The sequence below is a fragment of the Medicago truncatula genome, chromosome 8, assembly GCF_003473485.1.
Source record: "Medicago truncatula cultivar Jemalong A17 chromosome 8, MtrunA17r5.0-ANR, whole genome shotgun sequence".
Taxonomy (NCBI): Eukaryota; Viridiplantae; Streptophyta; class Magnoliopsida; order Fabales; family Fabaceae; genus Medicago; species Medicago truncatula.
Genome location: NC_053049.1, coordinates 8765151 through 8837239, shown reverse-complemented (window position 1 = coordinate 8837239; position 72089 = coordinate 8765151). Strand labels below are relative to the sequence as shown.

At 31.6% G+C, this 72089-nt stretch overlaps 5 protein-coding genes and 1 pseudogene across 5 annotated transcripts; 3 read left to right on the top strand and 3 right to left on the bottom strand.

The window, feature by feature from the left end:
- The first annotated feature begins 1051 nt into the window (after window positions 1-1051).
- LOC25500606 (protein CURVATURE THYLAKOID 1B, chloroplastic) lies at window positions 1052-3318 on the top strand. The gene is made up of 6 exons (XM_013589083.2): window positions 1052-1427; window positions 1678-1781; window positions 1886-1972; window positions 2074-2136; window positions 2902-2939; window positions 3059-3318. Exons 1-6 carry the CDS (start codon window positions 1265-1267, stop codon window positions 3114-3116), a joined length of 513 nt encoding a protein of 170 aa, XP_013444537.1. The 5' UTR covers window positions 1052-1264; the 3' UTR covers window positions 3117-3318.
- A 5389-nt stretch (window positions 3319-8707) lies between these two features.
- On the bottom strand, window positions 8708-13141 carry LOC25500604 (anthranilate N-methyltransferase-like; annotated as a pseudogene).
- Window positions 13142-25517: 12376 nt separating this feature from the next.
- Window positions 25518-27877, bottom strand: LOC25500602 (protein DMR6-LIKE OXYGENASE 2). The gene is made up of 4 exons (XM_013589079.3): window positions 27585-27877; window positions 26912-27159; window positions 26266-26587; window positions 25518-25882 (listed from the first exon to the last, which is right to left on the bottom strand). The coding sequence occupies exons 1-4, from the start codon at window positions 27801-27803 to the stop codon at window positions 25640-25642; spliced, it is 1032 nt and encodes a 343-aa protein (XP_013444533.1). The 5' UTR covers window positions 27804-27877; the 3' UTR covers window positions 25518-25639.
- Window positions 27878-31922: 4045 nt separating this feature from the next.
- Window positions 31923-38286, bottom strand: LOC25500600 (serine/threonine-protein kinase ATG1a). Its single transcript, XM_013589078.3, has 13 exons — window positions 37799-38286; window positions 37597-37714; window positions 36021-36079; window positions 35244-35308; window positions 34996-35089; window positions 34826-34906; window positions 34578-34689; window positions 34354-34408; window positions 33941-34239; window positions 33490-33857; window positions 33070-33367; window positions 32910-32980; window positions 31923-32464 (listed from the first exon to the last, which is right to left on the bottom strand). The coding sequence occupies exons 1-13, from the start codon at window positions 38042-38044 to the stop codon at window positions 32240-32242; spliced, it is 2091 nt and encodes a 696-aa protein (XP_013444532.1). The 5' UTR covers window positions 38045-38286; the 3' UTR covers window positions 31923-32239.
- A 9915-nt stretch (window positions 38287-48201) lies between these two features.
- LOC25500597 (probably inactive receptor-like protein kinase At2g46850) lies at window positions 48202-51462 on the top strand. The gene is made up of 3 exons (XM_013589075.3): window positions 48202-49134; window positions 49905-49988; window positions 50134-51462. Exons 1-3 carry the CDS (start codon window positions 48327-48329, stop codon window positions 51216-51218), a joined length of 1977 nt encoding a protein of 658 aa, XP_013444529.2. The 5' UTR covers window positions 48202-48326; the 3' UTR covers window positions 51219-51462.
- A 2771-nt stretch (window positions 51463-54233) lies between these two features.
- On the top strand, window positions 54234-57669 carry LOC25500596 (soluble inorganic pyrophosphatase 1). Its single transcript, XM_024771821.1, has 9 exons — window positions 54234-54385; window positions 55311-55434; window positions 55558-55586; window positions 55684-55749; window positions 55837-55944; window positions 56151-56216; window positions 56307-56427; window positions 56869-56950; window positions 57364-57669. Exons 2-9 carry the CDS (start codon window positions 55311-55313, stop codon window positions 57404-57406), a joined length of 639 nt encoding a protein of 212 aa, XP_024627589.1. The 5' UTR covers window positions 54234-54385; the 3' UTR covers window positions 57407-57669.
- The last annotated feature ends 14420 nt before the right edge of the window (window positions 57670-72089 follow it).

Genomic DNA, 72089 nt, shown 5'->3' with positions numbered 1-72089 from the left:
TGATTCAAGGGATTGACCTGAGATACTTTGTTAATTGTCGTAAATTGAGTAGCAATTAAATAATTTAGATGCGGATTACTAATGAGTGATGGACAAATGATTCGAAGACCTAATCTTTTCTCTAAATATATTTCAAAACCAATTTTATTCTTTAGTCATTTATTTATTATTGCAAGAAAACCATTTTTCCTTTGGCAACCAGGGTCGTCCCTTGGGGATCCAAACAACTCTATAGAGACGAGTCTCCAAAATTTTGAAAGTCAAAATATTTATTTTTATATATAATGCAAGTTAAAAAGGAATATATACATATGACGTGGGAACTAAAAATATTTTGTAGGCGCTGCCCGAAGGTTGTGTTTTTTGTTGGTACTCCTTAGGTCAGAGGTTCAACTTCCAAGAAATCCATTTTTTTTTCTTCATACAGTTGTTCTTCTAATTTTTTGTCCATACAATAACAAAGCTCATCCAACAACAAACATTATAATTGTTTCATTAAAAAAATCATTCTTTAAAAAAAATATTATAAACTTTTTTTTTCCTCTGTACTAACTAAGGAAAATATCAATGCCAGATATTGACTCCTTCAAAAAAAAAATGCAAGATATTGATAAAGATGTTCGTTTGTATTTTTATATTATTCATTATAATTTTATTTTTTTTATGAGTTACATGACTATATTTTATGTTTATGGATGCTATTTTCGATTAAATAAAAGATTGTTCTTTGTAATTTTTTTATTTTATTAAGGGTCTATTTTACTATATGAACCGGGTCTCCAATTTCATAGAAATGACTTTGATAACAACCCTCCATTTTCAAACAATCCCGAATGTTGATGAAATTGCAAGTAGAGATCATAACAATCCTCGTAGATACAAATTAAATTATTACTTCGGTATAAATTAATAAACTTGCTAAAATTGTATTTGTTTTGATTTCAAAAATCCAAACAGGATCCTCCAATCTCATGAAATACCATAAAAGCCCTATCCTTTATCCATATCATCCCATTATCAATTGATCAAAAAATTAATAATATCATAACATTATCCAGATGCAAAAGAAAGAAAAAAAAAAAAGAGTGGTTCTGCTTCACTTCAATTTGTAGGAACAGGATTTCCACATTCATTTGCAAATTATCAAAGCACAATTGAGACTAATACATTAGAAACAAAAGAAACATATTAATAACTTAAGCTATATTTTAACTGGGAAAAAAAAATATATTTTAGTTTGAAAAGTGTTCAATAATTATTAACAATGGCCTTAATCTCATCTTCTCTCACTATATCCTTTTCATCTAACCACTTTGATTGCAAGGCTTCTTTTCAATCATCAACTTCTTCTCCACAGTGTGTGAGCCTTTCCTCACTTCCATCACTCCCTTTGTTGTCTCAGAATCATGCACTGAAGACCACTCATCGTAAGTGTAGTCGAAATATCAAGCATTCACGCGGTCGGTCAATCATAACCATTGATGAAGATTAGACGGTTCATATTTCAAGTAGTTTTTAAATTTTAAATTCAACGTACCGAGCTTAAAATATGAACCGTCTAATCTTCATTCGACGATTCAATCTCCAAATTACCTCCATCTATATTGCTTACTTCTTCTAGGGCTTGATATTACCTAGGAATGAAGAAAGTTAATATTTATGTTTTATGTTTTTCAGATCGAAAGATTGCTCGTGATGTTATGGTAATGGCAACAGGAGATGCACCAACAGAAGTTGACTCAACTGAACTACCTGAGTTTGTTAAGAATCTTCAAGAAGCTGTATGATTCATAGGTTGTTAGAAATTGTAATGGAGTTTTTTTTTTCCTTTCTTAATGTTTATTAATGACCTAGAATTATGTTATTTATTTTGTTGGCATCATAGTGGGACAAATATGATGATAGATATGCAGTGAGTTCATTGGTTGTAGCTAGTGTATTTGCACTATGGAGCTTAACTGGTTTGATCTCGGTATAAGTTATTTAAATGCTAATTTTATTTGCATTATTTGATTATCAATTTATTAGATACAGATGATAAATGTCATAAGCAATTACTTTCACTTGTAACAGGCAATTGATAGGCTTCCTTTGATTCCTGGAGTTCTTGAGTTAATAGGAATTGGTTACACTGGGGTAAGTCAAATTAATACACTTAGATTTAAATATATGATTGATCCCTACAAATATCGCGTATTTGGTTTTTAATCCTTGTATTTTTTTTTTTGTTTTGAAATACATCATTGCAAAAAAATTGTTTTTTAAAATGATCCCCGGGTTCATTTAAGCTAATAGGTGGCAGTCTGATGCTTACGTTACACATGCTAAAAAAAGTAAAAAATATCTTAAACTTAATTTAAAAAATAAATAAATAAATAGATTTTTTCATATGCCCATTGATGGTCAGGCCTTATACACCATTTAAGGCAGGACTTGGATTTTTTTTGATACACCCCCCTTCATGTCAAATACTGTTGTGCTTGGTGCATTGACATATAGATAGGGGATGACCTTATAGAAGATAGGGGATGACCTTATAGATAGAGTCCGATATTGTAATAAATTTTTATATTTAGACATAACTCATCCTTATAAATGATTTTAAAAATGAGAGGTGTCATTCTTTATAAACTCATCTTAAGTCTTATATCTATTCGATGTGACACTTAGTTTTTTCCCAATAATTTCTACAATTTTCTTTTTATTATATGACGATGACGATTCAATTTTGGAAACATAGCAGCCTTGTAATCCTAACTACCATCTTAAGAAAGCCATTTGATTTTATGACAAAATACATATATACTAGTAAAAACAAAATATATAGGAGGTATTATTCATCTTTGGATATATTCATCTATAAGAAAACCTAGTATTCATCTTCTATATTTCACCTTGCAGTGGTTTGCATACAAGAACGTAGTTTTCAAGCCAGAAAGGTATGCACTATTTGTTATGAATAACTTCACTATAATTTTATCACAATGGATGATTTGTGTTTCAGCAAGTTTCCCTTAAATAGTACCTGTGTCTCTAAACATGTTCAATGGAATAACAGGGAAGAACTTATACAGAAAGTAAAGGAAACAATTACTGCAATAATTGGGAGCAATTAAAAGAATTGGACATTCTAAGATGCTGTTAACATGATAGAGTTCTATCTTGCAGCACTCTATTGAAGATTTCATCAGCATTCATTTTGTAGCCATAAGCTTTTTGACCAAACCTTATCCCATGTAATTTATTATTTTCTTGCAAAATAATTGTATCTTCTTATAAATATTAATCCAATTTAAAACAATCTTATTTTCTCACTCATCTTTTGAGCATAAGGACAACCGTAACCTTATCCCATGTCCCTATGGATGAATTCCAACTCAAGACATTAATTAAGCTAGAAGAGACATGCGCTATCTTATTTAAACGCTCTTGGGTATTGCAATATATGATGATGTTAAAACTTCATTTATAACCACGTAATGAGATCTAACAAATGACGAATTGTTTGGAAGAACCAAAATTTGATTATGTGTGGAACAATTTTTGAACAAACTATAATTACAACACAGCCAAACTCCATGCTACAGGGGCATCTTATCCTTAGAAACCGGATGGTAAAAAAAAATTGCATCTCTGATTTGGAAGACTCGTAATAATTTGCACTTTCGAAATAAGAAGCTTAATGCTGTTTTTTATTTTTGATCAACATTATGTTTGGTAGTGGCTCAAGTAAAGATTAAAGATTTTGATTAATAATCTCAATCCTTGGTGGAACAAATCCTTTGAAGTACCTTGGGTATATTTTCTTTTTTGAACAAGCAAAAATGAAACTTATATTAACAACCAAAATCCCTTCTTCTGTATAAGGCGTGCTAAAAGAGAGTGCCTTGGGTATATTAATCATATTCTTTAGTGCAATGATCCATAAACTATCATAACATAGTTTTAAACTCATGAAATTAAAGTTATTTAACTAAATGAGTTTCTTCACTATTTTTTTATACTATACCTAAAATTGTCTTTGCTTTGATAGCTTGTTGGTCAAGTAACTAAGGTCTATGATGCTCATCTTCTTCGTTGTTAAGTAAGCTAGCTTTCACTTCTTTGATATTATGTTTTAACATTGAGTATCAAGAGTTTATCAAAGTCAGAGCTAGCCAGACTTGATCATAGATCATAGCACTGACATGAAAACTTCCATATTATCCAACAACTAGATATTTATCCACAATAGAGCTCCCCTGTTTGGATGCTTAAATGGGTTCTACATGTACATATAATTCATTTTTTAATTTTTTAATGTCATACCTTATAAACACCCAATTCCTCCACAACCCAGCACCACAACAAAATTTACTAATAGGTCCCACTAATATCTCTTTTTTTTTGTTACATTTCTAAAACACTCATTTATTTTACTAGAAAATATTAAACGAAATTTACACAAAAAAATAAAGAGAGAGAAGGTCTTTATATAGGCACCCTTTTCTATCAGCACCAATAAATATTACTCCATAATGGAGATGTCTATTTAACTCGGTGCTATATAGGCGAAGCACCCACCATTATGGATGGTCTTATGATGGCAACACGAGTTGAAATCGCACCTAGGGTATAAATTAACCCTAGACTAATCGACTATGATCCATTGGAAAATATTCAAATTAATTAATAGGTTAAATGGTGTGTACCCTCTGTCATATGTAAAAAAAAAAAAAAAAAAACTTTGGATTCTAACCTTCTAATACGATAATTCTTTAGTTTTGGATGTTCATCATGACATTAAATTTCAAAATTTAAGGTACTTCCGCCTCATGTAATTCGAACAAATTTTGGTTTATCCCATGCTATATCATATATTTTGTTTGCTTCAAATTTACGAAGGTCAAAAACCAAATAATCTTCAAATTACAAGGTTAGAATTTAAAGTTTTTTTTACACGTAAACACCATTCAACCCTCAAGTAATCTTCAACTAATTAAAAAAAAGACATCATGTCAAAAAGAAAATCTAGGATATGAATTACCTCCATATTATGTCAAATAGTTGACAAAAATCTGATTCCATAAATGAAAAGGATATGCACACATGTTCCTATGAATTGTATAAATCTGGTGGTGCGACATTTGGATCGTGTATGAGTATTGATATGCACAAGTTCCTATATGAGTATTTATAGGTGTCTTGTGACCCTACAAACAATGGTCGGAGAAAACTTCAACGATTTTACGGTGGTCGTTGGTTGAGCTTTAACGGTCAGTTACCTCCAACCGAGAGGCGGAGCCACGGGGTGTAATGGCCTCCTCGAAGTTTTAAAAAAAAAATCATTTTCAATAAGAGTTTAATTGTGGTGGGTTGACAGTCAAAAACAGTTTTGCACACACAACCAATCAAAACATTCTAAATTGTCACATCAATGATTTTAAAATCAAAATATTCAATGAAAACTACTGAAAGAATAGAATTCAACTTAAACATAATTTGAGTTTGAATACATGGTAAAATAAAAATATTTGATCTTTAATTTCCATGGGAATGTGTTTTGTCTTAAATAGAATCAATATTGATTTCAATTGCAAAACAAAGAATTTGTTCGAAACTATGAACATTTAGGGTTCAAACCTGTCATTTGTTCACCCCTTAATTGCTTGGAAGAATCTCCTGCACTTGTGTCTATTGTTTACTTAATTTTTGGTCTCTCTTTCTCACACATGAATCTAGTCGAAGCATGTCTCTTTTAGGCTTTATCCATATTTTAAACTTATTAACTAAACATTCAAACCCCCACGTACTAATTTAGTATCACAAACCGTTGCTCCTCTGATAACCATTGTCTTGTCCTCTTTTCTCTCCCAAACATATTAAATCTACCACCATTCCTATCGAAAAGAAAGTCAAAATAGACAAACCAATAAAACAAATTGCAAAGTTACACATGTGATATTTAACTTAATTTTATATGAAGATTTGGTCATTTTTTTACGACATTTTTGTCCGTTTAGTTTGTTTGCATATGTATATATATTGCATCATTGCCAGAATCACCATCTCTAGATACATATATATGAACGACCATGAAGTATGATTTTCTTAAGTCCAAAAGGCACACTCTTAAGTCAAAAAGTCTTTGGTGGTTGATTTAGTTGTTTAAGTTATCTATTTTCTTCCCCATGCACAAACTTTGTGAGTTACAATATAGGGAGCTAAATATAAATGTTTTTTTTTTTACATGGCATTGATCCATTGGTCAACATATATTCAAATAAACACATACTAGTACATGCTAGTGGAAGAGGAAATACGGGGGACCTAAGTTCGAACCTAAAAGTTTACGTAAATTGGTGTGTTATTGTTGTGTGGTAAATTGGTCGTACAAGAAGTATTTTAGCGCATAATAAGTATCAAGTGATGTGAAACAAAACCAGCCTTAGGTATCAACGATCAAGTGCCAAGTATTTATGAAATCAACTACTAATTGAACTCACACAATTAAAACTCTTAAAAATCGTGGTTGAATCTAACATAATCCCACAAATGCGGTTTGTAGGTGAAGAGTGTCCCCACTTATAAACACATGGACATGGTCATGCCATATTTTGTCTGATTTGAGACTCTTTAACACACCCCCTCACGACCAACACTATTGGGTTTGGTTCATAGATATAAATGGCGGAAGGTACGCGACAGCGGAAAACTGATAGTAGGTGGCTCAATAAATTTTGATGAGACTTTGATATCATCTTAGAAATCGTAGTTGGACGTAACACAACAACACAAAATCAGCTTGTGAGGATGAGTTAGCCCAATATTTCAACATATTGTTAGAGTGTTGAACCTTTGTTGTCCCTTCTATTTGTGATTGATGGATCTGCTTCCAATGTAATTTTGCTTGAGCTATTTGGTGGAGGAATATGTGTGATTGGATTTGTTGCCTCATTTTTGTAGCACAATTTTGAGGGCACTAGGAAGCGACAGAAAGAAATAAAAAAGATTAATTTGTTGTTGTCATGTGTCTTTGAAAGAATATGACAGGATTTTATTTTAAGATGGGATAGTTGAAACCGCTTTGAGATTGGTCTAGCGGTTGATTTGTGATATTGAAGTGTGTTTATTTTAAGGTTTTAGATTCGATTCCCTTGACATCAATTTTGGTAGGCTAAGTTTATAGCATACTTTGACATTAAATGAGACCCTCACAAATAAACGGTGGAATTAGACCCCTAAGATTAATTGTCTATTGGACAAGATACCGGGTTTTAAAAGAAATGGGATAGTTGAACGTGTAGCAGTGTAGGTGTGTCTTTGATTTGATAGGCTTAAAAAACAGAGAATTTGATTGAAAAAATTGTTTTTTTATTTAAAATTGGTCATGAGAATGATAAAGCTCGTATCAAGAGTTTGAATAAAAAATGAATATTTGCATCTCATATTTTTTGGTAGTGAATAAGCTGCATTTTTGGCATCTCATAAACCATGACACAACTTTTCCTCAAAAATATCAAAATATCCTTTTTTGCATCTCTTATGTTTTGTGAATCAAACACACATATGAAAACATTAATCTTGTCAAATTCAAACTAAAAACAATCAATATTTAAAGATCATATTTTATTGTTCAGACATGGGGCGTTTCGATAAAGCAGGTAGTGCGCGTCAAAGATGTACACCGTTGAGAGGAGTAGATGTGGATGTTGGAGTTATAGACGTTGTAGTGAAAAGTGTCTATGTTGGAACATAGGTTGGAAAATCATAAGTTGGAAGACTTAATACCAAAGACTTGGGACTTAGAACTAGTGTAATGTAAATTTAAAAAGTGAAAATCCACATTGAAGAGATCAGACAAATTGGTAATGTTTATATAGTTTCGGAGGGTCCTCCATTGGGGTACCCATTTTGGTGAACGGTCACACGCGCGATGATGCCGCCGCCGCCTGTCTATCCAAGCAGACATGGGCTTAGGCTAAATGGTATTTATTTTTTAATATCGATAAATAATTAATTTTAACATTCTTTGCGCGTGCATTTTTCGTGTCTAACTGCTTCAAATACTTCCTCAATTTTTTTTGGTTCCTTCACGTCTAGGAGTTCCTCCCCATGTTTTGCTGAACCATTTTGTTACCTGAGCTGGTACGTTTCATGCTTCTTCCCCAAGTCTCGCTCAGATTAGTTACAAAATCTCTTTATAGATAAAGGAATCGTTCAGTTCATTCGGAACACCACAAAGTCTTATGAGTTATCGAAACTTTTCCTCTCTTCTCTCCCTCGAGCTATGGAGTTATCGAGTTGTTCTTTTCCTCTTCTTTTCTTCTTTCCGTTAGATTTGAGGGTGTAATTCTATTTCTATATTTGAGTGGCATTAATAGTCATATTTGAAGATATAATTCTATAACAGTTTCCTACATTGCATTAGTAAACTGCAACAATAACCTGAGTTGTTTTATACAACTTAGGACCAAATATAAAGAAAATAGAAAAACACACATTGTAAGAAGACACCAATCACTATAAGGAACACACCAATCATTGTAAAGGTTCCAATACATAAAATACATTTTAAAGAGTAAGGAAATATCAACCAAGATAAAACAATACTTATTGTTTTCCCTTGCTAAGTCCCAATTTCAAATCAGATAAACAATTATTTATACACTATCAAGCATAGACATTCTTCGAATTAGCCGTGTCCTGGCGACACCGACACATATAATTACACTGAATTATGTGATTTGCTTCGTAGTTACACACAAATTTAGTTGATGCTAATAAATTATACAGGAAATAATGTACAATATGATGCTTATAATGCAACAACAATTCATAGAGAATAGAACAACATGCAAATGTTGTATTGGTACTTGATGAAGATGTCTACTTGAAGAATTCCACAACCCAAAAACCAGAGAGATAGCATGCAAATTTGATGCCACTAAATCCAGATTCTAATGCCAATTTCATGAACTCATCTTTGGTTCGTTCTTTACCACCTGGATTTTGAGCCATCATCAAGAGGTCAGCCTGGAAACCAGTTTTGGCTACAATTGTACTCTCAGGAAATACAGGAAGAATTGAGTCCACAACAATCACTTTTCCATCATTAGGAATAGCTTTATGACAATTCTTCAATAACTTCAAACATTGTTCATCACTCCAGTCATGAAGTATCCACTAATAGTGCACAAATTAAGGAACAAAGTTAGCATATAATTTGATTGCTGTAGAAAGATTTGATTCCTTAATTGATGACAACTTGAACTTAATTATTACACTTGATAGTAGATAAAAATATTTTCATACATCGAAATATAAGGATTGAAAAATAAAAGTTAGCGAGTGAAATGAATAGCCATCATATGCGATCCCCTCAACATAGCCTACATAAGACTAACTGATTGAATTCGAGTAGTTAATGTGTTTCACTAAAAGATGAATCGTTTGAAAGAACTATTAAATGTTAAAGAAAAATTAAATAGATTATTAATATAAAAGCTTGAATTCACCTTCAAAAATATGACATCTCCATCAGGAACACTCTCAAACATATCTCCTCCCACATGTGTCACACCTGCAACATCAATATAAGAAGTTTTCAATGATTGGCAAAAGCCTATGCATCTTTATTTCCATCACTATTTGCAACCAATTTGTTAAATGTTAAAGAAAATATACCGTCATAGGAAGGTGCATGTTCTAGGACGTGAGGCAAGTCAAAATTAACACCATGTATATGAGGATATTTAGAAGTAATTAGCTTAAGATTGATCCCAAGACCACCACCAACATCAACAAGTTTATTGATGTGTTCAAAACCTTCATAGATTTCAAGAACCCTCTTCATGACTATAGTTGTACAATTGGCCATAGCATTGTTGAAAACATCATTAAACCTTGGATCCACAATTGGATATTCAAATGCATGCATGCCATAAACCCTATTGAATGGTATGCCTCCTTCCATAATTGCACCTTTCATTTCGGTCCTTTATTAAGTCAATTTAAATAATTTGTCATTATGAATTTTATTAAAAGACAAACACACACACACCTTAAGCTAAATATATCAAATAAAAATCATAAGCTTTATTGCATTTTAAGTCCAACCACGATCATCCACAATAGAGCACCCCATATTGGGTGCTTAAGTGGGTCTCCTATGTCCACATCACCCATTGTACGGTAATACTTAATAAACACCGATTTTCTCCAACCTAGCACCTCAAAAAAATTATTAAATAGGCCCCACCAATAACTCTATATCATTACGTTTTTTTACAAAATTTATTCATTTTACTAAGATTTATTAAATGGGACCCATGAAAAATGAATAGAGAGAGAGAGAGGGTGCTTCCATAGCCACCCTCCTCCATAAGCACCCATATGTTATACTCCACAATGGAAGTGCCTATTTAATGTGGTGCTAAATAGGTAAAGCACCCACCATTGTGGATGGTCTAAGAGTTGGATGATTTTAATAAATACACTTTTAATTGATCTATTTCAATCGATAATTTTTCAAATTGCTTGAATTTTTCTTCATTTTTTTTTAAAAAGCCAAAATAGAATATATAATAAACAACACTAGACTCTAAAGCATAAGGTGTGGCAAAACGCCTAGGCACAAAAGAGTTCAACAATCCTGTACATGCCACGAAGGCGCAAAAATCACAAATAAAACAAAGAACAACAAGCTATAAAATTGAGTTTAAGCAGGTTAAAGGACTCCGCCGCCACTCTTGATAGTCAAAATCAAAATTAACGTATTTCGATTTCAACCACCAAAATGACTTAAGCTTCACCCTTTCACCAAGCGCTTGCAAGTTGTCCTCGTTTAATTTTTCTTAATTGATCGGTTAACCTTTCCTAATGGAAGTTGTTGATGTGGTCGTCTTACTTAGATCAAATTGCCAACTCCATTAAAAATTAAATGCCACGCTATGACTTGAATCCGCTAGCTCCATTTACTACAAGGTTTTTAATTGGCTATGGATTTCAAACCCATTTCCTATCGTTGGGAGAGTCCGGGGGCACGAAGTCACAAAAGAGCCACTTCATCTCCATTTAAAACTTTGAGATATTAGGTCTATGAGTCACCTCTTATATGTGTGTGTGTGTGTGTGGATCAGTTAGAATGTCAATCCAATGTTGACACGTGGACAAGAAGTCCGCCGGATCAACGCATGTCACTTGGGCGAACACCCTAACCATGGTGCACACCACTCCATCTAAGCACGCCCATGTGCATCAAACACCGTACAAGTGTTTCTCAACTGCCTCCTGATGAAGCGTCGCACTTCATGGAGACGGTTATTCTCACAAACACCTATAAAAGGGTGACTTAGCTTCACCGACTTGAATTTTGAAGTGCTAACGAGCCTGTAGGAACCTTTCGTCCCACCGTACCGGAGTGCTTTCCATCAGTATTTTCCTTTTATAAACACAATTAAGTATTTGTTCGAAGGAAATAAATATAATCCCTAATTAATCTTTACAAATTACTCTCCTTTTCAACTTGTTCATAGAAAATAAAAATAAAAAACTCCCCAGCAACTATTTCACGATTCACAATTCAAATTAGATATATTTTCCTTAATACTAATTAGTATTTAGAATGAGTTGACGCTTCCATAGATTTTTTTTTTTTGAATTATCTATACATCCTTTTTAAAAATGCTTATTATTGATTTTATTCTTTTTGACAAGTATATTGATTGATCGTTGGACTTTTATGTTGCTAATATACTAGTTGTGAATTAAATTTGACCATGCCTTTAAATTTGAGTTAGACGTATTTTATAGATTTAATTTTGTTAGACATGTTTTTTTTTTTGTTGAAGATGTTTTTAGACATGATTTAATTTGTCAATTGATGGTAACAATTGAGTATTGTAAGGTTAGGCGTTGAAAAAAGAGGAAGTTGAACTAAAAATCTCATCACATGATTATTAATTTTTTTTATGGGATTATTATTAAGGTTTATCGAGTCAAAAGAAGGAAATCATTTGTTCAAAAAAAAAAAAGAGGGAAATCATAATCTTAATTAATATTGTGTAAATGATTAAGTAGACGAGATCACATGATTATTAATAAGAATTAAATCTAGTCCACTAAATTTAGATAAAATAGTGGGTGAGGATATGGAGTATTTATAGTTACTTTTAGAGTCAATATATCCCCCCGCCTATATACGGCGCATTTCGTTTGTATTTCTGTTTCACCGGTCTCTGTTCGTCTTGAGAAGGGATTTGATTTTTAATAAAATTTGCTGATTCGAAAAAAAGTTAAATATGTTTTTTGTCCCTATTTTAAAGTCAGCCCATGTGTAACTTTTTGTTTTTTTTTTTTAATAAAATTGTGAAATAAAATTCCCCAAAAAAATTAGAATTTTTTAACAAAATATAAATTAAATATGAATTTCTAACCACCAAAAATATAAAATTCATTTTTAATTCAAGTTTTGTTAAAAAAATCATAAAGGACAAAATTTAGGTGTTTTTTGTATGATTTTTAACTAAAAATACAATTTTTTTGTGTGGTTATAACAAGCTTTAGAAAAATGTGAATTTGAAAAAATCACGAGTAGTTTAGTTAAAAATCATACGAAAAACAACTAAGAAAATGCAGCTAAATTTTTTTCTATCATAAAAGGATTAAACTAACCAGCTTCCCAAAAAGACTTTGTCTAGAGTTAAGTTTAATGTTGGTTCAAACGACACACCACCAGCATCCATCACAAAGTACTTAGAGGCTGGCGCGAGGCTGTAGAGCCTCTGAGGCGATATATGCCCTTGTTGATCTTCAGATAGCGAGCAATATAACATAGAGTTACTAGACAATAATCTCAGAAGACGGTCCAACATTTCAGGTGCGTCCGGGTTCTTTGATCCAATCTAAGTTGAGATGTCATTTGCAGAGAGCATGACACCTTTCTTTGCTTTGGCTAAGATGTCGAAGATGCCAAGCTCAACTGCGGATCGGACGGTCAATGGAAGCATGATAGAAGAAATTAAGCTTAAGGCAAAAACTATGCCATCTTCTTCGTTTTGCACATCCTGTGTAAGGTTCGTGGCTTCACCATTAATGGATTCTAGTGGTGGAGACATAGTAGTATTGGAATAGTAAAGAAAAATAGAGAGCAACTATGTATACACAGAAGATATATTCTATTAACTGAAGTTGCTTGTGTAATGCAAGTGCTTAGGAGAACACGCATATATATAAAAAAGATCAAACTACATCAATCTAATATTAATACCGTTTTCTCTCAAAAAAAATAAATATTAATATCGTTTAATATCATTTTACTGGATTTATATTTTTAAAATTTAACAATTAAATTATAAATTTAAATTATGTAGATAATTCATATAAAATTTCATACAACTTCAAAATCATTTAATATATTATTGATATCCGCCAAAATTAACGATGTTCAACAAAGGACTTAAACCTTTAATCTTGATGGTTTCTAATAACTTATCAAATTATTTTAGTTTTACTTAAAAATATGTACAAAATGTAATGTTAGTATTTTTTTTTTTACTAAGTAGTCTAATAGCTAAAACTTATACTTTTTAATTTAAATGTTGAATAGTTAGATATCTCAGATTTGAACCTCAACTCCTGCATATATTATACCTTATCTTTACCAACTGAGATAAATTTACGATGACAAAATGTAATATTAGTATAACATTAAATCGGGCTATGTTTGATGTTGTTGCGTGACTACCTTTAGTAGAAATACAATAATAATGTGCACTTCATTACTCCCCGGTATTGTTTGTGACAAAATAAGTGTTAATGCACAATTATACCATTCTTTTGACATAGTATACAATATTGACCATATATTAACAAAAAAAAATAGGGTTAAATATGTTTTTGGTCCCCATAAATATGTCAATTTTTTGTTTTAGTCCCTCTAAAATTTTCCTTCAACTTTTAGTCCCTATAAAATTTTCAATCACTACTTTTGGTCCCTATTTTAAATTTAATTTTTGTATTTTTTAATGAAATTGTGCAGAAATGTGTAAAATATTCTAAAAGAATTTCCTAAAAAAAATTAGAATTTTTTAACAAAATAAAAATTAAATATGAATTTTTAACCGTAAATAATATAAAAATTCATATTAAATTCATGTTTTGTTAAAAAATTCTAAAAATTTTTTAGAGTAATTCTTATAATATTTCTAATTTTTCTGGAAAATTATATTAAAAAATATGAATTCTACATATGAGTTTACTTTAAAAGAGGGACCAAAAGTGAAGATTGAAAATTTTATAGGGACTAAAAGTTGAAGGAAAATTTTAGAGGGACTAAAATGAAAAGTTGACATATTTATAGGGACCAAAAACATATTTAACCCAAAAAAATAAAATATTATATTGACCATATATTGTTAAACAAGAATCTTGAAACTATTTTTATTCAAAGAAAAAAAAAGAATCTTGAAACTATTTTATATGCAAATTATTCATCATCACCATCATCATCATGGTGGTTTAGAAGATGCAATAGGGTAATATCAAAAATAACTAAAAAATGCAAGTGTTAAGGCTTAGTACTATAGAGAATGTTGTTGTCTATTCCCTTAGGTGGCAGTACACCCTTTGACACCCACACAAAAATCTAACACGTAGTCACGTGGACCCCGCACAAGCACACTTTCTCTTTCCTCTCCTCTTCTCTTTTCCTAGTGCATGGGGTGTACAAGAGTGTATGAGAATAAATGGTGTCTATGTAACATTTTCCATTGAATTGTGCCTTGAGAGTTATACGTTGTAAAATAAGTTGTAGGTTTTGGGATGTCAAAATAACACTGCTCTTTTTTTTTATATTGGTTACAAGGTACACCTTATTTGATATTATAATATCATTTTATTTGATGAGTAATGATATTTGAACAACTATTTTATATAATATTTGGTGACAACCTTTTTCTTTCTTTTTATTGGTTAATTAAAAACAATGGAGAGAGAAAAAGGAAGAGAGAGAATAAGATGATAATGTAAGTATGATAGAGAAAATTGTCAAAAAATTCTCACAAAGTGGTTGTACAAATATCATTTCTCTTATTTGATATAGTAATATCATTTGTCTCTTATCTATTAGTTAATGCTTCTCTCTTAATAATTACTTTATTTGTTCTTTATTATAAAAGAAAGTTTACTTTTGAAGTTCATTTAATAAATGATGATGTATCTAGTTTATAATATAAATCAAATATATTATTTATGGAATGAATTTAAAAAATTAATTTTCACTTATAATAGAGATTATAGTAGTATCACATTTGTTCACACAAAAATAAAATTGAAATTATTATCACTTTTAGTTTTTAATATCATTTTAACTAGTTTTTTCAATCATATAATCTAATTAATTTTATGTCTGTTACTCTCAAATTATTATTATTTATTTATTTATGTTAATTCTCCGATTTTCAGAGAAAATGAGTCATATTAATTCTAAGTTTGATCGAAAAACAAGTAAAGTTTGACTAAAAATTATTTCAAATAGATCTTAAATTCTCTAACGATTCGTTCTAAAAGGAACTCATTAACCACTCAAGCTATCATTTTATTAATTCCTCCGTCCCATTATAAGTGAGCCTTTTGTCATTTCACACATATTAAGAAAAATTGTATAAGTGAAAGAGATAGATCTTTTCTCTTTCGCACCACCACCGTCTCTGCAACTCGGTGGCCACTCCTTCTCCTCTTCCCTTCGCCTTCGCCATCGTCAATGGTGAGATAGATCAACTTCGTATCTCCCTCCTCGTCTCTTAGTCTCATCTCTATCACAACATTTATTCTCGACATCACTGTACTTGTCGTCACAACTAAACTCGTTGTCACCAATAATTGAATGCAACTCAGATCAACACAAATGGAATCAAAGAAAGACAGATGAATAAGAAATCTAGAATGAATGAAAGAAAGACAGTAGGAGGTGGTGGTGTGAATGTCGCCAGCGGTGGAGGGTCCAGAACGGAAGATGATATGTCTCAGACGGTGGTTGAACGGATCTCTGGCAACAGATGGAGAAGAGGATGTTGTCGACGACGTGAGATCTAGATCTAAGAGAGAATAGACATATGGTGGTTACTATTGGATGGAGGTGAGGAGGATGATGGAAGACGGGAGAGAAGGTACACGAAAAGAAGAGATGAAGAAGAGGGGATTAATGGTGGTCAGTGTTGAGGAGGATGGTGGTAGTGAAAGGATGATAGGAGAATAGAGTCTTGTCCTTACCAACTGAGCTAAGCTCACGAGGACAATGCGAAGGAAAATATATTTTTTTGAAAGTGGTGAACGTTATATTAATTAGAGTTATAATTGGAAAAATGTAATTAATATTATGAGTCAATTTTTGTGGGACAATTTTTTTTTTTTGCAAATGGTTCACTTATTATTGAATGGAGGGAGTATTATTTTCTATTTTATGCTTATGACAATGAGAATTAACAAATGACAAGTGAATACAATTTGATAATAATTATTCTATTTATTTTATTATAAGTTTTTTTGTCAAATAGTTAGTGGCTAGAGCTCACATATTTTAATCTGGAGAAGTGAAGTGTTTGACGTTCGAACTTCGACCCCTACATATAATATGCATGCAATATCCCTATCAACTGAGCTATGCTCACGGGATAAGTTTTGTCTTAATTGCTAAGAAATAATATTATAATATGTACATTTTTGGAAGGGGGTATTAATCTCAAATTTGACTTTGCTTTGCATTGTGACGAGAAGGAAGCAAAAGTAAACGATCCAAGTAGGTACCAAATTTGGAAAATATAAATCGAGTTTTCTATATATTGTTTTAAAAAAGGAAATCAAGTTTTCTATTTATTATTAGCATTCGCATTGTGTGACGAGAAGGAAGCAAAAGTAAACGATCCAACTACGTACCAAATTTGGAAAATATAAATCGTTATCTATATATTTTTTTAGCATGTCCTTTTCATATATATACTCATATAAACATTTTTGTCAAAAAATAAATAAATAAACATTGCTAAAACAAAAGAAAAGTCGGCCATAGAAGAACATTGCTAAAACATTTTTTCGTTTACTTCAAAGTGTTATAATAAATATAAGAACACCTTCAACGTCCATCCACCTACAAAGTGATATTTATGTAGGAATTCTACGTACATTTGTACTTGTATAATCGTGATGTTTTTATGATTATGATCCATGTTGTTATCTAACAAGTTTTTTTTTAGTGTTCTTTAGAATTGGATATTACAAATGCATATATATCCAAGAAACATGGATCTTAATAACACCAAGTGCTAAAAAGGACTTCAAAATGATAGATGTACTTCAGAATGAGATCATAACCAATCTCATGGGCACCAAGACATTAACCCTACTATAATTTTTTTGGCATTTCAATCCTTCAATAAAGTATTCTATACCTCTTGACCAAAAAAAAAAAGTCTTCTATACCTTAACATCATGAGCAATATTGACATTTAGATTTCCAACAGTAACATTTGGATATGTCATATACTATCAAAAACAGCCCTGAATGTTAATTTGCTTCAAAATCAGAAGGGGGTTGAACAATGATCTCTCCTAACACTACATCACTCCAATAACCTAGTTGAATTGTAAGACTCGTAACTTAGCTATGACTAAATTTAAAACTTTGTAATCATGCTTTGATGTTTTCTTTGTGAATAAATTATTTTATGAAATGTCCTACCAATGTTGGATTTTCAAAACTTGTTTTCTACTGATATTTTTAAAGAAAAAAAGGGCAAGATGTCCCTATTTAAATTTTCAAAGGATCGTGAGCGCCACAAATATTTAAACCAGAGTTTTATATATTGTTAAATGGAAAATATGACACATCTGACGTAAAGAAATTCATGATCCCCCATATTGACACATTTGAGGTAAACCCTCAATAATGGTCGTGCAATTAAGTGGTCTCCATTATGACACATCTGAGGTAAATCCTTCACAATGTTCGAGCAACCAAGACTCAATAAATCTTGTAGGATTAAGGTGGATTCCTTTACAGTAGTACACACCCCGTGCATGTCAACTAACTAACACATACTATGAATTGCATGAGCATTTTTTTTTTTTTTTACGGTGGTCGGAATTTGAACCCGGACCTTGTATATATTATGCATTGTCCCTATCAACCGAGTTAAGTTCACGAGGACATAAACATATATTGTTAACTCAATAATTCAACATATCTAGTAATAATAACATGCCTCAACTAGAAGTTCAAATATTTATTCCAAATCATGTGAAACAAGATCTCATAAATCAACATGCATTTCATATATTCACTCTCAAATCATATGAAAGCAAAACACATCGACAATTCATAATCACATTGATAACATGCAAATCCGTCACAAGACAAACACATTCACTCAACATATCATATTTGCACAGTCACACAATAGCACATGAACCATTCAAAACCTTCTTCTTTTTCTTCATCATCTTCTTCTTCTTCATCACCCATTCACCCTCCACATTGATCTTCATCATCGACAGAACTCAATTCTCTCTCCACATATTCATCTTCAACCATCATCATCTCTCCACTATATGATCCTCATATGCCTAACAAATCTAAATGATTCTCAAGAAAAATGAGTTTCAAAAAGCCTATATTGGCATTTCAAAATTAAACAACTTTTGGCAACAAAAAGAAATCTAAATTTGATAAAGAAGTGTTCTCTATTTATGTAAGTTTTCGCAAGAGAAATGATAAGAAAATAAGATTATGATCAAATAATCTTGGAATAACTTGATATTTGAGATAATTAAGAGAAATTAAATCATCTGAAAAGTTGAGTGCCCAAAATCTTGAGGACATGTAACTTAAGGGAGCCTAAGAGTCTAATTTGGAACGTAGGGCGATGACCCCTTGTTTGTTAAAACCTTCCCAATATTTGAACATACATTTGGATATCTATTATCTTGTCACGTGTGTAATCCTTGTCTTCAAAATTCTTTCTACCTAAGCTAATTTCTTGAGCACAAACAATGTTTCAAGCATGGAGGAATTTGGTAACTCAATATTTGACTATGTTTTTAGTCATGTTTTATTTAGTAAATAAATGTTTTTATTTAACTTCATTTGCATTTTACCACATTTTCTTTTTGTCTTGAATAAGTAAGTATTGCAAGAGAAATATGAAGTAATGGTACAAAAATTTGCTAAATCCTTCAAATGTTGAAGTCTTGTTGACTAACCTAAGACCTAAGCGACTTAGTTTCAAAACCGTCACCAAAGAATCAAGGAAGTCAAATGATCAAGACCATACAAGTTATGGTTGTTACGACCAACTGTAACCTCATGCTACCCTTCTAATAGTTTGTGGACTTAAATTTTGTTGTTTTTTTAGCACTTGGATAATCATGTGTATATTCTATTCATAATCCTTTTAATCACTAACTAATAAGCGAGTTTAGTAGTGCCTAGGCTATATCTAGACTTGGTTACTTTGGTTTTGGAACACACTTCAGCAGAGAAACTCTTCTAAACTTTGCACTGCTTTTTAATAAAGTTGTTGTTTTCTTACTTGTTTTTTTGTATTTTATTTAGGTATGCTCATCATTATGATGAGTGAATAGTATTTTTTGTGTTAAGATCGTGGAAAGTAATTATATGATAAACTTTCCACAATCTCTTTTTTTTTTTTTTTTTTTTTTTTTTTTCTTTTGTTAAGGGGATTCAACAACCTAATTTAGCACTATTATCCTTATTCAAAATATCATGCAACTACCGATAAACGAATAGTTAATGTTAGTTGCTGGAAATATAAGACTAGACAAAAGATTCAAAGCATGAGAAGCCTGTGAACTTTTCATATAAAATGGGTAATCGGTCTTAAATGGTTTGGGCCGTCATGGAAACCATGGGAATTGAGAGCCATGTTGATGAGACATTCTTTTATTTACTAGAGATATGTGTTGCGCGGGTGCAGGTACAGGTACATGATACGACATTTCTCAAAAAACAAAGGTACGAGTACGATAGGATTTTATTTTTTTATTTTAATTCAAAATAAAATAGCATGAGGAAATTATATTTCATGTGACAATTGTAAAAAAGTGTTACACACATGACTTATTTTCAATTATTTTTAAGTGCACCTGTAAAAGTATTACTCGATGAGAAATGATATTTGTACGATCACTTTTTGACAACTTTTAAAACAACCCTCTCTCTAAAAATCACATGTGTTTTTATTCTTTTTTTTTTCTTTTTTCTTTTTTCTCTATTGCAATTGTTTTTGCAGTTTTTTGTGTTGGTTGAGGTTTCGGTGTTGGATGGGATTTCAAAGGTCTCTTTCTGCACTCTACCTTTAATTTCTTCTCTATGCTTCAATTTTAAATTCTCAAAATTATTTTAGGCTGCAATTTTATAATGGACTTTGTTAATCCAAAAGTGTTTTTCTCTTTCTTTCAAATTTCCTTTTGTTCTATTCTAATGTCAATGTTATAACAAGCCGGACACGATAAAATCAAATGAAAATGTTCTAGATGTCAAGTCAACATATTATCAAATTAAGTGTATAAAATATAATTTGTATGTGGGGTACCAACTCTGAGAGAACTATAATAGGCTCTTGGCATGTAAAAGTGAATTTCATTCGCAATTTAATTGTGCTCTCAAGTTTTTGTGTGATCTTTGATAAATTGAATGCGTTATTTTTAACTCTAAGAATTAATTTGAGTTTAGTTCTGCTTGCATGTTGTTAGATTTTACCCATACAATTCTAGTTGTTTTGTTGTCTCAATTCAGAAATACATGTATCCCGTAAAGATTTGAAACATGAAATTTTAGTTCTTTTTATCATATATGGTATCTTGACTCAAACGGTAATTTGGCCTTGATGTCCTGTAGCTTTGCATGTCCTTCTGTGGTCTTTATTCCTGTGGTGATGTGTTATTATTTCGTTAAGTGGGAATTATATCATTAAAGAATGTAATGAAATATATATTTTTAATAAGAACGGTTTGTCTAAGTATTTGTTTGTATATATGCGTGGGAAACTCACGTTTCACGACAACAAACCGCGTTACTGCAAAAGCTTGCTTTCCTAACTTCTTAAAATCACGGTCGCTTTGCCTCGGTTATCCCGCAAAGTTACGTTTGGTGAACACTAACGCATATCCAATCAAGCACTAAGGCTTTCAATCTACCTTGATACACACTTTTGTTTGTATGGTTGCATTGATCCCTTTCAAATTGCTTTTAGCACTCTTCGTCTTATTTTGCAGTATCCATGGGGAGTGTGCTATTATAATGTATAAATATGTTAACATGGCAATCTGAAGTAGTGGAATCAAACATAGTTTAGGTAGAGATTGTAGTTGCGACATTGCCAATTTCATTTAATTTGGAATCAAATACTAGCATGTTGCATTTAATTTGGTCGATATATATTAGGTTGAGAGTGGCTGCATTTTTGTTAAATGGATTAAAATAGCGCATATCTTTGAAGTCTTTCAGTAGCATTTGATTTTAGTGTTGACTCTGTGTTTGAGTGCTTACATTTAACATGAATAGGATTACATATAGGCCAGGGATTAATTTTGTTGCCTAACACTACTAGATGTCATAGCTTTGGACAAAATTTTGTTTTCTTGTTACTTAATGGCAGCCCAACTGACTCAAATTTTGCATATCTTTGTCGCTGGTTTGATGTGTTTGAAACAGAGAGACAAAGAATACTTCTTGTAGACACGTCAAAATCACAAGTTCAAACTATACGTGCTGCTGGGCATAGTTTGCACTTATGGTTGCTGCAAGTTTAGGGGAGATGCACTCTTTTGTAGGGCTGGTCAGAGATTCTTTGGACTTAATTGCACTTTTGGACCCCTATCTTTTTAAAAGTTGCGGTTATGGACCCCTAACTAATTTAAATACAAAACAGCCCCCTATGTTTTGATTGTTTGGCAGTTTTGGACCCCCAGTCCATTGTTGACTCGATCGATGCTGACGTGGCACCCTAAGTGAGGTGCCACGTGTCTTTTTTTTTTTTTTTTTCCTTGGGGGTCCAAAACTGCCAAAGAATCAAAACATAGGGGGCTGTTTTGTATTTAAATTAGTTATGAGTCCATAACCGCAACTTTTTGAAAGATAGGTGTCCAAAAGTGCAATTAAGCCGATTCTTTGTGGTTGACATAAGATGTGTTTCAATGTCATTTGAATTAAACTTGTTTGATTTGCTTAAATTAGGGTGGTAACTACCCAATTTGTATTTCCATTGATATATAATGTATTTGATATTTTCATTATCAATCAATTTTAGCTTGTTGAAATATTTGAAACTAAATATCTCAATGTTTTACTGATTGATCAACACATGCATCCACTAATTAGTAACATATATGCAACAAAATTTGCTTCCATTGCACCTAAATTTGTCTGCTAGAGATTTGCTGCAAATTAGCTACAAAATAGGTAACAGTTTTTAAGTGTTGCGAGTAAGACTCTCAAGTGTTACTAAAATCATTTAGTAACACGGACTTCACCTAACATTTATCAAATGTTACAAGATCTAAATAGTAACATTTGGTTTTGATTTAGTTACATTTTTCATGTTTTACTAAATCTCATATATGTAGTAGTGAAATGACGACAAAAATTGAACCAAAAAAAATTATAACCCTAAAACATCCAAATTGAAAAACTAAAGTACATGATAAAACTTAATATCTATGCATGAATAGAAAAATCACACTCCAACAGTGTCAATATCACTATTTCGTTCCTCATCTTCAGTAAAAAGACTAGCTTCCCCCATGGCAGGTTCATCCAAAGAAAGACTAGCAACTTCAAGAATATCAGCTATTAATTCTCATCTCCACCAATAATATCCCACGTTCTTGTTTAGTAAATGTTGTTGTGGCTCTTGAAACGTTTGAGTTTATAAAAATAAAAAAAAATAAAAACTATAATTGCTATTAATTCTCATGAAAAGCCTCATTTTCTCAAAAAAAAAAAATGGTTATGCGTACCCTGAGAGCACCACCGCCGTACCGTAACCGTATCAAAGTTTAAAAACAAAACAAAAAAATTGGTACATCATGGGTGCGTACTGTACGAGTACCAGTACCTGCGGAGTACCCGGTACAGGTACGTTTTGCAAATTGGAGTACCCGCCCGTACTTCAAAGATAGAGATAGATTAATTGATATATATTAGAGATTTTCTCATCCTAAGGCTTGTCTTACCAAGGCAAAAAAAAAAAAAAAAAAGGATTTGGAATGTTTGTTGTAGTAATGAACTCCATGAGTTTGGTGTTTTAAATCATTTGCATATTTTAAATCAACTTCAATTATTCATCTTACAAAATCAAAAATATTTTTCAATTGCGTAACTTAAGAGAAAAGGTACCATTGAGATTCATAAGTTCATATGGATTTGATATTATTCTTATTACGACGGCAATCTCGTACACTTGTGGGTCTATCAACGTACAATCCAAAATAAGAATTCCAACGAGGCATTCTTGTACGATTTGAATATTCAGAAAAAAGACACATATAAAGAAATGAAAACTCACAAAATCATCCTTAAAAACACAAACTCTTTTATCGATGCAATAGAGTATAAAAATCGTGTGATTTAATCTTTAATCTTTAATATAGATTGGTCATATATCCACAGATGTTTGTAAGAGATGATGTGATAATTTAGTATCATCATTAAATTTTTGTGTAACTAAATATTTTTGGGATGTAATTAGAAGAAGAAAAAAAAATCCGTACTTTATCCTAACATTGACAAATACACGTGAAAATATCATATTTCCTATGTAGTGAACTAATTTCTTTGTATGGTATGGTGATTAAGAAACAAAACTGGACCAATCTGTCCAACAAGAAACCTGTGCAACTCGCTGCAAAATCTATTGGTAAAACTGGTCCTGCAATTCAAGTTATTGATTCTCCTGAGATTGCTCCTGATGAGCCAACTGTTGAGGTTATCACTTTTCATACATCCAATTCTGCTGAACCTGAAAATCTATCAGTTCTAGACAAGTAATCTGAACTTGTTTCTCTGCATAATTCCTTTGATATTCTGAACACTGATTCTTCTGCAGAACAGATGACTGTTAATCAGAGTGAATTTGTGGGTCTTCCATTAGAGCATGCGAGTGTGAGGACAGACACAAGTCTTAAGGCACCTCTTTCTATTGAAACAAGGCCCTTAGACACTGTGCTTCTTAATCACACTCAGTCGGACAAGGAGGGTTCTGGGAGGCCGTCATTCCCCGGACCACCTTCTCTCCTTAATTTTCAGAGTAAATTAGCTGGGAGGCTCTCATTCCCCAGTGTTACTTCTGTGTCTACCTCTAAGGCTTGCGATCCAGTTAAGGTTGCTACTTGGGCTGCACCCCTCTGCTATCACAAACTAGTTTACCTGCACCTGTTACTCCCCTTCATCATCCTGCAACACCATCTATGTATGCAACTGCTACTATGCCTCAACCTGTAACTACCAACTATGCTAGTTTGACAAGTGACAAGCTCCCTTCAAGCCAAATCTTGATTTCTACTTCCAAATCCTCTCTCCATTCTGCTGCAGCCCTAAAGAGTGTGCAGATTCTTTCCAAATTTTGGGGGGATGAAGTAGAAGAGGTGATGGAGGACTCTCTCAGCCATGACAAGAGAATTGAGGTGGAAGAGGACAATGTTGAAGACCTCATATCAGACTTTGAGCAACATTATCCAAGTCTATCTGAGAGCACTAAGGCAGAGAAAGAGAAGAAGAAGCACATGAACAAAGTGAGGCCTGCTAGCTTTAACTCAGCCGGAATGAGGACCCGTGCTCAAAAGTGTAACTCCAAAGTTGTCTCGACAGCTACTGAATAGTTAGTTCATTTGCAAAACAATATATAGGAATATCTCACTACTTTTGTATTAAATTTCTTTGAGAAGTCTTGTAATCTGCTTAGCTTTTTCGTACAATGGTGGACCTCTTCCCTTATGATCTTTATTTTATAGTGATAGATCTAGTTTTTCTTTCTGACTTTGTTGTATTGGTTCAGACATCTCCTGTCTTTTATATTTTAGTGCTTTGATAAAAAAAAAAAAAAAAAAAAACTATTTTCTTTGTGCCTGTTATTATGTTAGATGAGTTTGTTCGACTTCTATGAAATTAATTGTACATGTCAAATAAAATAGCTTTGTAAATGTACTTCTCCGGCTACCGTAACTACCTCGTTGGAACTTCTCCGGTGAGCGTTACGCTTGTTTTTTTGGTGGTTTCCGCTGGTTTTTCGCCATCTGCTCGTTGATCATCCCTGCCCCTAGTTTTGTTGGTGTGATTCTGTCCTTTTGAAAGATCTCTCTATATTATATTTATATTTTTTTAATAAAATAATAATCTTGAATAAGTTGACAAAAATGATGATTTCTTTTATTTTACTAGAAAAAATTAAGAAAATGCAAAAAATTAAAATGATCTTGTGTATTAATTAATCAATACATGCAAATCATATGAAAATATATTTTTATTCAACTCAAGTCCAAAAGGATCTATTATTAAAATTAAAAAACTAAGACATTTCATCAAAAGTTCATATTGTTCATGTGCCTTCACTTCAAAAGGAGATGAAATCTAGAAACTACTACAAATCTAAACCTTGAACATGTCCACACATGTTTCTTTTGAAAGTCCTCTATTCCAGAATTTGTTGTAGTATTCATTGTATTCAAACTCTTTGTATTGAACAGTATGATAATTGTCTATGAGTTGAGGAGCTGGTCTTATGATTGCATCTGGTGATGGACAGTAGAACGTTGGAATGGACATCCTCTCTTTCTCACTATTTACCAATGCTCGATGTAGCACACTCTTGTACCTATCATTGCTTATCACCTATTTCAAATCCACACCAACATGCATGTATCATATATAAGTTATTTATGAATAAATTATAAGAAATGTTGATTTTGTTTTTTTTATTAATTGTTCTTATAATATACGGCAAATATCACGTGAATCTGAGGCGGCAAATTAGTACCTTTCCGATGTTAAGTTAAATTTAATATTCTTTTTGATTTGGAAGAATAATTTGGATTGACATATGTATGATGCAACAAGCATGTACTACTAAAAACTATATACTCGAATCCCCGTAAACATGACTCAGCTGACATGAACGTTACAGCTTATAGGGGCAGCGTTCAACGAATATGGTCACCTATTTTAAAAGGAAAAAAAGAAAATTAAAATTGAAGTTTGAGTTTTGACTGAATTACCTGAATTTGGTCACCAATATTGACAATGAAGGTATTAGGAACAGGGTTAATAGTTACCCATTTACCATCCTTAAGGACTTGCAAACCAGCCACATCATTTTGCAACAAAATGGTAATGACATTTGGGTCAGCATGTGCTGGCAAACCATAAGTTAGGTCTGGTTCAGGACATGGAGGGTAGTAGTTAATAGCCATGTGTTGTCCATGTTTGCCAAGTGTGTTGTTTATGTAATCCTTTTCCAAACCTAAACTTTCTGATATTGCATCAAGCAATCTCAATGCTAGCCTTCTCAATTGTCTGCTATACTCTGCTACATCCTCTCTAAACATCCCAAATAAATTAAAATTTTGAATAGTAATTTGAAATAATTAGAAAAATATAATAAAACATTGTGAAAAAACTATCATGTGTAAGGATTGAAGTTATGGTCGTCGTACAAAACAGTTTTGTAAGTATGAGTTAGACCAAATTTCAACAATTTTCATGTGACGGTATAGATTGTATTACAAATGCCAAAAAGATATTATTTTGGATCTCATAAAAACCCTATATTACACATATATAATTGTATTTGTAAAAAATTATTTAAACCATTGATTATATATATTTTTAATAAGAAAAATGATTTTATGTATATTTTTGTACCTGAAAGAAGGTGGGTTGGCAGGCCATTCATGAACATAATCTTCAAGAGGATGACAATGAAGTCTCAAGTAGTCTCTCCAATTTGAAACTTTCTCGGTCTTCACATTGAAACTAGTGGAAAGTCTAGTTGTCTTTAATGGATCATCTGAGTAATTCTTCATTCTTTCACTTTCTGGTAAATTGAAGAATTCTTTTGACACACTCATCATGTTATTTATAACCTCCTCTGGAACTCCATGATTCACAATCTTAAAAAAAAAAATAGAATAACAATCAAATATATATCAAAACAAAATTAGATCCCCTACAACTTCATGGTGCAACAATTATAAAGAGTTTAGATTTAATTTGAAATTAAACTGATGTGGTGTGTATTAGAGTGTGGCAATTATTATATTTTATAATTGATTAGAAAGTGTATGTTAAAATGTTTGTTGTTAGCAATACTCTTCATGTGAATAAATTTTAAATTATTATAATACTCGTAAGATAATAAAGAACAAGTGGTTTCGTAAGTGCAGATGAAATAATAAAAAGTTGTAAACATTTCATATGTTAGGTTGAGTTTCAAACTCGCAATTTTCCACTTTCAAGAACTATGCGTATGATTTTCGTGCTAGGCTATTTAGAGCTAAAAAAAATAAACAAGTTTTTGATTTGATGATGAATATACTTGAAAAAAACCATAATTTCGACATGCATGTGCAATCTTTTGGATGATTTCAGAACGATTTGATGCATCAAGGCCTTGAAGATCAATGGTAGGAATAGAATCTGTGGTGGTGAATTGAAGTTGAAGATCTGGACGATCACCAATGGGTCTGATAAAATTTGAAGGGACATGATCAAGGGTGGAAACAAGGTCTGTTACCAATGGCTTCATTGTGGCCATATTGGAGAATGAAGGTAGCTAGGTAGTATTTAGGATTTCACAAATTGATGTGATGAAATAAAAAGGTTTATGTACTCGTGAGTTTAGCTCAGTTGTTAAAAACAATTTATAAAATATGCAAGGTTTATGGTTCAAAGTCCGGCCACCACCAAAAAAAAAAAAACAAGGTTTATCGGTGGAGTTTGTCTTGTAATAGATCATGCTTATGGTATTTGCTTATGTCATCATTTCTTCTCATTTGTGATGTCATATATTATAGATATTAATCGTATTTTCTTATGTCATTTGTGACGTCATATATTATAGATATTAAAATGTATAATTTATTTCCGTGAATTTAGTTTAGTTGGTAGGCATATTGTATTTTATATGCAGAGGTCGGGGTTCGAATCCCGGACACTTCATTTCTCCACAATTTAATTGTGTGAGCTCTAGTCACTAGACTACTTGATAAAAAAATGTATAATTATTTAAAAAATGTATAATTTGACTGATACACCAAAAGTTGCCATGAGAACAATAATAGATGGTAGAGAGGATAAGAACAACAATAGATAAATAGTCATTCATGGATATGAGGATAAGATGATAATAGATCTTTTCAAACTTATCGAGAATGTTAAGGCTCTTGATATATTTGATCATCTATAACGGTCTTACTCGGTTCAACAAATAAGTCTATGTGATTATGTGTAGAAGATATCAATTCAAAAATAAATAAATATATTCGTATATTTATTCAATATAAAAAAAAAAGTGACATGGAAAAAATTAATTCAAAACTTAAATTTATTTTAAAATATTCAAATATAAAAAATAATAATACCACATTCAATAATTAGATGTTGCATATTATCATTTGTCAGAAAAATGTTACATATTACCAACAATTTTTTTTAATGTTTCATACCAACAAATTTCTTTTTTTTTTAAACAATTCCAACAAAAATTTAGAGTACTAAAGCATTCATATTAAGTGTCATTTATGATTAAATACATTTTATATCAAGTACCAAACTTCAACTTGTTTGTTTTTGTGTGTTTCAAATTGTTATTGTTATTTCGTCTATCTACGAAAAAATTTATTTATCATTAAATAATTTTTTTCAAAAATATCATTGAATGTTCTAAACTTTTTGATGAAATTCATTTTGCCTAAATTTTTATTTTACTCAAGCACTATGTCATTTGTATTGTTTCTCTTCTGTATTAAAAATATTTAATAAAATGTTTCTATTAAATATTTATATTATTTATATGCAAACATATGTTAACTATTTGGAATCTGTCTAATGCATATTTTATTTATTGCCTAAATTTGCGAAAGCAAAATTTTATGTACCGGTATGAGAAAGTCAATATGATAAAATTTTGAAAATCATAATTATTTTAAAAATATCAACATTGATGTAGTGTTTCTCCCTTCAAAAATTAATGTAGTGTTTATATTATATATTGGTATTTCATATGCAAATGACCGTAAAATATTTCAAATCATTATTGTTTTTAAATTATCAACATTAATGTAATATTTTTGTTAAATAATTTATTTGTTATTTTATATGCAAAACAATGTTTTATTAATGACTCTAGTAAAAAGTTTTACTTTGATTCATTAGAAAATAATAAAGCATAAATTTGACTTTGTTTAATTTTTTTTATTTTATAACTTTATTACTTTTAAAGTTATTCAATTTTGTATGTAAGGAAAGAATATAATATTTTCTCAAAAAGGAAAGGTTTTAATATTATATGAAAATTTAGAACAATTAATATTTTTTATAGAGAGAGAGGAAATATCATATGAGAATGGTGAGAATAGTTATCAACCATTAAATTACAAATAGATGGTTGAGATTTAAAAAGCCTCTCACAAATTCATAGCATTCAAGTTAATAGCATGCAACGATAAAATGCCTACAAGTAATATGATAAAAACAAAATCACCAGAACACACATGCTTCCAAATATGCAACGTTGATGCCCAAATCATTGATTGAATCGATGATTCATTGAAGTTGATATTTCAATATGAATCAAAGAACACCGCAACAAGACACGAATTCACACAACGCCACACAAGACGACGAACAACATAACGCTGCACTCAGACGACGAAATCACGAAAAAAACAAAAGAAAAAACTTGATATGTGTAAAAATCACTTATTTAGATCGAAATAAAGGGGGAAAAAAGATACAAAGGGGGTGATTCTAGATCAAAAAATGACCTAAAACCACCCATCCTCGATGAGTGAAAGAGAGGTCTTAACATTTTTATTTTTTTTTAATTAATGATTGATATTATTAACTTTAATGAATGACTCACTTTGGAAAAGTTGGATCCCTATAGAAGACAATACAATTTATCATCATATATATGTTTATCATAATATAATTTTATCAAATTAGTTTTATATATTTTAATTTGGGTTCTTATACTTTGTTTTATATTTTAATTTGTTTTTATTTTCAAATATTCATTTATTTTTCAAAGTCATATTATTATTGTCAACTATGTATGGGATGATAAAAATATCTGCATCCATGAATAACCGTGTATAAAATCCGTCACTGGCACGAGACAAATACCTTAATTGATATCCAAAGATAAAATAAACGAATATTTCAACTACCCATTATCTAATATATATAAATACAAATTTATTCCATTTTAAAACAAAGATAAGAGACCAAATATAACTTACCTTTGATTTATTATATAGATTAAAAAACTCTCATAACACAAATCTTATGTCTCGAATGCTCATAAACAAACAAAGGTTTTTTCAATTCTTTTGTTATCTATTCATGTATGTAAATATATTTTTTTGTTTGATTTTTTTATTACAAAACCCATTTTTAATTTGTTTCGAGTTTCTTGTTGTGAGTGTGATTCTTCCACATATGCTATCTCACACCAATGGTGTTGCCAATCATCGAATATTAGGATCTCACTTCCGTTCTTTCACAAAGTCGAACAAGAGCTTTAATATCACTTTTTAGAGAGTTCAAGGGAGCATAAAAAACAACAAAGGATCAGCGATCCAAAGTACACAATATCTCGACATAATGACATAATATCCTCCATCCTAACTTTAAGTTGTTGAATATATATCAAACATTTACCTCATTCATAGTCGAAATAATAGTTTACAGTTCAACCCAACCGATCAATAATGTTGATTATACTTGTTGATTAATCATGAATTTATTTTACTAACAAAAAAATTAGTCCAATAAATTATTATTTTTCTTCAAATTATGCTCTTTAAATTTGGCCTGTATTTAAATTCCTTTATCTGCCCATAATTCTAACCACCAATTACACAATCACTACTAGAAAAAGCAAAATTAGCGAGGGAAATTAGTGATGGAAAAAATCAAATTCCTCACAGATTCCTTAGTCGCAAAATTTAGTGACGGAATTAGAGAGGGATTTTACATTTTTCCTCACTAATTTTTGTTTTTTTAGTAGTGAATTAACGTACCCCCATCACCCGATCTTGCATTGACATTAACTATGGAAAGATGATGATGGAAACCTTAGAACAAGATTTGTTAAGAGGGATTAATTAAGGACTAGTTAGCATTTTCCTTAACTAAGTAATAAAATTCAACCCAACACTTGTTGTTAAGAGGGATTAATTAATTTGCAACCTAATCTTAATTTCATCAATTTGGCTGCATCAAACACAAGAGAAATACAAAACAACACAACCTAATCTTCTATTCATCAACCATTTCTTCTTTACCTTTACTTAACACAGCATAATCAAGATGATTATGAATCATTTCTTCACATGTCCTCCATAGTTTCAAGTCTTATTATTATTATCTTGGTGCAAAACCCATCAGCTCATTCTGCACAAAGTTTGATTTTTGTATATCATTTCATAATCTTTCTATTCAAGTCTTATTGAAAAATAATTGGTTGCATATAGTTTCATATTCCCCCTCCTTCGATGTACCTATATTGTTTATCTATAATTCTGCAACTTGCGAATCTTGTCGTATAAATGTGTGTATTATATCAAATTACACGACTCCTCTAACGTGACCAACTCATGTAAAAGAGTAAAATAAACATTATTAACCATTAACATAGTAAGGGTAGACATTAGATATGAACATACTATTTTTCAAAATTGTAGAACTGAGCTATACAGTACACTATTTGCGAATTCCATGTCAAAGAATGAACATGATTATTATTTACATAAAATCATTCAATAACGGCAAGGTCCCTCTACAAAGTCCTGGCAAGTGGTTATGTATGTCTATATCTATATACAATATTGCATCTGTCAAAGGTTGTCACTGTCCACATTAATAGGAAGTCGACATATAAGTTGGCAATAAACTGCTTCGCCAATTCCAAAAGTTGTGATGCAAAGAACATTATGTATATACAAACCAGTTATTTTTTATTTACGTTCACGGAAGAGTATGGGATTCCCTTGAAGCAGATTCTGTCAAAGATTTTTTGTGAAACTGCAAGTTGCAAATATATTGCACGATTCGCTTCTGATCATCAGCAAGAAGTGAAAATGGAGGATTCAGTGGAAGGTTCTCTGCTTCTCCCACAATAAATGAAAGTAGAAGCATTGCTTTTGAGTAAGATTCAGCAGACTTATCTTTGTTATTCATATACTCATCTACCTAGAAAAATGGAAGAAACCTAGTCAAGTACATACTAATTAATTTAGGTCAAGTTTGGATAAACAACTTTATTAAGCACTTATATGATAAGCTCTTTATCATTTAAGTGCTTATATATAAGCCATTTCTATAACAAAAGATAAAACAAAGTCAGATTGTTCTTATGTAAGTTATAATCTACTTTCATAAGCTATCTTGGCGAGCTTATATAACAACAGCTTCTGGAAATAAGTTGAAAACGGCTTATGGATATGTCATAAGCCATTTTAATCAGCTCTCCCAAACAGTACCACAAGCGTTTATGCCGGTAGATAAGCTCAAATAAGACAGTTCAAACAGACTCTTATAATAGTGAGCCCGACTCTTTTTATGTCTATAGCCTTGAGGAAGACAAGAAAGTAAGGTTATGAGAAAATTGAAAAGTGAAAATTGTTTGTCTACTTACAGCAGCATTTGTCCCAACAAGGAGTGCTTGTTGGAATATAATGTCCATTGCATCTGGCATCTCAACTGCACCTGCAAAATGTTTTACCAATACATGTTTACGATTTATTTATACGATACGAAAGGAAAGTATTAAGTTTGGAAACAAAAAGAAGTCCTACCATCCATATTTTGAATATGACATGATAGTTTCTCAGCACGATTGACTGCAATGACAAATCCATGTTTGGCCCACAAAGAGACGGAAGAATGGTCACTAAAATTTATTTTCTGTTCCATAGTCTGTGATAAGCTCGCGTCTCCACTGGCAATTATGGACTCGTTAATTGAACTTCTTCCATTCAACTCACCCTCGGATATGGGGACCGACCAAGTGCTACAGATGTCTAGAGCTTTCTTCCATATAGCCAAAACCACCAACTCAACCGCAAGCGATTCTAGATATAATCCCGTGTTATACTGCAAGAAATAACAATTAAGTAACTAACAATGTCAATGAATATTTTCCATTTAAAATTGTGTAGCCAATCAATAAAATTCTTATGTGATGGCCTATCTTTCAATGAGAAACTCAAACGAACCTTTTCTTGCGAAAGTTCACCAAGGACTTGCACATACTGATCCAGCATCTCTAACCTGTTTGAAGGGTACAGTAAAGAAAATTCCCGCTCTTTCCTTACCGTAGAAAATTCACATGATGCTACAAATGCATCGAGTTCATTGCTTTTAAAATTGTTTAACCCATCAGTTGAAGAAGACGACGGATCCTTAGTTTGCTTTCCAATGTCTAGGTTAGAAGTCCCCTTTAAAGGACAGATAGAAACGCCACTTGAGGGATTATCTTGCACAGATGCAGATGCCTCAAAGTAGTCAGAGAAATCCTCCGATGATGTAAAATGAGGATTGATGAGGACATAACCTTTCTCAATGGACTCCATTAAATGTGAAACTAAATAGAGAACAGCATTTAGAATTAGGAAATAAAAAATGAAGCATGGAAAAGAATGGAAAATTAGTGGAGTATTATTAGACCTCGAGCTTGGTTTGACAAATTAATATCAACATCAATGGACTTCCCCGGCTTATCGTGTGCATTAGTTGGATTCAACCCTTTAGCACTCTGGGTGTCAGTTGTGCTCTTGCCACCCTTTCTTTGCAAAAGCATGGTTTCATTGACCGCTGAACTGACTGCCACTGGATCATCTACAAATGACTCAACATGATACTTGGAATGTGATTGAGACTCCTTCTCGAATGCAGAGCCAACTAATTGATTAACCATTGAGCTATCTGATTGATGTGAATGAAACTGCTCGATATTCACGATGGACCTATAAGTGATCAATTATAAGAGATTACTAATAGTAGGTACGACATGGAAAGAAAATGCAACAAGGATACAATAAATAATTTTCTTAGAAGGAATCTTCAAGGAAAATTATGACCTGTGTTCCTGTAGGAAGTTGTGACTGAAGAATGCCTTGAATGTTAATCTCTCATCTGCAAATTAAAGTCCAACTTTACTTCTCTACCTCAGCTCTAACTGTCATTTAAAACATATGTATAATAATATTTCAACCTCAAACCCGTCATCACCTTTACACTTCACAAAAAACTTAGCAAAATATACAAGCACATTTTGTACACGACTTATAGTTCTAATAAATACCTGGATCTCGACGTAAAAGGCTTCTGCAAAGATCCACGCAATCAGGATGTAGCTCTTTTAAAATCGTTGGTGGAAAGTACAGTTCAGTAGATGCCAATATATTTTGAAAAAGCTGCACTAGAAAAATGATATTGAAGGAACAGAACGGTATTTATAATAATAACAGATAAATAACTATTTCCCAAAAACCATAATCTTTAAGAAAATGGAAAAAGAAACGAAATATCACAGTTTAGCCTTTTCACAACCTGCAATTGACTATTTCCATCAAATGGAGGTTTCCCAACAACTAGCTGATACAATATTGCACCAACACTCCACAAATCAGCCTGCACCAAATTAACTTAATTATTATACAAAAGAACAGGAAAAACAGATATCAGTCAATAAATTTTGATCTCATTCTATCTTTTGTCACCTTTGCATCATACTTCTGACTCTGAATTATCTCAGGAGCCATGTAATAAGGTGAACCACATAGTGTATCTGCCAACTGCAGAGGTGTGAGAGACCTAGTACAGTAATACATCAGCAAACTACAAAATGCAAGAAATACAAAAACTACTACTTTTTTCATTATATATTATGTTATTATAACTATAGTGCTAATATTATATAAAACTAAAAGGGAGATGTTATATAGAGTTATAAAAAAAACTACCCTACCGTGCAAAACCAAAATCTCCTATTTTCATAAGTGGTGTAGCTGAAGTAGTTGCCAATAGTAAGTTCTGCATGTTTAGAAAAAAAAATTATATACAATCAAGACATGAACAGATTAATATATGTGCAATAGTAACTCTAGAGTCAAGACAATTATAGGGGTTCACAGGGAGTTGATATATGCAATCAAGAATGTTCATATCACAATTTCTAAACCAAGTGTGAACTCATAATTTCTGAGGTTCATCTAATTTCCTTCATGAATTTAGTGTTATCGGATATAAATGGTGGTTCACGGCGGAAAGCAAAAAATCCACCATTTTAAGCCTCCATGAAAATGTCCTGGCACTGCCAATCTTAACAAATTGACCATAGCGGTAGTAAAAAATAAGCCACCACGCTGATATTTGAAAACACTGCAATTACTATTACGTAACTATTCATTCTTTTAGTAAACTAAGTATACCAGCTACCCCATCCCTGGAATAAAATAAAAAAATATAAGGCTGCACGAAATTACTAATTAGTCCTTCTTGCTTTTACTTCTTACAGTAGCCGTGTTTATCTTGGGAGGCATTTACCTAAATGTATTTTATGCTTAAGGCATGAAGGTGTGATAAAATAGTAAATAAATTACGTAAAAATAAGGTAACGTCAAAAACTTGTACATATGCACTCCCTGGCGTGAAAAATTTATAGACCAATGCAATCATTGACAGCAACAATCAATTAATATATTCCCAGACAAACATATGAGGTTCAAACGATACACTCAAATACCTGTGGTTTTAAATCTCTATGTATGAGGTTCTTTTCTTGAAGCACCTGCAAACCGGCAGCTACAAACAGAACAAACAGATAGAAGTTTATACATTGTCAACCAATTAGCACAGGCAATGCAGAGTAAGGACGAGGGTGGCAGAAAATATCATGTTTGAACTTTGAACACACAGAAGTGCCTATACCATTCACAAAAATACAAATGAATTGGAAATTATCTCGCTCCAAAAATAATCTAGAAAGAATATGACAAAGCATCTTTTTTTTTTCATTCAATATTGACAAGAAGAATCATCTACTCCTGAAATTGTAGTGTTAGATTGTTTTACTGATTTTGTCCCGAAATTGTAGGTGTGTAGCAATTTAGTCCTTCAAATTATCGAAATTTTGAAATGATCCCTAAAGCTGAGACTTCTCGATCACATTATTTCTTTTGGATCGGACAGTTTAGTCCCTAAAATTGCAACATATGTACTAGGATCAAGCATTTTCAATTCTTGAGAGATCATTTTCAAATTTCCTTATTTCAATACCAAATTGTTTGACTAATGCAATTTCAGAAACTTAATTGGTGATTCACTCATAGTTTATCAGAGTCAGGTCTACGATAAAATTCTAATACTCAGCAGTATTAGGTTTTGAATATCAGATAATAACAAATTTATGTCATGAAATTAGTCTACAAATATGTTATAAATCAGTCTCTGAAAGATAAAAAAATTTGGTCATATTAGTCCCTAAAATATGTATTCCATTGATCACACTAGTTCCTAACATAATAGCATAAAGTATATTGATCAAATTAGACCCGAACTTAATAGCGTAAAGAAAATTGATATCAATCATCCATGTAAAGTGTGGGGGCATATTGTTCAAGGAATTTAATTATACCACTGGAAAAACCAAGTCCCACATAGCACCACTCACCTTGAAAGCCAGTTTTCTAGGGTTGGGTTAGGACCAACCCAAATTCTAGTATCGTATCAGAGCCTATCTATTTGGGACACCCACCACTTATATCCACGCACCACCCCCAATACTATTGGGTGTAAGGGGGTGTATTGGAAAAACCAAGTCCCACATGGTCCTCACCTTAAAAGCCAGTTTCGTAAAGTTGAGTTAGGCCTAACCCAAATCCTAGTATAGTATCAGAGCCTATCGACTTGGGACACCAATCATTTATATCCACGTCCAAGCCCAATAGTGTTGGGCGTGAGGAGTGTATTGGCCAAGTACAACATGGCACCTCTCATGCTAAAAGTCGATTTTGTAAATTTGAGTTAGGTTTAACCCAAATCCTAGTCAATATATTATTTTCCCAGGTTCATTTAATAATTGATGTATCTGATCTATATTATAAACTAGATACATCAATTATTCAATTAACCTGGCCAAAGATTATTTGCTTATAACAGTGACATGATGGAGTATACAATCAACCATAATCGCGAGATCATTGAAATCGGTTCACTTCAATCATAACTATTTATAAAGTAGTCAAACATATGATTGGTCGTAATTCATTGACAATGTAACTGTGTATTAAAATTAAACTCAATGTTCAAGCATTACTCACCCAACTGCCTCATGAAATGTCTAGCAACAGATTCAGAAACTCTCCCATATCGCTGAATATAAGCAGAAAGATCCCCTCCACCACAATACTCCAAAACAAGATAAATCCTATCATTCGTCTTAACCAACAAAATAAAAAAAATAAAAACAGTTAAAAAAACATCACCATCAAATAAAACAAAAACAAAAACAAAGAAAGAAACCTGAATAGCTTCAAAGAGTTGAATGATATTAGGATGATGAATAGTACTAAGAATAGAAATCTCTTTGATGAGATTATCTCTAACTTTAGAACTCAATTGGGTCTTATCAATTTCCTTAATTGCTACCTCCAAACCTGAATTTCGATGACGTGAACGCCACACCACTGCAAATGAACCTGAACCGATACGAGGACCCAGTATGTAATCCCCGACCAATCTGGTCATTGTGGGTCCCACCAAATCCATAACTGATCAAAACTGCAGAAGGAACTAAACTGCCATGGATTTCAGTTGAGTGTGTATTTGTTTCTTTTAAGGTTATGGTTTTCTTTTAAGGTTATTGTTTGGTTTTTTTGTTAGTTTTGGTTTGATTTGATTTCGTGTTTGGTTTTCTTTGACAATTGTATTGGCTTGCTTGCTACTCTGAACAATTATGTTTGTTTAGTTTATAGTTTGTGGATAAGACAAAGATGAAGGATTTTTTTTTTTTTTTTTTGAAAGGAAGATGATAAAGGAAATTATCATTCCACAAAAGTCAAATAAAATTGACCCCTAAATTGTTTTGAAATGGGTTTACTTAACCTTCATGCTTCCATGAATGCTATGAATTTTTTTTATTGATATTATAAATGATTAAATTTTGTTTTTAATCTATATAATATTTTAAATTTTGTTTTTAACCTTTCTAAAATAATTCTACATTTTTGAGTCTTTTAAAAAAAAAAATATCACCATTTTTGTTCTCTGTTTTCTTTTTCTTCTCAAGTAGCTTAATGACTAAAAATTCGTCTCTTAAGTTGAACAAGTGGGAAATCCGAGGTTTAAATTCCGATTAACCCCGACTCTTGCATATATAAAATGTAATGTTCCCTACCAACTGAGTTAAGCCCACGATAATTTTTTATCTATGTTTTTAAGTCACAACATGTTTTCTAATGAGTTTTTTCAAGAATGTTTAGAATATTTAGAAATTATAACAATATTTCTCAAACAAGTTTCATTTTTTTAACAAAATACGAATTAAATATGATTTATTAAACATCAAAAATAAAAAATAATGATATCGTTCCTATGCTTTGCTCTTGTGTTGTTATCATCGAAAGGTAAGGTAGAAGATATTTAAACCAAAATGGTTCTTACAATTTGTTTTTTTTTCTTTCGCACCGGTTTCCGACTCATCAAAGATAGACAAGTAATCCGACTCGTGCGTAGAGGCATACATACCAGTCAAGTGTTGTTTCCTATGGGAATCGAACCCGATATTCTTCGAATACGTCCTTAAAAGGAGCTCCTTATCATTAAAGTCCAAACAATTTGGTTTACAATTTGTTATTAATGATGAGAAGAATTCAGTTATCCAATTATGTAATTAATTTCATGCTGCTCTATAGCTTCTGAATTTATTTCTGACCTGTTGTTGATTGTTAAAATAGTTGGACAAATGGATTAAAAGGTTTGTTTAGACAGATAGCGTAGATAACAAGAAGTTGGTGACTTTATCTTGGAATAATGTGTGTACCTCCATAGCATGTCTAAAGCTTAAAGATATTAACGAAGTTGGAAGCCTAAGCTTTGTTGGGGGTACACTGAAATCAAGTAAACAATGGGCTCACATCTTGAAAATTAAATATGAAAATTGCTTTTCTAACATCAAAAAGTTCACATTGACACAAATAAATGACTAAATTACCTCCAGCGGTAGTTAACTGCCTCTGACATATCCGGCGGTAGTTAACTGCCGCTGGCCCCAGAAGTAGTTAATTGCCTCTGGCTTTGCTGCACTTAAGTGCACTTTCAGTTGTGATTTTACGCGTTTCGGTCGAAAAATCAAAATAAATTGAAACTTATTCAGAATTCTACGAAACTTTACAAACCATCTTTATATATTTTTTTAGAGCTGTCTGCAAAAAAACCATCTCAAAATTTAATTTCTAGATCGACGTTTTGATTTCTTGAGTTATTGGCGCATTAAAAACTCATACTTAATCTATCCGTTGTCGAAAAATTCTAATTTTTTGCGGGAAATGTGTTTTTTATGTTCTTAATATGTGTGCAAAAAATAATGAAAAAATTCAACCTCTATAGAACTTTTCCGGACGCGCAGTTGAAAAAATATTGCAATTTTACTCGTTTCAGTAAAAAAATTCAAAATAAATTGAGGATTAGTCAAAATACTAAGAAAATTTGCAGATCCTCTATATGTATTTTTATAGAGGTGTCTGCAAAAAAACAGCTCAAAATTCAATTTTTAGGTTGATGTTTTCGTGTCTTAAATTTTAGGCGCGTTAAAAATTCATATTTAATCCGTCCCTTGTCGAAAAATTCAAATTTTTTGTGGGAGATGTTATTTTTTTGTTATAAACATGAGTACAAAAAATCTTTGAAAAAGTTCAACCTTTAGGACACTTTTTCGGACTTGCACTTGGATAAAAAATTGCGATTTTGCATGGTTCGGACGAAAAATCAAAATAAATCGAGACTTAGTCGAAATGCTACGAAACTTTATAAACACTTCTATAAAAATACATATAGATTATGTGCAAAGTTTTATAACATTCCAAATAAGTGTCGATTTTTTTTTATTTTTCAATTGCGATTTTTCGTAACATATAATCATGTTTCTCTTTGGTAGGACAACTAGCTTGGAACTAAACTTTATTATGATTTAATTCCTTCTCCTATACCTAATGCAATCCTTCCTAGAGGACAAGGTCACTCCACATCAAGCTTTCATCTACAGGTTTATCGACTTTTGATACTCTTTTCTCAATTTGCAATAGAAGTTTGAGTCCTCTAATCCATGACCTTGTTCTTGCAGCAACTACCCATATTCTCTAGATGGCTTGGAAATGCATAAATGATTTGAGGTTTCATAACATCTTTCCTAAATTTGAACAAGATTCAAATTATGTTAAGGGTGTGTTTGGATTGAGGGTTTAGGAGGGGGAGGGAGGGGAGGGTTCACTTTTAATTTTTAAATTACGAACACTGTAAAATGTTTTTTCAAATAAATTAAAGTGTTTTTGAAGTATTATATAATCATTTATCATGTTGTTGATTCAATTTTCTAAAAATCATTTTATAATGTCCGTAATTTAAAAAAGAAAAGTAAGTCATCACCTCTCTTCCCCTCCTAAACCCTCCATCCAAACACACCCTAAGAGTCTTATTTACCGGTCAGATCGTCACTCAAAAAGTCACATATTTTCTTCTATGCAAGAATTTCGAATTTTTACACATTTTAATGTGCAGTGTCACTCCAAAAATTGGATATGTTGGTATAGATTCAAGGGTTAGTAGTGTTTTTCACCTCTGTGATATATGTTATTTCTGGTTTTTGTTCCTATAAAATTTTCGGTTTGATTTGCATCCTCGTAAAAAAAAAAATCTGATTCAATCAACATAATATTAATATTGATCTTTACCGAATAAAAAAAACGATTCAATTAAATTCATATTCTTCTATCGGATTCAATAAAAAGTTTTATTCTTCTTGCAAAGATCACAATTGAATCATATTTTTTTTATTTACTTTTTTTTTTTTTAAGTAACCTAACGGCTAGAAAAATTAACCTTAAATATGAATAAGAGGGATGTTCGGAGTTTGAATCGCAGCCCCTATATATAATATGCATTATCCCTTACCAAGTCAATTAAACTCACAATGACTCTTTTCATTTAATCTTCTATTGAATAAAATGGCTTTGCTGCTGGTTAACGTTTTAATTTAATAGCAACATTTCATAATTGCATGGGAGCATCTTTGCTCCATTTTGGTTTCCTCAATTTACCCCATTACAAGTCATGGATGTGTGAAATTTGGCAAAAATATGTCCAACGAACTGTGATTAAAAGATTAAGAATAATAAGGATTTATTTTAAAAGAAAATAAAAAACAATCACATGGTTTCTTCTTTCTCCATGTGACAGACGCGTTCCTTCTTCCCCATCATCATCTGTCGTCGCCTCCCTCTCTTCCCCTTGCCGCCGTTGCCGTTTCATATGACTCTCTTCCCCTCTCCCCCTATGTGTAACCAATGCTTTCCAAGAAAATTTTAGATTTGAAAGTTCATTGATCACGATTATGGAAATTGGAATGACTTTTTTTAATGTTTTTATTAGAAAAATATTATTTTAAGAAGAGTTGCTTCAAACATATGTTAGTCAAAATGAATGATTTACTGTAGTTTGAGGAGGCATGCTGAATCACTCTACTTAAAATCCATATGTTTTCTTAATTTGGTTCAGGTGCTGGTGGTTTTTTCTTTGTACAGGAACTACTTAAATTAATGGATTGTGACTTTGCTTTGGCGGCGGCGCTGGGATGGATGGAGGCGGCGGCGGTGGCGGAGGATAGTTTGGACGGAGAAGAAGTGACGATGGTGAGAGGAAGATGAAGGGTGCGTAACGTTGTTGTTGGTGTGCATCAGAGAGAAAAATGTTTTTTCTAAGTCTTTTAATCTCAACCCTTAATTTTATTTTTACCACGTGTCATATATATGTGAAATGAAAAGGAGTAAATGGAGGTTTGGTAAATAAAGCAAAGATGAACTCGAATTTCATATGCTGTTTATTTAGATTGTTTTCACCGGTGTATTATCATGGTTGTATAGAAAGAAGGAGCATGAAACCTTATGCTAGGGATTTGTAGTGATTAATCCCAACCATCAATTAATACTAGCCTCTTGACCCGTGCTATCGCACAGGTCCTACCGAGAAGAAGTTAAACGAATAAGTCGCAACAATGTAAACATATATAGTTAATAGAAGTTTTAACAAAATTTAAAAATATGTTCCCTTCTACGACAACAATAGCAACAAATTGAAATGGTAGCATACATAAAAAAAAAAGGTTTGAACTTTAATCATCAAGATACATTATGAAAGAAATCAAAATGTCTTTGAAGGACATGAATTCAAACAAGTTTCGACGCACATTGCTTGCATTCACCTTAGTAAATCTCAAATTTCCCATCGTGTTAAGTTTGTACTTTTGTGGCAAGAGTTTGTAATTCCCCTCGTTAAATCCTATCATGACATTCTCTAACTTATATGTTCCTCCTTCTTCAACCATATTTTGAATCGTTGGCACCAGATATTTACGAACAGTGGCATGGATATGTCCTCGCTAAACAAAAATAACATGTCATTAACATAAACCAGAATATATGTAATCGTAGTGGCATATTGAATTCGTGTCTTTTTGTTATACATGAAGTTTATATAATATACCTTCTCATCGACGAATTAGTGTTTTTTTGTTATACATGAAGTTTATATAATATACCTTCTCATCGACCAATATCATGTTCATGAAGATGATCTCGTATGGATTTTTCATATCACGTATGAGCCATATATGGGCCACACGTATAATCAACTTCAAATCCTTATTCCCACCTGTCACGGCTGAAATGGAGTGAAAATGTTTGTCATCTTATCAATTGAAAGAAACTGTTGTTTTTACTAAAAGAACAGAAGAGTTGTATTCTCACAACTAAGTCTCATTTATATAGGATAGAGTTTTAAAGGAAGATAATACTTGTAGGGTTATCCTATCATGACATTCTCTAGCTTATATGTTCCTCCTTCTTCAACCATTTTTTGAATCGTTGGCACCAGGTATTTACGAACAGCGGCATGGATCCATCCTCGCTAAACAAAAATAACATGTCATTAACATAAACCATAATATATGTAATCTAGTGACATATTGAATTAGTTTTTTTTTTTTTTTTGTTATACATGAAGTTTATATAATATACCTTCTCATCGACCAATATCATGTTCATGAAGATGATCTCGTCTGAATTTTCTTTATCACGGATGAACCATATATGGGCCACACGTACAGTCAACTTCAAATCCTTCTTCCCACCTGTCACGGCTAAAATGGGGGTGAAAATGTTTGCCATCTTACCAATTGAAAGAAACTGTTGTTTTTGCTAAAAGAACATAATAGTTGTATTCTCACAACTAAGCCCCACTTATATAAGATAGAGTCTTAAAGGAAGATAACACTTGTAGGGTTTTGGTTTTGAAAAAACCAAAATAACGTGCATGGACATTAAACATTAGTAGCACACTAATTAATATGCGAATGACCATAGTCTTCTATTGGTAATAATTCATATTCATTGCAGCCATAAAAGTAATTACTGCATAATTAATTGTAATGCATTATGACGTTTCCAATTCCAAAAATTGTTAGTGTCTATCATAAATACCAATAGTTGACATTTGGCGTGGATATTGGTTTACTACTGAATATTATATCCATGACCTGAATTTTCGATTAGCAATAATAAGTAATAATTTTTCTTTTACTCACAATGAAATATCATTAAGTTCCATAAATATTTGAAACATGAAAGGTTATGTGATCTACGGCTGAAATGTAGGAAGTGGTTCGCGGATGGGATTAGCATTAATTACGTATTAGAAAGGGAAAATGAGGATGAATTAGGGCTAACATACCAGCTTGACAAGTGTAGCTTTTATAATAAAGGATTAAATATAATGGCCATTGACTAACTTTTTTATACTTACTCTAGGAGAACCAACGAATCCCTCTCACACACACACATACACTATTTTTCTCATACTCTTGTCGTGTCAGTGTTGTGAGGGGTATGTTCTATATTTTCTTTGGAGGGTGCAAGTGTATTGAGATAGTCGGGTCGTTGAAGGTTTGCTATGTGTCGTAGAAATTTTCACGGATAATGTTGAATCTAGCGAGAGAAAGCCTCGTGATTGCATTGCGAATTGATATGATTGGTTATTTAACTCCTATGCATACCGTGTTTTCCGCCAAAGTCCTAAATAAAGTGGTTTTGAATTTTTACTTCAACATCTCGTGATGCTTCGTGAAATGATGATTCGCTACAAAAAGCACTACCGAATTTTCACATAGTATTATTTTCTTATTATCATTAGACAAGGTTCATGATTTTTTCCATGTCATATCCTTGTTTTCTTTTATTTTTCTCTATGTTTATTTTTCCCAACACTTTCTAAGACATGGACTCTCAACAAATATTCCAAAATTGTTGAACTGATGCTTATCATTATGACCCATCAGTCTCCCATGATCCGAAGCAAATCTTGGATCTCAATTCAATAAAATGTTTGAGATATTCCATTTAACCTTGCTATAATTTCTTTATATATCATCACATTCTATTGGATACCCAAGCAACATCACATTCTATTGAAATGCTCTTGTATATGGATGCTAATTAAAACTTTAATCATGCCCTACGAAGAAAAAGTGTGGAAGAAAGGTAGAATGTCCCAAAAGCAAACTTTCTTATATCCTTTTCATCCATTTATTTACACTTTTGTTAAATTGTCATCACATCGCATATTTTCCATTACCACATCAGTTAAAAATAAAGATCAAAACCACTTATTTCACCTAAGTGGACCTAACACATATAAAGACAACCTTAATACTCCATTTTTTTTGATTCTATAATATTACTGGTCACACTTGACCAAAAATATATATTACTGGTCACAGGGTATTATAGAAGAACATACCGTGTGTAAGCACTTCAATCACCAAAACAAAAAAGATGTTGATGTTGATTTAGGACAATAAACTTTATCTTTTTTCTTCTTCCTTTGAGTAAAAAGTTTAACTTTATTCTTACCCAATTACATTAAAGGAAATGCTAAAGAATGCGTTTAAACATTAGTTAAGATGACAAATTTAAAATGTTGTATTGGGAAATGGTGAAAAGTAATAGATTTAACTTTTTAAAAATTAAAAAATTATTGTATTTAATGCAAACTTATCAATTTTTATTTTCTTAACTAATATCCTTATGACATTGGTTAGCATAACTCTTAAATTAAATGCCACTGATATATACTTGGCCAATTTTTTTATTTTTTTTTACCATGTTTCCTATATCACAGAGTTGTACTGTTAACAAAATCCACACCTATTTCACGCAAATCATTGACGATCTAATATACAATATATAATGCACACTATTCTTGCTTTAGATTTTCCCCCTATATAAGATCACCTACACAATTTGAACAAAACTAAATTCAACCCTATATTCTCGAGGGAGTACCTCATTCAATGTGAGACACATAAAATACCCCCTCATACTCATGACTAGACTAATAGAGAGTCTGACCTGAATGGTATGATAGCAGAAATCTGATAGCAATTAGCCGAACAAATTTAAGATAGGCTGTGATATTGTCGTTGAATTTTGGATTGGGTCCAACTCAATCTTACAAATCAACTTGTAAGGTGGAGATTGTTGTCACTTATAAACATATTGTCATATTATCTCTCATCAAATGCGAGACTCTTAACAAATATAGCAAAATAACAACTAATCTAGTGGCTGTGCTAATACCTTGTGAACACTTGGTCCCAAGTTTGAACTCCAAATCTCCCGTTTTTGGATTTATTAAGTAAATTTCCGATTGAACCGACTCATCCAACTTAAAAAAAAAATGATTACGTCAATTTTATTTTATTTTTTTTTGGTTAAGGATTACGTCAATCTCGATCCTTTCTAAATCATCAAACCACCTTACCACTTTCAAACATGCCATAAAATTAGGGGGATGTAAGCTGTAAAACTCTACCTTAGGCCTAAAAAATTTCTTTTCGATTCAATTAAAACAAGTAAAGAATAAAACTAGATGAAAAAGACTACACTAAAACCTGATATTATTTAAATTTATAGGTATAGGTAATAATTTTGTTATTTTAAAAAGATATTTTTTTTAACATCAAGACTTATTTAAAAATTAAAAAAGGAAAAAAAGAAGAAGAAGCTAAATATAAAACACTTTTTGGAATGTTGCCTTATTTTAGAATATCTATTGACGTAAATTTTGAGAGATTGTTTGGGAGAATTTATTAAAACATTTTTTGAATGTCATAAGTTGTTTCTAGCTTATTTTTTTTCACAATTTTTTCAAGATAGCTTCTGAAAACAACTTATAAAAAAATAACTTCACTTTATTTTATCTTTTGCTATAAAACATAAACATTTATCATGATAAACGATTATGTTATAATTTATAAACTCCAAACAAGGTCTAAATTAAGCTAACCTTAGCGCTTATTTGGGCTTTACGTCCTACCATCATTTTCTGCAGCAACTCTTGTAATATGAATAATATTATCACATTATTATTAAATAGTAGTAACATTATAATATTAATGTATCTTCTCTCTTTTTGTAAGGTACGCATCCTTACATTGTTGACAGATCTGACATTCCGTAATTCTCAAACTTAGATATAAAAAAATGTTTGATATCTCCTCATTGTGTGCTCCAACTTACATTTCCCTATGTATATTCACCATACTCTATGATACTCATACTACTATATGCTACGTAACTAAGTCTAGTCCAATTTTCAACGTGGTTGAAATTCTCACACCCCTTGGCCACGCTCACTAAGCACATACTCCCACATATTATTTTTGTACCAATTGCACCCTATTCCACAGACCAATCGTCTCACTCTTCTCCAACTTCTATGTCTTCCTCATTGCCCAATATACCTCCCTGATTTTGCCACGTGTCATATTGTTTGATCACAAGACATACTATGTAGGAGTAGTATGCACTAGTACTATGTACTGTTGTATTCATGTTATGTTACTATTTGAGTAATTTTCATTAGAATTGTGAACCTATTTATTTAGTTTTGAAATTGTAGAGTTTGTGAAGATACTCTAAAGTGTTACGGAAAGTTAAAGATCTTTAATTATTTATGATAGTTTGTCAAATTTGTTCTTGAAATTAAACATTGTCATCAAAGTTAATTTGATTTAAGCAAAACTATATTCAAATTCCTTAAATATCATCTTTTGTGAATACAAAAAATCGTGATCGTAAAGTTAGAGTCAATTAAAAGTGACGAACAATTATAGATTAGTCAGTTAGACATCAACAAAATCGTTAGATATTTCGCACTCTCAAGTAGGAGTCATACATAGGAATAAGTTGGGGGTAAGGGTAGGAATAAGATTCAGGGGTATTGCTTTAATATGGACCGTAGAACTATATATATATGACTTGTAACAATGTAAACCCTAACTCACTCAAGTAATATAGAAAGTTATAACTATTCTATAGCCGCAGAGGTAAAAACGATTAGTCATTTGAAACGGTCGTGTTCCATTGTTTACTATTTGCATTTGCTTTAATCTTTTGTTGCTAGCTCTTGTTCGAACATGCACATATAACATATATTATTTTAAAAAACAACTTGAGATTAAATTCATATATGTAAAATGACTAATACGGGCTAATATTTTCTATTTTAAGGATAGTTTTTGGACCCTTCAATCAACACCTTTCTGATTATTTTTATGTATATATGTGGTTTTCTATATACCTTCAACACTTTCTCATTATTCTAAGATTCACTTGCCATTATTATGCAATAAAAGGGAGTGTCATGAACGCATTGTTTTTTCTTTAACACCTAAACTCAACAAGTTCTTTCACTAGCACTGTCCCTGCCACTGCTACTAGCAATGTTTAATGTTGTTGTCCTCATGAAATCTTTTCTTACTATCATTTTTCTACTTCTTTTGTTCTTTCCTTTAACTTCTTCCCTCCAACAAGTGCAAACAAAACTAGTTGAACCACCTTTGCTTCCAAAAAATTCATGCAATGAAACATGTGGAAAACTCCATGTTCCATTTCCATTCTACATCAACAACACTTCATGTGCTTCATTGTCAAGTTCTTTCCACCTCTCTTGCTCAAATTCATCCACCCTTTTGATCAAAATAGGTTCACAAAACTATCCCATTTTGGAATTCTTTTCAGATGGTTTGTTAGTAGACTTTCCAGGAACCTCATCGTGTCGACAGTACAACGATTTGAATTCATTTGGTGAGAGGAGTTTTGATGGAAGAAACTACTTTGGTGTATCAGTTGATAATGTTGTTGGTCTGTATGATTGTGAAGATTCTTCACTTTGTAAAGCAGATTGTGAAACAGTTAATCTTCCTGGTTGTGATGGAAGTGTTGGTGGTGGTTCTCTTGGATGTTGTTATCCACTTTCTGATCATAGTATATGGCATATTGGTGAAGGGTTTTCTGTTTTTTCACAATTTGGATGTAGGGGATTTTCTAGTTGGGCTGTTTTGAGAGGGTCTTATTCAGGTAAAAGAGGGGTAAAATTGGAATTTGGTATTCCTAGGAACTTTTCTAAGGAGATTTGTGCTAAGAATGCAGATATGGTGAATGCTACAGCAGTTAAAGGTGGCATAAGGTGTGTTTGTCAAGATGGATTTGTTGGTGATGGTTTTGTTAATGGAACAGGATGCTTATTATGTGAGTAGTTTTTACTTTTCAACATCTTTATGTGGTTACACAAGTATTATTTGCCTTGTTTTGACATTATAAATTATTTGCCTAGTTTTGAAAAGCACTTATCATATAAGTGCTTATGCATGGGTTATATGTTGTTTTCGTAAACTATCAGAGAGCTTATAGAAGTAAGTTAAATGCAGCTTATAGACATGTCATAAGTTGTTAAACTTAGGGGTGGGCAAAAAAACCAAAAACTGAACTGAACTGAACTAAACAAAAAAAAAAACTGAACCAAACAAGTCCCCCAACCAGTCTTACAAGTGTTTATGTCAGTAGATAAGTACAAATACATCAATCCAAACAATCATTGACTTCATTCAACATGTATACAAAACCATTCATTTATAAAGTAGAGCCAGAAAGTTGTGAAACTGCAAATAAAAGCATGGCTTCTCTTGTTTCTTCTGCTTCTCAGTTCGACCTAAACTATTAAGGTGGAATTTGGAAGAGTTTATGCAAGCTTACCTTATGATATAAGCACATATGCATGTGTTTGGAATAAGTTATGAAAATAGCTTATGATATGTTAAACTTATTTTTATAAACTATCTAAATTAGCTTATGTAAAGGACTTCTATAGAGTTTTCCCTCATTATCTTTATCAGTTGCATAAATAGCTGATACATAACCACTTTTTACAATAATCGCTTAATTAAGGTGTTTATCCAAATGTCTCCTAAATGGAAGAAAATTTGGAAACCTAAGTATTACTTCATGTATTTCCACTGCAGCATGTATCAAGAATGGAAAGGAAGCATATGGAAGTGACTGCTATATCAAAAGACATGATCAAAGAAAAATGGTTATCATTGCTGGTAAGTAGCATTACATTGTAAACTTCTTCTAATGATTTTTGCTAGCATAAGTAAGTATTTGAAGTCCTAAATACTCAATTAAACTATGTTATCAGCCACATTTTCCTTCTATTATGTCTATCTCATGACATCATATATCATGCAGGAATTCTTTGTCCAGTTCTTATTGTTGCCTCCTTAGTTACACTATTCTATCTTCTAAAAAGAAAACAAAGGCCAGGAATGTTCGATTCTGAGCAAGCTTATTACCACAACATTTCATTCCGAAAAACGTGTAGAACTCGACTATTCAGCCACCATGAGCTAGAGGAAGCCACCAATGGTTTTGAAGATAACAGAAAACTCATGCAATGCAATAACAGCACAATGTTTGCCGGTGTTCTTGGTGATGGATCGCATGTAGCTATACACAAGTTATTAAAATGTGAGAATGAAAAAGACATGATGCAAGTCATGTCACAAATTGAAGTCCTATCTACAATTGTACATAGAAATGTTGCATCAATTCTTGGCTGTTGCATTGATTCTAGCTACACTCCTCTAGTGGTTTATGAATATCCTTCAAATGGTACCTTAGAGGATCATTTACACCAAAAGTTCCAAAACATAGGACAAAAGCTTGGTTTACATTGGTATAGGAGATTGAATATTGCAACAGAAATAGCTAGTACTATTGCATTGTTACATTATGATAAATCTCCTCCAATATTCCATCATAACCTAAAGTCTAGTTGCATCTTCCTAGGTGATGATTTTTCTGTCAAGATTGCAGGATTTGGAATACATAATTCTGATGTTAATAATTATGATTACAAGAATTGTGAAACTCGCGAACACTTTCGCTTGTGCAAAAATGATGTCTACGACATAGGTTTGTTGCTACTCGAGATTATCTACGGAACAAATCAATTGGACTCACCTACATTAGCCTTGAAGAAAATTAGGGATGGAAAGATCGAAGAAATTGTCGATCCACTTCTTAATTATTACGAACAACCGCGTCATTGTCAAGAACAGATTCAGATCATTGCTGACCTTGCCACAAGATGTTTTCTGTTTAGTGGAGATGGAAAGATGGGAATGATTGATGTTGCTAGGGAATTGGTTCATTTGACAAAAGATAGTGTTGATGGAGGAAATGTGAAAGGAATTGCTCTTGAAGAAACATTCTCAAATTCTAGTCTTCTTCAAATGATATCTTTGTCTCCTGATTCTATGAATGTTCCTTGAATTTCAATCTTCAACTATGTTTGTTAGTCACAACAATATGAGATGTCAGAGTTATGTGTATGTGTGGATTAGAAATTTCCTAGTACTGTACATTGAGACCATGGATTCTAAACTAAGATGTATAATTAAGCAAGTGTATGCTATCTTATATGTGATTAATGATTATTCTGATGGAGCACCATATTCTTGTATAAGACTATCAACAAGAGCTAATTAGTTATGATAAATTCATGGTATTAGAGAATTGAAGTGTTCTTTCAGTTGTAAGTTTGATATGGCTGTCTTGTATATTTTTTGTTTCTTTGTTTGTGATTCAACCTCAAATCCACAACACAGCATTTCCGAGGTATTGTTTGTTTTGGCCTTGTGTGGAAGGTGCCTTGTTGGATTGAGGAATGTGAGCGTTGTTTATAAACTACTATTGGCTCGGACTCCTAAACATTGTGGGATTTTTTGAGTACCGGAACAGTTTGTTCTATATTCAATTTCCTATTCGAATTCAAATGGTTGAATCAATTTACTAGCATTATTTTTTCTACATAATTTTTAGAAGTCCTTATATTCACTTATATTCAATTGTGATTGGGTTTTAGGTTTGTCTGGCTTCATTAAGACTTCTATGTGGTTACTTGATGAACTTCACGTCATCTATAATGCGCAACTAAGGGAAAGTTCTTTTTGACTTCTTCAAAGAAAAAATAACTAAGGAGCAAAGTTTTTAAATCTTTATTGAATATCATTTCAAACTGGCAATTGGTTTAGCTATGCATGAATCTTCTCCCGACTATCCTTATGTTTGTATCATTAGACAGATTCATCAATTTCAAGTGTTGGATTAGATCATCTATTTTTGGCACACTCTTAGAGAGGAAAAGAAATAGGAAAATTCTATGGTGAAGTCATATGACTTTTTTGGTGAAGTTAACACTATAACATCAAAAATGTAATGAGTAACACTCCACTATTTGTAGAATGACATCAAAAGTTCAGCCTATCATCAATTTATCAGGTTAACAAGACTACACTTAATATAATTTTATCATACCTTGTTCTAAGCGTAACACCCTAAAAAGTGTAACACTTAATACTATCACATAATATCATCAACTCTATTTGCATGTTAAAGATTCCAACGATAAAATAGTACATGTAAGTCCAAGATGTTGCAAGCATTACCAGATGAATATACTATTGATCATTAATCAGTAATGAACAATTTAAAAATGAATCAAACATTAAAATCAAAATTAACTTTTTCAAAAAAGTCAATTTCCTGACTGCACCGTAAAAACTCCCAAAAAAATATGCAGATTGACTCGTAAAAGTTGGAGCTTCATTTGATGATACTTTACTGATTTAGGACATTTATCTTGCTCAACTAGGGGATCTGATTTTACCTTTATTTACATGTATTTCTAGTAACAAAAGATCCAAAACAAACCTTACTTTAACACCCTATTAAAAAAAAAATCACAATTAAGACTATCAACCGATATTTAATACTTCCTCCGATCCTATTTATAAAAAATATTTAACTTTTTTGATTCATTACATAAATGATGTATTTGGTCTATATTCTAGACAAGATACATTAATTACATAATAAATATAAAAAGTTAACTTTTTCTTGTAAATATGACCGGATGGAGTATAAAATAAGTCTTTATATATCCTATATGATCGATCAACTTTTATTTAATTTTTTTTTTTGGCTTTCGCATCGGTTTCCGACCCACCATTGATGGGCGACTAATCCGGCTCGTGCGTAGAGGTCTGCGCACTATATGATCAACTTTTAAAATCTACCAAAAAAAACCTTTAAAAAAAGTCAAATTACATGATATAGTTTGGTTAGAACTTGTGAAATGTGAATGGATTATTTTCGGCATGTGCAAACGTATCACCAGATTGACCACGAAGCCATAAAAGTCGTTTTCCGGTAAAACGTGCAAGCAATTTGTCTTCGTGATCTCAACTACAACAGCCAAGACTCTACACAAATCAAGGGCTCGCCTTTTATTTTTTATGGGAAAATATTGCTGTGAGAGATATTATCATATGATCGTGAAGGGTGTATAAAAAGTGAATTTAAATCTTTCTCCGTCTTGCACTATTTGAACTCTAAATTCTACCTTTACTTATTTGAAAATGAATTTCCTAACCATTAAATTATTGGCTAAACTTTACTTTTCGCCCTCTAAGTTTCAAAATGTTGCGATTTTGGCCCCCTATTAAAAAAAATGGCAAAAGTGACCCTCTATGTTTAGGGAAATATGCTCTTTTGACCTCCTAACATAAGGGAAATAGCTTTTTGACCCCTTATCTTTACAAAAAGTTGCGATTATGGCCCCTTTTTTGGAACATGTGGCGTCTTCTCAGCAATTTTGGGATGAAGGGGGCCAAAATTGCCATTTTTTTTAATAGGGGGCCAAAATCGCAACATTTTAAAACATACGGGACGAAAAGTGCACTTTAGCCTAAATTATTTGACAAAAAAAACAAACGAATTTAAAACTCATCAATATTTCTTTTTTTAAGCAAAATCTTTCTTAATTCCTTATTTTTTATGGATTTTTTTTTTTTTATGAATTTGTTTATTTATTAATATTCACGTATTCTCCATCCCTAAAAAAAATAAAAAATATTCACGTATTCTCCACTATCTTATTGCATTGCCTAAGAAAGAAAGAAAAACTAGGAAATTGGATAGGGAATATTTCCCTTAAATCACGTCGCTCCATTTCGATCATTCTTTTCATTTTTTTTTTATTTTTTTATTAAAGAAAGCATGTAAGTCACTCAATATATTCCACCATAGGAACCAATGATATAAAGTTACTATATTATTCCTTTCTTAAGTAAAATGGAAACAAAAGTTTTAGAAAATGAAAGAGTAACCTTAAAAACAATTAAACTCTAGATTTGGTAATTTTGTTTGGCTATGATTTACCTTTTGAAAGTTCCAAAGAACATGTGGAGTTGTAAGCTAATTTGTCTCATGCACATACAAAAAGAGTGGTAAAACTTGACTCACTCTATTATTTCCTTTGACTTCTATATATATATAATATAAACATCACATACACAAAGCCATTACACTTCTTAGGATCTCTCTGCATTACCCTCCCTTTACACCTTTTCTCAATATTCTTTTGGTGTTATTCAAGGTTTGTTTCCAATCATATAGTTAATTTTACGTTTGGTATTGGATTTATGTATCAAGTTATATATGATATCTTATGAGTTTACTATCATAGGTTGAAACTAGAAAGTCTCTTTCAATTTTATTCTATTGGGAGTTTATTTCCTTTGATTAACCATTTTATAAATTAATGACATAGTTCTTGAATCATAAATAACCCATTTTTGTGATTCCTTTGATATGTTGTAATAATGTAAAGGTCTTATTGAGATCCAATAATAATCAAGTTTGATTAGATGATCAGCAAAAGTCATTGACTTTTGAGGGATAAAGATTGGTATTTGCAAAACAGTGATAAAATTTACTCAAGTGTTGGAATTTGAAATAATCTGTTAAGGTAAAAGAAAATAACATATCGTTGAATGAAGCAAATCCTTTTGGTGAAATGTTGACAAATAAAGGTCTTTGGATTTGGACTATGCCTAGATACTGGATCATAATCATGCTGTGATCAATGTTTTTAAAACCGAATAGGACGGTTCAAGTTGAACCGTGAACCGGTATTGTCTACAAACTGCGGCCTCGTTCGGTTTGAATGGTTCAAAGTAGTTGAACCATGACTGGAGGCCTAACCAGTTTGATGTTTGATTCGGTTTTTAAAACATTGGTTCTAATGGAACATGAATTGTTAAGCTTGGATTACATAGTTTTAGTGAAAGGTTCTAAATTTCTAATTGTGGCTGTGGTTGCGGTTACACTGTGATCCTTGATATTTAGGACAAATGCGACTGCAATTGTGGTCTCGATGCAGTTAGAGATGTCTCCGAAATCTGTATATTGTGGACCACAGTTTAGAACTATGTACTAGGCTTAAACTAATTTTACTCTTATTGATTTATCAGAAACATTTGATCTTAATTTTTGTTGTTTTCTGTGTCATGTCTTTAAAGATGAGTGAAGAGAAGAGTGAAGAAGTTCAAGAAACCCGCCCAACTCCCCGTTTGAATGAAAGGATTCTTTCATCTTTGTCAAGAAGATCAGTTGCTGCTCACCCTTGGCATGATCTTGAAATTGGTATTCTTGTTGAACACGTTACTAAGCTTGTCCTATTTAGCGTAACTTGTGCATTGACACAATCATTTTAAAATTAGATGAATAATGAATGAATTCAGTAATGATCTTGATTTTCATATGCAGGTCCTGGTGCACCAAATATTTTCAATTGTGTAAGTACAAAACTTTGATCTTCATTTACCCCTTCAATAACATTTTTCACTTCGTTATGCTGTTTCCGCTTGTTCAATGATTAGTTGCTACATGCAGGTTGTAGAGATCACTAAGGGAAGTAAGGTCAAATATGAACTTGACAAAAAGACTGGAATGATTAAGGTATGAACCTATTGCTTTCATTTTGAAATTTGAAATGGACAATAATATTATCTTGGAATTTATCACTTTAATTCTTCCTATGTTCAGGTTGATCGGATTCTGTATTCGTCAGTTGTTTATCCTCATAACTATGGTTTTATCCCTCGAACTCTATGTGAAGACAATGATCCACTCGATGTCTTGGTTCTCATGCAGGTAATTTCTTACCTTGTAATTAGACTCATGATACAATTGTTGTGAGTTGTGACCTAAGAAACTTTAATCATAACAATAGTTCCGGTTCTGGACAGCAATATCGAACCATGCTTTTTTCTGAATAGTTACTAATTTGATAACTATGTTTGAGCTATATATCAAGAATTATATTCATCAGTGAACATTTTGAATTACTTATATGGCAGGAGCCGGTTCTTCCTGGTTGTTTCCTGCGAGCCAGGGCCATCGGACTAATGCCTATGATTGATCAGGTATTCCTTTCACTTTTTAGACAAAAAAACAATTCACAATTCTATTCCTCTAGTTTACTTAACAAACAAGTTATTATCATACTCACACAGGGGGAGAAGGATGATAAAATCATCGCGGTATGCGCTGATGATCCGGAGTATAAGCACTATACTGACTTCAAAGAACTTCAACCTCATCGCCTAATGGAGATTAAACGCTTCTTTGAAGACTGTATCCTTTATTCTTATTTTAACAAAATGTTGCATAACAAGCTCAATAGTGTAAGAGAACATATTTCTTCGTTTACTTTTTAATTACGAAATTTTCATCTTATTTTCTATTTTAAAATTTTTGGTATACGAAAATATTGAATAGAAAATGTTTTCATAAACCGAACACACATTAACGGCATATTTGGATCGACTTTTTTGGACTTATCTACTAACATAAGCATTTCCCTAAAATATACAGGATAGCTTATAAAAACACCTTATAATTTATCTGGAAATAGTTTGACTTTATTTTATCTTTTGTTATAGAAATAACATACATACAAGCACATATATGATAAGCATTTGTGCTATAAGTGCTTAATTAAGCAGTACCTCCAAACATAGCTCAAGTATCTTTATGTCCTTTTGAAAAATTAGCATTTCTTAACATATTGTTTAGACAAGAAGAATGAGAACAAGGAAGTAGCAGTTAATGAGTTTTTGCCACCATCTACTGCTGTTGAAGCCATTCAACACTCAATGTAAGTATACATACAACAACTAATTTATTTATTTTTTTTCTTTCTTGTATCTAATTAAAATTGAATTTTAGTGAAAGAATTTATCATCTATTGCCAAAAAGGTTATATACCATTAACAAATGTGCCTTTTCTTGTTGATAATGAATTATTCTAACATGCTTATCTGATTAATTTTTCATTTAGTTCCTATACTAATCCACCATGTTTATGTAATGTAACTCAAATACTAACCGTACGGATACGGACACGGACACGAACACTGTTAATAATTTGAGAAAATAACATAATTCAATATAATTATATGTGTCCGACACCGGAACACGCCTAATCCAAGGAGTGTCCAGACTTCATAGACGGTATGTAATGTGCATCATTTGACCTTAATATGATATTTTGTCTCTGATTTGGTGCAGGGATCTTTATGCTGAGTATATTCTGCATACCTTGAGGAGATAGACAAGAATATTCTTCATGAAACTGAATAAACTGCATCACTATAGACAATTTTTGAAATTATTTGGATGAAAATCTATTGTATTTTTTGTATTGAGTTGGATACTATACCATTTCTTTTTAAGTGGAGAACAAGCATCAAGTTTGATATATTTATGTAAAATATGGTTGATTGAATATTTTTCCTTTTTATTCCTGATTTGTTAGCCAAAATCTTGTGGCATTAATATGTGCTGCTCCTGTGATCATATAGTACAAATTTTTCACTTTTCTGTACGTACTACTAGAATTGATATCCTCTTTATTTGTTAAAAAAACATGGAGGACTCAATTATTACTATATAGTTTTAAGCGCATAAATTATATAAAATCCTATTCTTTAACATGTATTTTAGGACACACGTTAGCATGGCCTTGACAAAAAAAAATTATATTTTCAAAATTATTGATATTTCTTGGTCCTTTATACACAAAATTATAGTAAGGGAGCCCTTCACTTCTCCCAATAAATGGAAAGTATAGTTACTCATGCTAGCATTTTACTTAGAAACTCTATGAAGCCCTTTAAAAACTTTAAGCATCGTTGGCATAACGTCATAAATGCAAAATTTTGATAGTTTCCAATGTAAAACTACCACTTGCTAGCATGACCCATTATGCAATCTAAACGAAATTTTGGCCTTGTTCTATGGTGGAGCTAAAGAAATATTAAAGTTTTTCCCAATCGAAACTTAATTTTCGATGGTGAGTATCTCGCAGGACGCAGGTTCTGATATACAATATTTTTTGGCTAAAATCTCCCAGATCGTAGGATTCAATGAACATTTTTCTTAGGTTAAGCAACTTGGGAGGTCTAAATAGAAATATCCAAATATTAGAGGTATGAGCTCACAATGAAAACCATTTCTTAAGGTGTTGCATACACTTCCTTTTCTTTTTTTCTATTCACACCTCCCCAAATTTTTCTTGTTGGTCCATCCACCTCCTCCCTCTCACCTGCCCAATTGCAAATTGAAACTTTGAATGAGCAATTATGTGTGGTAGTTTTAGCAATGAGTGATTATGGAGGATAAGTTTTAAAGCTCACAGTTTCAAAAGTGGATATTGTTTGGAGTGGGGGGTTGGAAGGTAGTGTTATGTTTTCATTGAAGAACAAGAAATCTTGTTTAATTAATCGATGAGAAATGCTAACGAGTATCTTTTGGATATTTTTTTAAGAACTTTATATAGTAAATTTGTGCATTCAATGTGACTTTATATAGTAAATTTGTATAGAAACTTGTGCATTTAATGTCATCGAGAATTGAAGCATTGAACATTTTTAATGAACAATTTCTTAATTGAGAATCCTTAAGAAGTACTACTTCCGTCCTTAATTATAAGACCCTTTTGAGAATTTTTTTTGTCCCTTTTTATAAGACCCCTTTGTTATTTCCAACTACATTAATTATTTTTTTACATACATGCCGATATTTATTATACATCTTTTTCTTCAATCAGCAATAAAAAACATGTTGAAAAAATAAACCAACCCTCTCTCTTAAAGGATATAATTGTAAAAACAATAGTAATTATAAACATATAAACATATTTAATACAAATATCCACTATCTTAATTCCCGTTATTTTTTCAAAAGGGTCTTATAATTAGGAACGGAGGTAGTATCTTTAGAACACTCATTAAGAAGACCCTTAATTAATGGGGTATCTCCAGGCATCAGTAGGAAAAATAGTCCACATATACGTCATATTGAGGAATATCACAAGGGATCATGAAGGAATAAAGTTGCTCAAAAAAGGAAAGCATCATAATCATGATATTTGGAGGGTTGAAAAAGTAATAACAAGAGGCTAAATATTTTACACCATTTGACCCAAGTTCTTTGATACGCCACTATACATATATCTATCTAAATATATTTGATAAAGACAGTACTGTACAAAGTGATGAAAATGGAATCAAATTCACAAGAAACCATGCATGAAAGAATAAAATCTTTATAGTAAATTCTCTTATAGAGTTAAGGAAGCACCGTGGAAGATCATGTAATTCAATTCATCCATATGGTGCTACAGAAACCAGCCGCTAAATGAGGGACCCAATTGATTCTTTGTTTATATGGAATAGCACATGTGTGACATAGAGCTAGGTGATATTGGTGACATTGACCAATCAAAATGTCACAATGCTTGTGAAAGATAGAGAAACACAAGCATTGTGACATTGTGATTGACCAATATCACAAATATCACCTAACTCTATGTCACCCAAGTGTTATCCGTTTATATATAATTTGGAAGGAACATTGCGTCAAGGAATTAGAGACCTTGAAATTGATGGTTATTGGAAAGATTCCATCATTAGTAGTTGAAAATGTGAATACAATTTCACATGCCATATGTCAAGGAAGTCCAAAAATTTGAATAGAATAAAAAAATACAAAAAATAAAAAATTGATGTCTTGTAGTGAGAGTGTTTCACTGAGTCGTTTTACTCAAATGCTTAATGAATTTCAATTAAAAATAAATTATTCAGACGAATGTTAATTCAAATTTTCCTTAGATAAACCTTTATTCGCACGAGTCTCTTCCCATAAAAATTTAATGGATGAATAATACATGTTATAGTGATCAGAGACATTTGTCTAAAAAAATTGCTTGGTTTTTTTAAGATATTGAAATTTATTTAAAAATTTGATAATTTTCATTGTATGTGATTAAATACACATATCTATATCAGTTGGGATTAGATCCAAAAAAAGGTATTAGTTTTCTCTAATGTGACAAATCAAAATCCATCATCACAAATAAAATTACCTCCAATAAAGAGAATATACAAAAAACTAAAAAAAAAAAAATACACATTATATAAATTAGAAAGTCAAATTTTCAACTATATAATACTTGAGAGACTTTACATGCAAGTGACATACCTAATTTTCAAAGGTCATGTGAATCATGCATTGAGCTTTCATGGCATAAAATTGGAATAAAGTTAGATCATCAGGTGGTCGGCGTTCTACCCTGCCCTGCCCACATCATGCAGAGTCACACTTACCATATATACCTAATTTTTGCATTCCTTCTCTATGCTATGGTTCAATATCATCCACACACCTAAGCTAAGCAAATCAATGTTGGACAAGACTACTCTATTCACATCAATAATTATTCCTCAATCCTAACTTTCACCCACCTCCCCTTGTTGTTTTTCATTTTTGTCTTTATGTTACATTTTTCAATGAATTAAATCTACTACTATACACAACACAACCCCCTTTATGAGAATTTTGTTCTTGGTGGGTGACACAAACGTTCCCCTACAATGTTCTTAGCTAGTTTCTCTTGACAAGGACATAAGATTTGCTATATTGAATAAAAATAATTTTAAATAATGTTTTTCATTGTTGATCTGGAGAGGACTTCAAAACGACAGTCGAAATTGATGAAATTTGATGGAGTACAATGTTAACATTGCTAACCCGTGAGAGAGTGGTATACTTGTAAGGACCCCAAAGCTCAAGTCAATAAAGATTTTCAGAGGCCTACAAATTTAACTAAAAATGATAATGTACCTTTCATCAAGGATTGGTGATCTTTATAAGTGATTTGTAAGGAACGTTAGGTTTTTTGACGGTTATTCTGATTAATGGATTCTAATATAATTTACAGAATATTGTCTACTTTTCGTTAGATGATAGTAATTTAATCACGAAAATTAAACAAGTGTTTTGGTGTATATGGTATAGCTCCTTTAACTCGATCATGTATATTTGGTGAAATGGGTATTTGCCCAATCCATTGTGTTATAGAATCATGTGGAAACTCAAAAATTTAAAATGGCTATGCAACTAATGTAAAACATACTTTTTACATGGTTAGTATTCATGTAAAAAAGGTGGGGACCTAACCACGTGAAAAGAAAAAAAAAAACTTTTTAAGGTTTTTATATATATTTATAAAGGGGCACTTTGAATCGATCTATTATATCAGCAATACTCTAAATCGATTACATCAACAAATACTAGTTTACATTTTACTTCGGTTAATGTTGTATCCGATTTAAAATGTATAGTTTTAAATGATTAAAAAAGTCACGATTTTTTAATATGAGATTTGTAATTTGGCTGCCTGCCTACCTCCATGTACAGATGAAAACAACAAGCAAACAACTTTGATGTATCATATTATTCAATATTCAAATAGATGATTATTAGATGTGTCAATACCAAAATTATTCAATACTTTGATATATAATAGTACTATAAACAACCCCACTTGGATTGGCATAGTGGTATTGGCTTGGAACCTGGAAGTGTGCTCCTCCTCAGGGTCTCAGGTTCGATTCTCTCTGGTACCAATTTAAGGGGTTAATTTAGCTTCTTCACAAAAAAATAACAGTACTCTTTGATAAAGTTCTCTATGAGACCGTCTATAATAGAATGCCTCGTAGCTATATTCACAGAGAGACACCGCACTCTCACCCAAAACCTTAAGATATTAGGTTTATGAGTCCTCTTACTTATAAGATGTTCAACATTTATTCTTTTATCCGATGTGAGACATATAACTCACACTTGTACACAACAACACACCGAACTAGCAAATATACTCCTACAAAACAAATGATCCTCCTACGTGGGACTCCAGAAACCATAAATGAAATCGGACCGTCACCAGAACACCCTTTTTAAGATATTATGACGGATTGGAAGCCCCCTGCAACGCATGCAAAAATTTAGACTTTTTCTGGAGCTCTGCTTGCCCAATATGCTTTGACATTGGGCTAGACTAAGTCGTGTTTAAATTTAAGCTCTAAAATAATACTCTCTCCGGTCCTATTTATAAGAAATATTTGACTTTTTTGATTCATTGCATAAATGATGTATTTAGTCTATATTATAGACCAAATACATCAATTACTCAATGAATCTAAAATATCAACTTTTACTTATAAATAGAACCGGATGGAGTACATATGTTTGACCTTATGCAGGCTGCTGAGCCTGCCTGTCATATAATTTTTATTTAAAATATTGAAAATATTATAAAATAGACCAAAACAATTCTTATAGCGAGTTGCATATTATCCAACATAACACCACAATTCAAATCAATTATCCAAAATAAGTTTCAAGTTATCCTATATATAGATATCACAAATTCAAATTTCAAATTATAAATGGTCCTTATTTAATTTGACTCCAAAGAAGGTTGACATATTCTAAATTTTAAATATAATGTTTTCGATCAGGGTACAAAATCCTGGAAAAATAGTTCGACACTTTAAGTTCAAGCCCTATGCTATACATTAAGCTTGACTATATATACTTTTTTTTTTTGTTGTTGAAAGACGAAATGGCAAGAGCCATTAAAAAATTACACACATAAAGGGAAGAGTTGGGGTTCGAACAATGATAGTCTGGCTAACAATTTCAATTAACGGCTTATATATTCTATCTTAATGGCTATATATTAACGGCTAATCATTGTTTATATAGACATTCAATTATATCTCAATAATCTGTTTTTTGAAGAAATTTCAATAAACTTTTAAATTATAGTTTGTAATTAGGTATCTAAAAGGGATTCAATTACAAATTCTTAAAATTCGAGGACCTAAATAAAAAGAGTTGTCTAATATGGATCTCCTAAAAAGAGTTCAAAGGTGGACCTTACTATTTTTAGTAAACAAAACTGTATTTTATTAATATCAAAAAGAGGGTGAAGAGATGTAATATTTTATTAAAATTTACTAAAAATAATAAGGTCCATATGTGGATTATTTTTTAAAGATCTATATTAGATGTGATCTAATTATATTAATTATTTAAAAGATAGTAATGCTCCTATGAAAAAAAAGAATTAGTGTTCTTATTAACATCATTTATAGTTTAGAGACCCAATGAATTTATTTTAGTTCAGGACCTATTTAAAGTTGTCAAATAATTAAAAGATGTAAAAGAATAAGTAAACCTATTTCAAGGGATTAGAATGACTGATATAGCTGTAAACAAAGGATGTGTACCTAAGTGATGTATCATATGTATGAACATAGACCACATGATTAATGCAACATATTGAAAAGCAAAACTAATTAAATGCAAAGTTACAAGAAAGAAATCAAATGGACATATACAATACAACAACCATCAGTCGTTACGTTACAGCTTGGCAGATATTCATCCCTCTCATAATTATTATACTCATACAAATTTTTCAGTTTGGAAAGAAACAAAAGAAAGGAAACACAAAAGCAACACATGCATGCTCACAACAATACATGAATAAATGAAAGATGAAGAAGCTATAGCTAGAAGATATAGCATCTAGGTTGAGGCCACACAATTGAAAGTTATAATTGGAAAGTGACCTAACAGCAAGATAATAAACCCAACGGTTTTCTCAGAGTGTAGTGTATAGTAATATGTATATAGTGTGGGGCTAGGTTTTCGTGGAAGGATAGAAAGAGATGAATGTGGAAAGAAAAATAGTGTTTTGTTGAAACTGTTAATTACATATGCTTCTACAGACACCTAGTTAGCTAGTTTTGGCCTTCTTCTTTATTTTTTCTTTTTACCTTTTGCATGGCTTTCAAGTTTCCACCATACTGTGCCCCTTACATTTAGTTATATAACCATTTCAAATGGAATTATTGGGTAACAAATAACAACTAAATAAAGTTCCTTTTTCGGGTAACCTGGTTGAAATATTTTTATATATATTTTAGGGTTAAATAAGTAAATAGTTCTCTTAAATATACTAACATTTGATTTTAATCCTCATAAAATATTTCTTAGGTTTTTTATCCCTCTACATTTTTTTATCTATGAAATTAGTTGTTCTACATTTAGTATTACACTCGAGCAGAGACTAATTTCATAGATGAAAAATTTTAGAGGGACCAAAAACCTAACAAATATTTTGGGGTGAGTAAAATCAAATGTTGATATATTTAGGGCAAGAAGAAAAAATAAATTATGATATAACATACTAACATTTGTCGTTGAAAAAAAAAAAAATTTGTGGTCCCAACTTGTGATAGATCCCCCCTTTTATTCCTTATGGTGGTGTGGAAAGAAGAATTTTTTTTTATATTTGAAATACAACGATCTGGTTCTTAGGAGTTCACCAAAAGCATAGCCATGCCTCAATATTCAAAAAAACGCCTATATGTGTATTTATAGTTACCCACCAACAAATGTCCTAATGCTAACAATATGATTTGATCTCACACCATTTGTTGGATATGAGTCAACTCTTTATCAACTATATCAATTTGCATTGGCGCAAAGAAATTTTAGATCATTAAATGAGTTTTAGATCATTTAGCATGTCATCCAACAACGAATCTTGTTCAAAATATTAGGGAGAGTGGTTGGTGCCGATTAAAATAACACTACCCCTACAATTTTATGCCAAATTGGGTTAATAATATTAATGTGTATATTCCTCTACCCTCTTTATCTTTTCTTTAATTGTAGATTTTCTATACACTTAGATTGCTTGATTTATTGGTTGTTGAATATTATTACTTGAACCGTTTGATTGTTGGTTGTGATTGTTATTTGCTCCACATAATATCTATCTTGTAGGTTTTGCAGTAACAAAGTAATTTCATTTGATTGATACTCCTCAATTTGAATATTTTATATGTGGTAAACTTTACAACCACCGATAAAACTAAAGTACAAGATTGATTCTCTACATAAATGTAATGATGTGCAACAGGAATGGCCTTTACATATGTTGTATGGATGCTCATGTCAATCAATACATTCTTCCCACATACTACGTTCTGTAAAAAAAATCATGTTTAACGTTAACAATTTTTGTCGCACACATATGGTGGCTTAAATCTAGTGAATTGAAATCAAGCAAGACAAAGAAAATTCTTCTCGTTCACCTTTATTGATGCATCTCTTGGCTCCTTTGGAAATCTCTTTGACAGAGTTTGAATCAATTGAACGAAATATTTGCATTATATAGAATTCACAACCAATAGTTTCTATTATGTGGGGTATGGCATTTATTAACCATGTTTTATTGGTTTTTCTTTTTTTAACACTTAAGATGATGTGTCTAATTGGGTGATTCTAATCGATTGATAGTGTAAAGTTATTTTACATTATCAGTATATTCTAATTAATCTCAAATAAAATTTGATGGTACAAGAAATTTTTAGAGTCAAAATTATCCTCTTATTATCAATTTTGAAATACTAAAAAATATGGTAATTGTGATCGAGGTCTGGAGGCATTGTCACCTTGGCTATCTGTACTATATGTCCTGGTTTTATCGATTATTTCACCCTAAGGTAGTGCCCCCAGTTGAGCGAGAACCACCTAGGCCGGCAAATTATGTGAAGGTTCTAATTGAGGAGGAGCTTGTCATGGATACTTTGGATACATTGCAAGTGGTCAAGACTATTAGGACCATTGTGGTGGATTGTATGGAAAATGGTACGATTTTGCCCCCTCAAGTTTTACAATTGCACAATTAGGACCAAAATGGACCAAAATCGCACAATTATAAAACTTGAAGGACAAAAAATGGAATTAAACCTAATAATAATAATAATAATAATAATAATAATAACAACAATAACAATAATAATAATAAGAACAACAATAACAAGAGAAATGCTAACAAGTGTCCTTAAGGTACTTGCGAAAAATTTACCTAATTATTTTCATTTTTATATCCTTAACAAATCACTACTAGGAAAAGCAAAATTAGGGAGGAAAATTTGTGACTGAAAACATAAAATTCCTCACAAATTCCTTGGTCGCAAAATTTAGTGACGGAATTAGAGAGGGACAGTGGCGGATCTTGACTTATTTTCTTGGTGGTGCCAAACTATTATGGAATATATATTCAAATGTTTCAAGTAGTAATGAAAGATGTTAAGTGCTTTGTTGGTTTGATTAGTTGCATATAGTCCTAGTTGGTGCCGGTTTGAGTCCTACTTGGGGTTTTTTTTTGGGATAAAAGATTAATAATACATAAGAAATAAATAAAAAAGACACTTAGACCTTCAGTATATCAAGGCACCCCCTTACCACTGCAACCACTGAGAAGTTATTGTACATTTAAGCATAATAGTGTATATATAGTAACTTCAGGGGATGTCATGGCACTTGCCTGCCCCTGAAGAGATCCGCCCTTGGAGAAGGATTTCATGTTTTCCCTTACTAAATTTTCCTCATTAATTTTTGGTTTTTTAATAGTGAATGTCCTAAGGAAACTGATTAACCAAACCCAAATAATAATTTGCTGGTACTTATGAAGATTGATTAGCAAGAACCAGATAATAATTTGCTAGTACTTATGAAGATTGATTAGCAAGAACCAGATAATAATTTGCTAGTACTTACTTATGAAGATAAGTCTACTACCAATACCAATAGCATTTTTCATTCTTGAGTATAACTAACTAATATCTCTTTCGTAAAATGTCATTTGCATATGTTTCGGAGCACATTACTATCACAAAGTGATATAAATTATCCTAAATAGAACAATGTTAGGTAAAGGAATTTGAATTTGTTTATTAGATAGCCTGAAAAAGCAAAGGCCTGGCTAGTAGTAGACCAATTAAGTGGGAATATATAGCTCATTGGTTTATCACAAAAATACATACCACCCCCACCCAAACATTAAGAATAGAACAAAAAAATCAATTAAGATCAAGAACATGTTCTATATTGTCATTATTATGGCTGATATCATTTTCATTTAATCAACTTTTTCTCATTATTTTAAAGGTTTAATTTTCATGCACATGTAAATTTAACAAGTTTTACATTAATATCAGCATAACTTAGCTAGTGTGCACTTATAAGCCCACCCTACCATTGAGTAAGGCCGAAAGAGAAGGGAGGCCACCTCATAAAGCTGTTAAAGAGAGGGATTAACACTGTATATTGTACAGTGGGGGAGGGGGTGAAAGTAGGACTATATAGATAGGAGGAAGTGGTCCTATATCCTAAGTTCCTAACAACAAATGCTATATGCATGTAGCTCATGCTATAGCTATATTTGAGAAGACAACAGTTTCCCCGTACCCTTAATTATTGTCATCCATACCTAGTGGTACTACACAACACTAGTCTCGTGTAGAAAAATTTATTACATAATTCGGTGTCTAACACGTATTACAAAATTATGTATACCCCTCTTGTGTAGACCGTTCATGTGCAACTCGCAAATTAATCTATTGAGTTAACTCGGAAATTATACTATCTAGGATCAACGATTATCCTCTGTCTAAAAAACTTTTGACAAGTAGAAATTCTATCTTGAATTAATTGTCAGAAAAGACAACGGATCTTAGAAGGTGTACAATGTTCTGAAACCTTAGCCAAAATTTGAATATTCTCCTCAAAACGATCTCCCTTAAACTGGGACACTTTCGAGAGCACCAAGTAAGCATAATTAAGCGAGCGAAACTTGTTGGTGTCATGCTTCGAAGATCAAGAATCCTCTACAAAGGTGAGTCTAATCTCGTTTAGAACCGTGACCATGTTAGCCACCAGATCCTATTCCCACAAAAACACACTTCTTCTCCAACTAAGCTCCCAAACCCAAAGATCTCCGACTCATTGGCTCATATAACCCACCACCAAATCTCGATGATCCAAACCCTGGAAAAGCCTCTGAAATTGAATCCTTAGAGGTATTGACCCCACCCATAGGAGAAATGATAGTTGTACGATCATTTTGTGACAACCTTCTCTCTCATACTTATATTATGTTTTTAATTTCTCTCTGTATTGTTTTGGTTTCTATGTCAATATCTACTTCTTTTTTTTTTTGTAAATTTATAGTTGTCCAAAAACTTATCACACAAATGCGTGTTCAAATAACACACCTCTTTCGAAAGGAAGTTGTTAACCCATTATTGACCATCTTGACACCCTCTCAGAGAATCAAATAAGATGTAGAATCAAAGTCGAACTAAAATATATATAATCAAATTAGTATATGAATCAAATGAGTCGATACACATACACATACATATATCTAAAGTTGAGCACATTTTGCTACAAATTTTGTTAAGAAAAAAAATATTATTTAAAAGCATGTATCCAAATAGAAATACAAATACCTTCTAATTTTAATACAAACTTTATATAGCATAGTATTATTATACGTTCCAAAAGTATATACTCCACATTATTAATTGAAATATCAAGAGAGGGGTCCCCAATGAACTTGATATTAATTTGATTTTGCTGATGTGGGGTTTTACCTATACTCACCTATACTCTATAGGGTCCGGATTATGTTGGTTGGTATCTAAAAAAAGAAGGGTGAGGGCGGCGGCACCACCTTCCTCTCAATATCAATAGGGCCTTAACATGGAATCTATAGGTATGCAGTTCCTTTCTTTCTTTCTTTCTATCTGTTCTCAACATATATGCATCCTATCATATCCTATGTGACATTTCCTCGTAAAAATTCTTGGTAAGTGTACTTACCAATTGTTTGGATTTTAATGCCAGAAAACTAACAAAAAGAGGAATAAAAATTAATATATTACTATATAGATTACTATAATTAATTATATGCAAAACAGGTAGGGTTATAAATTAGTATATTATTTTGGGTATGAAATATATTTCCTCCTTTGGTTTCTATTTCACATGAATGAATTTATATTAGTTTGGTAAATTTTAATTTCAATCGCTTTCTGTTGCATTTATATGTCTATTTCTCTAATAACTAAAACAAACAAAAAAAGAAATTAAATCAAACTTTGTGTTTCTCTTTTCTTAGAATTATATCACGTTAACTGAAACCATGCCATGATAACTCATTTTAGGAAACAAAGATGATTTTTCAGTTTACTCTAGATTTTATTTATCTTGACATAACTTGTGCAGGTGAGTAACAAAAATAAAAGACATTAACATGTAGTTGATTTTCATTTTCTTAATAAATGCCTAATGCAAAACAAAAATGTTTTGCAAAGTTCGAACTCGTATAAGAGAGGATATGAGGCTCTGATTTTGATTAATTAAGTTGGGCGAACATCTATTTATGTCTTTTTTTCTTTTTAACAGCAAATTTTATTTAAAAAAGTAGATTTCTACTCAAGACGAATAGAGATTGATGATTCAGAGAAAACATCTATTTTACGTCTATCATACTATATATTCAATCTTTTGACAATTCATATTATATATTCATAACACTACTCAAAAAAGGATAAAAATCAGAGACGATAAATATAAATTTGGTCACTAAATTTTTCGTCTTTGACACTTAGCGACGGATTTTGCTTTTTTTTCGTATCTAAATTTTAAATTTCCGTCACTATTTCAATATGTCACATGGTTATATACATAACTATGTAATATGAATATGATGATGATGTATTCTGTCCAAAAAATATATTCATAACACTACTCAAAAAAGGATAAAAATCAGAGACGATAAATATAAAATTGGTCACTAAATTTTTCGTCTTTGACATTTAGCGATGGATTTTGCTTTTTTTCGTATCTAAATTTTAAATTTCCAATCACTATTTCAATATGTCACATGGTATATACATAACTATGTGATATGAATATGGTGATGATGTATTCTGTCCAAAAAAAACGAGTGATGTTTTTATTATTTTTATGAATATTATTATAGTTATTGTTTATTATCATGTCTAATGTTTAGATCATTTAGTGAGCCAAAATTAAGTTTAAACAAAAGAGAAGGGCACCACACTTGCCAAGGCCTTATTTGATTCCCTTAATTTTTCCCTCTGTTTCTAACTCTACAACTTGAGTATGACAATGTTAATCTTTTTGCTTTTCATGAATTTATGGTGATTGAAGCCACTGCCCAACCAATAAAAATATGCACATATAGATCACATTGGACCACATGTTATATACCTTTCACAAATATGGCCATCAATTTCGATAGAGCTAGCTCGCAGCAATTTCAATTAATGTTGGACAGTCTACATGTAATAAAATGCAGTGCTATGTTAATAATATACTTAGGTCTAGTTTTTTCATTATCATCTAGTTCTCGAGAATTTCTCAACACGAAGGTCAGAAAAAACTTTGGATGGTAACGGTATCCATTTTTCTCTTGAGCTAGGCAAATACACGTGTGAAGGTGACTTTTAGGGCACACAAATTGTTAAATTTGTGTACTCGTAGACACACTCTTTTGACCTTTGATTTATCATTTAGAAAATGAATGGTTAGATGACATGATGAGAACCTCATGTCATGTTTAGACATACTTTGACTATGGAGTCTACAAAAACTATTTACTTTTTGAGGTGGGTCTTAATTAAAAATGGGTTTTGTTAATAAGTGTCCTCAGGGTACTCTTTAAGCATTCCTAATGAATAAATTATTCTTTAAAAAAAGTAAAAATTTCAATTTCCAATGCAATAAATACACAAAATTTCATAAAATCTTACCACTTTGGGTGCTTAAAGAGTGCCCGAGAGCACTCGTTAACATTTTCCATTAAAAATTCACACACATAATTGAAGGTGTTAGGATTCGAACCTAATCATGGCGTCTCATCTAACAACTTTAACATTTTTCGCCATTTGAATTAGGATTTATAGACTTTTCAGTATACAATCTTTCAATAAAAAATATATACAATCTATAGAGCTTAGATTTTACTTTTTGTGAGTGAAAATATATGTTTTAGTTTTTATTATTTCTTTCATCTCAACAAATAAACCTGCAATTTTGCAAATTTCGTTTTTGGGTTAAATATGTTTTTGGTCCCTCTAAAATTAGGAATTTCTAAGTTTAGTCCTTACTTAATTTTAATAGGTTTTTTAGTCCCTACAAAAAAAAGTTACTTCTAATTTTAGTTCTTGTTACAACAAAGTTTGTTTAATTATCCGTAAACTCTCAAATTTTCGAACAATTTTTTTGACATAAGTTTAGAACACTATAAAAGGTTCATTTACTAAAATTTAAAATTTTTTAACATAAAAAGAATTAAATATGAATTTTTTAAAACGGCTGAAGTTAAAGATAAAATTAATAAAATCTGAACGTAGAAATCAAATTTTGCGACAATTTTTTGCAGAGAAACTTTTAGTAATGTTCTTAACACGTCAGCAAAAACTTGTTTAAAAACTCAAGAGTTTAAGCATAAATTAAACAAATTTGAATTGAGGAGGGACTAGTACTGAGTACCGAAATTCTTTTTAGGGACTAAAAGAACTATTAAAATTAAGTAAGGACTAAACTTAAAATATCTGAATTTTATAGGGATCAAAAACATATTTAACCCTTCATTTTTTTATGGGACTCTATTTACCTTTTTATGAATTATACCGAAAATATAGAAGTTAGACTCTACAACCTGACAAGTTAATGATCTAATATCATATATGATAGATCTTCACTTTTAATGTTCGAAGTATCTCAAATATGATTACCTCATGTATAGAGAATATATGAAAAATAAAAAGAGTTTCATTTCTAAATGTATTATAGATATTTTTTATACATTCATCCAATCAAAACATGTCAAATAAGTTTTTTTTAGATATATTTTAATAACTAATCTAAAAAGGTGACATCATTAAGTAATTTAATTAAATGCACTTGTAAAAAAGTTTGGATTAGGAGCATAAAAATTAAATCCAAATAAAAAGCTATTATTAAATTATTAAAATTGCACAAAGGACACATAA

Excerpts from the sequence above, each read along its gene's own strand:
- LOC25500606 (XM_013589083.2), top strand. The coding sequence starts at position 1,265 with ATGGCCTTAATCTCATCTTCTCTCACTATATCCTTTTCATCTAACCAC. Across the intron at positions 1,782-1,885 it reads TTAAGAATCTTCAAGAAGCT|TGGGACAAATATGATGATAG; the intron begins GTATGATTCATA and ends TTGGCATCATAG. Across the intron at positions 2,137-2,901 it reads TAGGAATTGGTTACACTGGG|TGGTTTGCATACAAGAACGT; the intron begins GTAAGTCAAATT and ends TTCACCTTGCAG.
- LOC25500602 (XM_013589079.3), bottom strand. The coding sequence starts at position 27,803 with ATGGCCACAATGAAGCCATTGGTAACAGACCTTGTTTCCACCCTTGAT. Across the intron at positions 27,160-27,584 it reads GAAATTATGGTTTTTTTCAA|ATTGTGAATCATGGAGTTCC; the intron begins GTATATTCATCA and ends TTTTTTTTTAAG. Across the intron at positions 26,588-26,911 it reads GCCAACCCACCTTCTTTCAG|AGAGGATGTAGCAGAGTATA; the intron begins GTACAAAAATAT and ends TGGGATGTTTAG.
- LOC25500600 (XM_013589078.3), bottom strand. The coding sequence starts at position 38,044 with ATGGATTTGGTGGGACCCACAATGACCAGATTGGTCGGGGATTACATA. Across the intron at positions 34,690-34,825 it reads ATGGAAATAGTCAATTGCAG|CTTTTTCAAAATATATTGGC; the intron begins GTTGTGAAAAGG and ends TTTCTAGTGCAG. Across the intron at positions 33,858-33,940 it reads TTTGTCAAACCAAGCTCGAG|TTTCACATTTAATGGAGTCC; the intron begins GTCTAATAATAC and ends TTCTCTATTTAG.
- LOC25500597 (XM_013589075.3), top strand. The coding sequence starts at position 48,327 with ATGTTTAATGTTGTTGTCCTCATGAAATCTTTTCTTACTATCATTTTT. Across the intron at positions 49,135-49,904 it reads TGGAACAGGATGCTTATTAT|CATGTATCAAGAATGGAAAG; the intron begins GTGAGTAGTTTT and ends TTTCCACTGCAG. Across the intron at positions 49,989-50,133 it reads AAAAATGGTTATCATTGCTG|GAATTCTTTGTCCAGTTCTT; the intron begins GTAAGTAGCATT and ends TATATCATGCAG.
- LOC25500596 (XM_024771821.1), top strand. The coding sequence starts at position 55,311 with ATGAGTGAAGAGAAGAGTGAAGAAGTTCAAGAAACCCGCCCAACTCCC. Across the intron at positions 55,435-55,557 it reads TTGGCATGATCTTGAAATTG|GTCCTGGTGCACCAAATATT; the intron begins GTATTCTTGTTG and ends TTTCATATGCAG. Across the intron at positions 56,951-57,363 it reads GAAGCCATTCAACACTCAAT|GGATCTTTATGCTGAGTATA; the intron begins GTAAGTATACAT and ends GATTTGGTGCAG.